Source organism: Tyto alba, unplaced genomic scaffold (genome assembly GCF_018691265.1).
Source record: "Tyto alba isolate M040663 unplaced genomic scaffold, T.alba_DEE_v4.0 Super-Scaffold_14, whole genome shotgun sequence".
In the NCBI taxonomy this organism is placed as follows: domain Eukaryota; kingdom Metazoa; phylum Chordata; class Aves; order Strigiformes; family Tytonidae; genus Tyto; species Tyto alba.
In genome coordinates, this window is record NW_024881276.1 from 18,527,058 (window position 1) to 18,599,146 (window position 72,089).

Sequence of the window (72,089 nt, forward strand, 5' to 3'; positions counted from 1 at the left end):
AGAATATACAGTACTTACTCAGCACTACGGATCATCTTGACTGGGTAAAAGCAGCAGCACTTAATTCCTGGAATACTTACCACATCAAAAGACAAATCCTCTCTAAGCACCACAGGTTTAAGACATGGTGCAGTACTGTCAAACCCAAGCAATTTTTACAAATAAACCAACTAGCTTTAGGCAATTACTTCAGGCAGATCCTCCTCCTCATGACTTCACACAAGCACCAGCAATGAAATAGTGGCCACTATCAGTTGTTAGATTTAGTATCTTTTGGTTTTCTGTGTTTGCCATTAGCATAACATATTTTACAGGTACCTTGTTATTCTGAAATGCTTTTTAAAGCTTTAAAACTTTTTTTTAAAACGTTTCAATTGAAACGATTTATAAAGTGAAAGACTAGAATGCCTAATTAAAATACAAACCTATCCTGAAATTTCTATGAATTCAGTTTAACAAAAAGAATGCAAAACTAAATTCTTACGTTAGCAGACAAAAGTTCAAAACCAAAGTTGCAGTAGATTTGTTAGACCAGAACTTGCTTAATGACTGAAACTGTGTGAACAAAATACAGCTGTAGCACAGCTACAAAGCTTTCAAGTTTTAGATTACAGTGAGCTGATATGATCAGTTGAGAAGATATACCAATAAAAACAAATTGCCTGCATACCGATTTATGCATTTCAATTTCTCCCCCTTCCTCCAGAGCAGTGCCTTTCTGTAAGAGGATGCAGCAGAAGATGGACTTTTGTAATTGGATACTCAATACTATTGAGGATAATCAGGAATGCCTGCAATCAATGCTACAAACAAAAGGTGATCATCTGCTACAGTAGGTTAGTCTATTCCTTTAATAACAAATTTCTATTCAAAAATAAGAGAAAATTGAAGAACTCAACTTTGCACTCTGAACACCCTACATCCTGTTCCTACACCAGAAGCTGCACAAAATATCCATCATCTACATGGGATTCCTGCTTATACAAGCTGTCCACATTCACAGAAACAGGATTTGGACCTCAGTTCAACATTCAGCAATTGCCTAAAGAGAATCATATCGATCTCCAAAAAAAAAAAACGCCAAAAGTCCCTGAAACAGATTTGCTATAGTTATGGGTTCAAGTGGAAGACCAAAACCAACCGGACTGTGAAACCAATAGGCTGTATTTTTTAAATGTTACCTACTACATACAAGAACAAATGCAGGATGTGATGTTTGCTTAGTTTTATTAATTTATTTTTGCAGGAATCTGCAACTCGGAGTATGCACTTTCTGGAGGTACCATGCATGCATAGCCTCTGAATGCTTTTATACAATTTAATCTCTTAGTAATAAGTTCATTCACAGCATACACAAATCTAGAATGTAGACACCATATATACAGGATTAAACAAGATCGTGTCTTCTTTTTTTAATGAAAAAATTTAACAGGGTTTCACACAGCAGGAAATATGGATTAGATACACTGGTGCCACCATAAATAAATAAGTTTCAAGAACACAGTTTTTTAAAATTGTTTTCAAAGGTACTGAAAATCCAGGATTATAATATTGCATTAACTCCATTGATTTCTGATTATTCAAAACCAAGAAAAATATTTGCATTAATATTTGTGGACATAAACAGCAATGAAAGCGCCAAACTGAAGAAATCTGGCAAAATTCAGTCATGTGTAGCTCCATATAATATTGACATTTTGAAACGAAACAAATGCAGCAGCACATAGAGACAGTACTGACTATGAGATGTGATATCTGTGCATGTCATCTTTCTTTACGGAATTTAGAGTCACTGTAGTACAGAGCACGTAAATTCTGTGGTATGAAACAAGCTGATGAATTGTTTATGTCCAACTGTTCACTTCTCGTCAGGATAGTCATTTTCACATTCTAGGGTATACCACTGAATTTTAAAACAAAAACTATCATCCTGATGACAAGCTTGTTTTTAACATATGTAATAATCTCACATTCTTTTTTAAAACATTCTTTATTGTTTTAATTTTGCCTTCTCCCCATTTCAAGTATTTTTATTTCAGTTTCAAGGGGTTTTACAATCAATATTAAATGTAAAAGTATTTAGAAATTGAAATGAGAGATATATATCTGGGACAGATAAAAGTAACTGAAAGAAAAAGTTTGTTTGTTTTTTTTTTTTTTAAAAAAAGCGATTTAGTAGCATATCATAATCAGAAAGTACTGAGACCAGCTCTTTTAAGAATTATTACACCTTTTCACCACACCTCCCATTTTTCAAGGGAAACACACACATACCACAGACACACAGATACACAATTCAATCTGATCTAAGACTACATTTTACAAAGTATTTCCTTTTGCTTGACTTCCCACCCCCTTCCTCTTCACCCAAACAAGACTAATAATTACATCAAATTAAAAGTAGATCCAAAGTTCAGGATTTCTTTTGGTTTACTATGTTCTGAATCATTTTCCAGAAGCCCCACTCTAAATAAACTTTTAAAGAACTACAGTAGTATTCTATAATTGAAGGGAATTCATCTTAATAGCACAGTAAATATAAAATAAGCCATATAAAATTTCAATGAACAGTGAAATCATTTTGAATATCTGAATGTCCAAGTCAGTTACAAACTCTACCAATCTAGTAGCATGGTTGAGGGAAAGCTCAGTCATTAAGGAAAAAAAGAAAACACAAGTAGTGCATTAACTCAACACAATGGCATCAGCATCTCACCATTCACACACACACATAAAAGTTTTATACAATACAGTGCATTTTGTATGCCAGCTGACATTAGGGTTTTATGTGCATTCAATAAATATTACATAAACCAATCTTTTTGGCATAATCTACAATTCAGTTGGGGTGTGAACGGCATCACCTGCTTTCAGAAGGAAAATGGATCTTTCAATATTCAAAATACAATTTGAATTCTAACAAACTAGAAATATTCAAGCACCATGGAAAGTCTTTACTATTAATGTTTGAGTATGGGCATTTACAAGTAAAAGAATACAACAGAAGGCTTTGTTGTGTGTTTTGCTTTTGTTGTTTTTGTTTTGTTTGTTTTTTTGTTTTTTTACAAGCAACAAATGACAGTAATTAAAAAACTGGAGCAAAATTATTGGTACAAAGGAATTAATTTGCAATTTAACGGCACTCACTCAGTCTTCAAAAATTATCTTGCTGTCACAGCAGCCTTCCTTCTCTTCCTCTGATGAAGCTATGACTAAGATTGGCAAGTCTCCCTTTATGCTTACTACAGTTCAGGGAATTATCGGACTGCATGCATTTCCCCCCCTTCAAAAGTAGCATCTATTCTGTCTGAAAACAGCACAACTGTATTGATGCATGACACACCTACTCTCATTTGCTGTCATTTCTGCTATCATTTTGTTCCAGCAAAAACAAATGCTTCTAGAACTTCAACATAAGTATACATGAACAGAAAATTGAAATAATATGAAGGCAAATGCATCATCATAGAAAAGTCATGAAGTTACTGTATTGTTTTGAGTAATTCATTATACAGCCGATAACAGCAATGGTACTGCTTATCCTAGATATGATGCTTCTGCTCATCTGTTTTTGATTTATCTCAGTTTTGTCAGACTGTCCATTTACATGACCAAAATTAATATTTGCCTTCTCATGTCATGTGACAGAAATTTTTGGGGAGGGACAGAAGGAAGGGGAAAGAGAAAATGAAAGAGAAAGAAGGAAAACTAGCTCTGATGCCTTTGACTTTGTTTTGCTCATTAGTGGTGCACATTGATTGCTGGAGATCTCTTAGCTTATTTAAAATTATGCTGAAGTTTTAATTAGTGCAAGAACATACTGAAAAATACCAGCTAAAATACCGGCTCCTCATCTAAGATCACAGTTTGTTTTTTACTGTTATCTTTATTAACTGCAGGGAGAGAAGACACCAGATTGAGCAAGGCAGTCAAGATGAGTTTTTCTCCACCCACCCCTTACAAACGATGCTTGATTTTAAATAAGGATTCAGACACATGATTGTTCTGCCACAGCTTAACATGTTATCACACATCAAGTGAATTGTGGTAATTGACCATATGGATGTGGCTGCCATGAGCTAGCAATTTAAAATGAAGTAGTTTAAATCTCTTCGGGTAAGGTTCAGCTAGCACATTTTGCCTCACAGTTGCAAAGTCAATTACCATTACTCAGCTGACGTGCTTTGTTGCGTCTCAATCCTGACAAAGTTATACCATAAAAACGCAAATGCACTGTACCAGCTTCTGACCAGTACACAAGAACATCCTATTCAGTCGCACAGTTGTGTAACATAATCATTCAGCTGCCCAAACCCAAGTTCAATTTCACAAGTATTGAGTGCTTTATTACAGCAACCTGAAGCATTCAAACAGATTGAACATCACCTTTATAATACAGTATATCATATGCATAAAAGTACCAGTATGATTTTCAGTTGCAAGTCTTGTGTTCTTCAACCTACAGCAAATATTTCCTGACCAAAATAAAAAGAATGCAGTGTCTAATTTTTCAGGATCTGGCATCTGCTATTTTATACAGGCTGGTTTATTAACGATGTGCAAATAAACCTTCACTGAAGAGCTAATTGATTATTTTTCAGCTAACTTTGAACTGGGGTACAAAGTACCTTCTGTGCTGTAAACATCATGAATTTTTCACAAATTGGAAGCTGAAAAGGCCTAAGGAACTGGGTACAAACTCTTCTCGTACACAACCATGGCTGAGCTCAAGTTTTCCAAACCAAATTTGAAGTAGTCTCTGTTTGGCATATGTCACTGTGCTGCTACACAGCACAGGCTTAGAAGATTGTTGTATATAAAAGCATACTTTTAGCTTTGAAACACGACGGTCTAATGAAAGCATGCAGCACTATTTTCATCCGTAGTAAGGTAGAACTCATTCTTAGTTTATTACCGGTGTTGACACAGCCAGGTGAGCACTGTACAAGCAAAAGGGATTGTAAAAAATTACCTCTGATTAAACTCTCTGTAACACTCATATGGTATCTCATTTAGTCACCTTAGGTTACTATTTCAAACAGCAATTTTTTGTAGACATAAGTTACCCTGAAAAAAAGCAGCAGTTACAAATACCCTTCTCCTTCTTTTTTATATGTTGCAAAAATTTATTGTTGCATTTACCTGTCTTCTTTTTCAGTAGCTTACAATGTAGAAGCACAGGGAGCCTTTGTTTTCCAGCTAGCTGTGGCCAGGTTAAGTCAGCTCTGGCTCTTCAGTTTTTCTGGTTAAGTGTAACATTTCACACCATTACTAAGAGTCCTATAATTTCTTTAAAAAAAGTTTGTTTGTTGGTTTGTTTGTTGGTTTGTTTTTGTTTTGTTTGTTTTTTGTTTTTCTTTGTTTGTTTTAGAGCCACTAAGCAGTAACTATAACCACAGGACTAACACCAGTAGTTACTTGCTTTCCTGTATACATTCTTCCCCCAAATTAATCCTTTTACATTTTCAGGTTTCATTTTCTGCTTTGCTCAATGCAATGGGATAAGAAAGAATTTCCTCCTTTATTTATTTATTTATAGTGTAGCACAAGCAGAAACATCTTAACACATTACTCCCACCCCTTGCAATATGAAGATTGTTGACTGGCAAAGGCTGGGCAGATGGACTGAAAGGTTCCCCATGTTTCCTTCTCCTACAGCAGTTGGCTTGAGAGCCTGTTTTCAACCCAGTGCAGCCCCTTCCTGATTTTCAGGTGTATCGTGGCATTTCACACTGCTCACAGCGATTTAGTGCTGGGTGATTTAGAAAGGTGCAGCTATCACAATTCCATGGAGCCCCTTCAAAGTCTTCATCTCTTGGCTGAGTCCGTGGAGTCTGTTTGGAGCTGTTTTGATGCTCTAAAGAAAGCCAAAGGAAAAAAAATTCTCATATTTCAGAAGAGAAGGATGGTAGGCAAGATCATGCTATTCGTTTGTCACCTCAGTAAACTTTCTATCTTAAAATGAACATGGAAACCTTCCCACTTCAGTAACATTAAGAGTCTTTAGCTAAAGTACTTCTAATTCAGTTTGTGAAATGTGAATACTTAAATTTTCTGTAAAGAATCACTTAACCATACTATAATAAAAACAAAAAGAACAGTCATCACTGTTAGGTCACTGATACTGCTAAAGGTTTAATAGCTTAAAACATACAGAGAAGTTTATTACTGGGACTACACCACCATCCTGTTAAGGAATGACTTTACAGGTTTACACTACATACAGCAGTCCATTACCAAAGTCTAAATTCCAATCATACTACTCTACCTGAAATGAAATATTACTTCTAACTTAAGTTTCTTCAAACAGTCTGACAGATGATACGTTTTTTGCATCTTTTCCTAGCGTTTATCCAGGCTAAAGAAAATACAATACAAAGACAAAATAGTAGGCCTGTTTCAAAACAAGATGACTGTTTTTCTTCATCATGGCTTTGCAGCAAGGATGTGTGTATGTGAAGCAGCATTTACATCTGCTTTCATTCATAAAATCAGTACGTATGCAAATCATACATCAGGTATTAACCTGCAGAAAGACCAGGTTTTCCTATGTCTCCTAACACCACTTCAACACCTCAGGTTATCTACTAAAAGTGACAAATACTTCTAGGATGTGGAAACACAACATTTTACAAAATGTCAATATTCAAAATATTAGCACACATACCTAGATGATAAGGTTAAGATACCCATCTGCTAAACAAACATCTGTAGAATAGCTTAATGAAAAACCAAACTTTCATTGTAAAAAAGGACTGCAATTTCTAATTCAAAGTGCACGCTTTGCTGTCATCTGTTAAGAAATCTAGCACGTGGCTGATGACAAAGTTAGTGCAAACAGTACTTAGGTTTGTCTTCAGAGACATACTTAAAGAAAACAAAAGTAACATCTTTGCTTAGATGTAAACCCTCTCCAGCTCAGAAGCTGCGTAGTCACATCAAGGGTACTTGGCCTCAACAAATTCCTTCTAAGCAAGCAAGTAGTGTGGACACTAGGCTGCATTCATGTTGACTAGGCAGATGGCAGCACAGAGCAGCCCCCTGTCTGCCCAGACCTGTCTGCCCACACCTTCAATAGCTGAATATTAAGGAAATGGAATTTTTTAAGAAAAAAAATCCCAAACCATAAATTTGACAGCTCCATTTTAAAAGCCAAGCTCAGAACACTGTACACCAGCCCTAAAACTGATCTCTAAGTTGACAGACAAAACTGGGAAGCTGGTCATAAAAGTCATACAAATCCTTACAAGACACTATCTTTCCAATTGTCGAATAAAATCACTTATTCCATGCAAGTTTTGCATGTTCATTATTTTGCTTTGAAATGATAAATCAAATAGGCTAGTGTTATTAAGAGAATCTTTTCAAGCATCATGAAGTAGTAGTGCCTTCAATCAGCCACATGACCACTGCAATTTAACATGAATCCAGGCAGCTGCCTTCATGCCACAGCTCACCTGCTGCTACTTCCCTGGACACTACCACCTATGCAATGCAGGGAACTCATCCCAGTGTTGGCTGGGGTTTTTTTGAACCACGATCAGTGGTTCTGGGCCTTCTCTTTCTTTTAAATCCCCACATTTTATTACACTGAAGCATTTTATTACACTGAAGGGTAAAATACTTGCTTCAAAAGAGGGTGAAAAATTTATTTTTTCGAATAAAAAATTCAACTGCAAAAACCTTTGTAAAGTACTTATCAGCAACTAGAACTTATTTACAAAATTTGGATTTTCAAGCAGACTATATGATTACTGATTCAGAAGAGTGACTTCTTTTCCACTAACAATTTTAGTACATGCTAGTTACAGTAAGAGGAGACACAATATTACAAATCCTATCACTCACAACATTTTCAGAGAAAAGACCACTGTTTTCCCTATATCAGAGCACAGGATCTCAGACTGGCTATTTCAGCAGAAAGATAAAAAGCATTTAAAAATTTCCACTAATATTTGAAACCATTCTTTTAACATATTCCAGGAAGTAAAAAAAAAAAGTCCAAAATTACGCGAGACAAAAGGGGGGATTCTGCTCCAAAGTCACCACTAAACGTAGTGAAGTTCAGAGAGCGACTGAGCTATACGGCAACTAAGTGTCTACTTAGGATGAGTTGGGTCTACTCTGGGATGTACTGACAAACTCCACTGGACAAAAAGTGAGACTAAATACAGAGCTCCTGTGCTTCCATAGAACTTATGTGTCCTAATCTGGATATGAATTCTAGCTACTATATAATTAACACAGAAAATGTTGGAAATCAGAAATGAACTTGTACAAGTGGGACACTGTTCTGTCTTTAGACTGACGTGAGGAAATGTGTTCTGTCTCGGTCCTTCAGAATGTCTGAAGCTCCTGCTGTGCTAAAACTTCAGGGCTACTGTGAAATTCACACTCTGCACAAAAAACAGGTAAAGTGTGACCAGTCAGGTTAAAATATATTTAAAAATATAAATGCAAATTTTAAAAAGCTGCTATGACCAACTAAACTTGCATAACAGATCCCAACTAAACTAGAAAATCCTAACAACATGTACTAAAAGAGTGCTAAACAAATCTGACTGAGTTTTTAACCTAGAGGTATTTAAAAAAAAACCCCATAACTAGGAAGATCAATTTAAGATGTAAAGTTTGTATACTTTCAACTCTTTCTAATAGTGAATAACAGTATTTACAAACAACATAACATTCATGTGCAACAAACTGCCCGAGGAAAATAAGTTGTAGCCAGGATTACTGCTCTTACATAAAAATGTTCTGGTTTGGCTTATGCATAGAGAAAAGTTATAATGATTAGAATTGCTTCCTGTTACCACAGGGGTTTTAAAAAAAGAAGAAAAAAAAAGTTTTCTTGGTGCAGCTTGGGTAACTTGATGCTTGTTTGTTGACCTACCCTTTTTATATGGCTTTGGTGGCACAACAGGACCAGGCTCTATGTTATCATAAAAGTTACATGCGGCTTTCGGATCAAAGTTCCCTGTTAGAAAATAAAAAGTAAGAAAGCATAACTCAAAGGTTATTTACATCCTTATCCCAACAATATGAATATCTAGAGGCTTCAGATTTTATACATCTTTTTATTATGACATTATATATTAGCTTTTTCCTGAGTAGTCTTTTGTCACATATTTTCAATTTCGTGTTGATTCTAGTCATTTTTAGCTAATCCCATATTGAAACTCCAGATCAACATTCTGTATTTCCTTAAAAATGTGAAAATCTAAATCTTTCTGTAGGACACATTCTTGGTAAAAAGGGACATAATCTAATCTACTTGTATTTATGTCAAGTTTCTGTCACAGAAAGAGGACTTTTAAAGTCATGAGTAGATTTCTGTTTGCCACCTTCTTGGCTGCAACCTGTAGTTCTGTTTTGTTATTACTTGGTCAGAACCTTTTTCAGCAAAAAGTTAAATTTTTAAGTGAAGAACCTTCACTAAGGAAGTGGGTTATTTTAATTTGCTTTTGACAAAGTCACTTTTGTCACCACTTCCTTGGTAATGTAATTTAATTTGGTCAACAGAAATATTAGCAAGTCAAGTTTATCAGGTTGCAACTGAAAAAGACATCTTTTACATATAAGTTGATATTGATAACCAAAATTGAACTTTAAAGAGTCCAAGTATCCACATTTAAGCATATAATATATTAGAACCATAGAATCATTTAGGTTGGAAAAGACCATTAAGACCATCGAGTATGACTGCAATCCTAATACTGCCAAGTCCACCACTAAACCATGTCCCTAAGTGCTATACCTACACCTCTTTTAAATACCTCCAGGGATGGTGACTCAACCACTTCCCTGGGCAGCCTGTTCCAATGCTTGACAACTCTTTCAGTGAAAACATTTTTCCTAATATCCAGTTTGTACCTCCCTGGCAGAACTTGAGGCCATTTCCTCTTGTCCTGTCACTTGTTACTTGGGAGACCGACACCCATCTCGCTACAACCTCCTTTCAGGTGGCTCTAGAGAGCGATAAGGTCTCCCCTCAACCTCCTTTTCTCCAGGCTAAACATCCCCAGTTCCCTCATCCGCTCCCCACAAGACTTGTGCTCCAGACCCTTCACCAGCTTTCTTGCCCTTCTCTGGACACGCTCCAGCACCTCAGTGTCTTCCTTGTAGTGAGGGGTCCAAAACTGAACACAATATTTGAGGTGTGGCCTCACCACTGCCGAGTACAGGGGGACAATCACTTCCCTGGTCCTGCTGGCCACGCTAGTTCTGATACAAGCCAGGATGCTGTTGGCCTTGGCCACCTGGGCACACTGATGACTCACATTCAGCTGGCTGTCAACCAACACCCCCAGGTCCTTTTCTGATGGGCAGCTTTCCAGCCACTCTTCTCTTCCCCAAGCCTGCAGGGCTGCATGGGGTTGTTGTGACCCAAGTGCAGGACCCGGCATTTTGCCCTGTTGAGTCTCATATAACTGGCCTTGGCCCATCGATCCAGCCTGTCCAGATCCCTCTGTAGGGCCTTCCTACCCTCAGCACTCCCACCCATATTGGAATTATGGTTTTTTTTTTTTTTTTTTTTTTTTTTTTTTTTAAACCTATCAATTCTATACCTCTAGATTGAAGGAGATCAACTTCTTTCAGTGTACAGTCAACATTTATCTGGAGCTGTCTGTTGAGGCTTCTCAATCTGGTCATTTCCTCAGGCTAGAAAGAAACAACCCAAAATAGTAATTGTGGGAAAACCAGCATCTTATGTGACATAGAAATAACATTGCTATATCTTTGTTAACAGCTTTATTAGAAACTGAGTATAGTAAAGCACTGAAAAAAACAGCCAAGACTCCACTGTCTGTCCCACCCCCCCTACCCAATTTATTCCCTCAAAAAACATTATTCTAGTTGAGAAGGAAAACAAACCAAACCAATAAAAATTAACAAGTTACTTAATATTAATTAGGAAGAAGACATAGCTGAGCTCAAATTTATAAAACCATACACCTTATAAAATTCTGTACAAAGTGATGACTTGCTACATGAGTTTACATTGAGATGATCAGGAAAAAGAATACAAGCTGCAGCTCACATTATTACATGATTATAACCGAATAAGGTCAGATGTTTATTTTTTTGCATTACCCCAAGGAGCTCCAACATGCCAAATCTTCCAGCCCACTACATTTAAATCGTCCAATGTTGCAAGACAGTAAATATCCTTAACAGAATAATCAGTTATTTAAGTTCAAATATTTCCGTATCATTCAGAAACCCAAAGGTACTGGAATGCAAAGTGTTCTTAATGATAGGAGCAGAGTTTATTAACACATATGTAGGAATAACAACCTTATCCTAGGATACATTCCAGCATCACAGTCACAAAATCACAGAATGTTTGAGGTTGGAAGGGACCTCTGGAGGTCATCTGGTCCAAAACCTCTGTCCAGATAGCAGATGGCTTTAGAGCATCTCCACAGATGAAGATTCTACAACCTCCCTGGGCAATCTGTGGCAGTGCTCAGTCAACCACACAGTAAAAAAGTGGTTCCTGAGGTTCAGAGGATCCTCCTGTGTTTCAGTTTGTGCCCCCTGCCTCTAGTCCTGTCACTGGGCACCAGTGGAAAGAGCTCAGCTCTGTCCTCTTTGCACCCTCCCTTCAGGTATTTCTATACACTGGTAAGATCCCTCTGAGCATTCTCTTCTCAAGGCTGAACAGTCCCAGCTCTCTCAGCCTGCCTCACAGGAAAGATGCTCAATCATCTTTGTGGCCCTTCGCTCGACTCTCCAGTATGACCATGTCTCTCTCGTACTGGGGAGCCTACTCCTGGACACCATGCTCCAAGTGTGGCCTCACCACTGCTAAATAAAGGGAAAGGGTAACCTCTCTCCCCTTGCTGGCAACACTCCTGCAGCCCGGGATATCATTAGCCTTTTTTTGCCACACTGCTGGCCCATTTTCAGTTTGGTCTCCACTAGGACCACCGGGGCCTTTTCTGCAAAATTGCTTTCCAGCTGGTCAGCCCCCAGCTTATACTGGTGCATGAGGTTGTCCCTCCCCAAGTGCAGGACTTAGTACTTCCCCTTGATGAATGACATGAAGTTCCTGCCAGCCCATTTCTCCAGCTCGTTGAGATCCCTCTGAATGGCAGCACAACTCTCCCAGTTTGTATCATCATTAAACTGGCTGAGGATATACTCTGTCCCATCATCAAGACCATTAAGGAAGACATTAAATGCGATCAGGCCCAATACCGACCACCCTGCAGTACACTGCTAGTTACTGATCCCCAACCAGACTTTGTGCCACCGATTACCACACTCTTGCCCTGGCTGTTCAGCCAGTTTTCAATCCACCCACTGTCTCCTCATCAGCTTCTCTACAAAGGTCTTGCAGGAGTCAGTGCTGAAAGCCTTACTGAAATCTAGGTAGACAATAATCACTGCTCTCCCCGCATCTACCAAGACACTCTTTTCATCTTAGAAGTTTATCAAATTGGTCATGCTTGACCTCCCCTTGGCGAATTCATGCTGACTATTGCTGATCACTTTTTTGTCCTTCATGTGTCTAGAAATGCTCTCCAAGATTAGCTGCTCCACCACTTTTTCAAGAATCAAGGTACGGCTGACCAGCCTGTAGTTCCCTGAGGCCGGCTTCTTGAAGACAGGAATACCATTTGCTCTCCTCTAGTGTCCAGGCACTTTTCCCAAAGACCATAATCAATCAAAGATTATCTAGAGTGGCCTCGCAATGACATCTGCCAGCTCCCTCAGCACTCATGAACTCACGTCCGCTTTGCTTAAATATTCCCTGACCTGATCCTCTCCCTCCGTGCTCCAGATTTCTCCTGCGGTCTCTGGAACTTTGGAATCCTGAAGGCCTGTAAAGACCGAGGCAAAGGTAGTATTCACTATCTCAGCCTTTTCCATGTCCTATGTAACCAGGTCCCCCGTCTCATTGAGAAATGGGCCCACATTTTCGCTACCCTTTCTTTTGTCACCTGTGTGCTAACAGAAGCCTTCTTTTTACTTTTGACATCCCACGCAGACCCAACTCCACTTGGGCTTTGGTTTTCCCAACCTCATCCTTGCACTCTCAGACAGTGCTTCTGTATTCCTCCCAGGAACACACCTCCAAATGCAGGTGAGACATACAGCAGCCGCACTAGTTAAGCATCTAACAGCCCCTACTATGCCTCCCAGCCTACATCCGTGTGCATTGTTTATGTCAACACAGTAAGTCTGAACTGATTTGGCTAACAACTGCACAAAGTAGAAGTTATTTTTCAGTCAGATGAATTCTCTTATCAGAGCCATACAGATGTTTGGGCTACAGTCACTTGCAGGTGGAAGTCACATAGACACGAAAAACCAACAAGGAAAAGAGGAGAGAGAGGTGCAAATTATTTGAGCCAAGACCACCACTGAAAAGTTACTTGGCGCATCCTGCACATACCAAATAGGAAATAGATTGCCTATGACATGCAGCTACTCAAACAACAAAATACCTTTAAAAAAAGCTATGAAACCTTGCTGCATGAACACCAAGCTGTATATGGTTCAGGCTCTTTAAATAGACTTGGACATACACTTTTATAGGTCGTTAGGAAAGTAATTATCTATTCAGTTCTGCGATCCAGAAAAGCACATGTATACAAGTTTCAGAAATTGTGTTGTGAACACAAAGAAAGCTGGACGCGTATCTGTTTCTTAAATTATAAGAACTGGCTTACAACAAGCCAAGAACTTGAAAAATAATGTCCAAATAGTGAAGATTTTATACCCAAAAATACTTCCTGTTTAATACTTTAGTTCATGAAAACATAATAAACAAATCTGTATCTTGAATTAAAATACTAACAAATTGCTTACTGTTGGAATTGCAGTTGTACAGCTAACTCTTCGCAGCCGCCTCTGCATTAGATCATGCTCCATACCATTGACTTCAGCTTTCAGGCGTTCGAGCTCTTCTTTCTCAAGCTTCAGTTCCTTTGCTAATCTCTCCATCCTTGCTCGCTGATGTAACAGCAAGGCTAATGTTTAACATGGAAGAAACAGTTACTAACACACAAAAACCTGGAAAACTGAATTCTTAACTTATGCGTAAGATTCATGAGTGACCTTTCTGGGAAAAAAAAAAGTGATCATAAACATGCAGCCAAATATCAGTGTGAAGATGCTTTCATGCCAAATGAACTACAATTTAGAACAAAGTTCTTCCAGAATAAAAACATATTTTAGACAGTAACTTGAAGTTGATATTACCATTTTGGTCAAAGCTTCTTTTTTTGCATTTGGTCTTTCTCGTCTCAAAAATACAAAGGCACCTGTGCAAGGAGACAGCTTCTCAGGATGAAACAGCAACCTAGTTATATTAATACTGTACTGACAAAAAAAAATAAATACCAGAGGTAAGATCAGAAGGTAACACACACTCCACATCTGCTGCTCAACGGCATCTGACACACTAGCCTTGAGACATTAGCCAAATGTCAGTCCTGTATTTTTTTTTTTCACTGCTGTTACAGATTATGCTATAACAACTTTAAGGAGTCTTAGCTTTTCAGAGAGTACTGTAATTCTCAATACTATAAATTCCCCAGTGCTCAAAGGCAAAACTATAGAACTTTAATAAAACAGACTAGAGAATCCAGAAAATAAAAAGTAGGGACAGCTCAGATGCTTCAGTCTTTAATTCTACAATGGAGCTGATTCACTGTCCTTTTGAACCTCTCTCTGCTGTTAATCATTCTTTCATATTTTTGCCATGGTACTGAAGTATGACTCTCAGTTCAAAGCTGACGTTGGGCTCCCAGGGCAGACAAAGAAATAATTTTTACTAGCTAGAAAATAATACTCAGTTTTTACAGGAAGAGCACTTCTCAGTATTTCATCATGATGCAAAATTGGCCAAGTTAATCAGTGTGATGCTTAGCACTTTCTGATCTGGCTGTTTTTACCTGATTAAAGTCTACTAGGACACATAAAAATAAGAGAAATTTGCTGTGGGTAGACAGACAAGCATGCTGCTCATATAACAATATTCCAGCAAACTGTTCAAATGTATGAAGAAGCTGCAGAATCTACAAAACGCTATTTCATACAAAGCACCAGCCAGCACCTGCCCTTTTCTTCACCTCTATCCAACACAGGCAAACAAAAACCACATAATATCTCAAGAATATTTGCATATTAGCTAAAATAAAAAAGTCAGAAAAATAAGCAACAATATGACACAATTTACTGGGGGAAGACAAAAAAAAAAAACAAAAAACAAAAAATCACAACAGTCAGGAGCATAAAAATTACAGGTTTTTTAATCAGATGTCAGTATTCTGTGCAAAAATTTAGCTCTATAATTTGGATTTTGTATGGATCCACCAATTCACAGACAAAGAATAAACACTGAATATCCTATCAAAGAGTAACATCAGCTGTTTTTATAATACAGGCACCAGTATTACTGACCAGAACTGTTCTCTACTTTTTGAAATAGCATAAGTCATCCAAGCAGAGTTTAAGAGATCACAGAATTTAAAAAAAAAAACCCATACAGATACTAGGCTGTACGATTTTCCACTATTACTATCAAACCTTGTCTTTGTGTGACTCCTTCAACTTGACATCTGATATGACTACAGTATATAGCTACGCATTATACTCTCGTACAACCCAAATGTGAGTCACACTACAAAGAAACAGTGGAAGTAAAGACACCAGAATGGATTTGTGGTAATACTTTTCACAATGGTTCATATTTAAATGAAAATTAACTTGTTTCCTTTATTAAGCTGTTAAATACACTCTTCTTTAGGACTCTTTTGTGGTAGTAAAAACTCTTACATTTTTTCTTCTACAATTTATCTCTTTCAAGAGCTCAGAATGCAGCAATACTAAAGGCTATAATAAAGTTCCAGCTATGGTAGGTATAGCCACAAAAGCAAATGCCCCAAAAAGCATATACCAACTGTTTTATTGGTTTTGTTTGCCAAATACACAAAACTAGTCAAATATACAAAGGCAAAACCAGATTTTTACATTTCAGAGTTTGTTTTCCTCAGTTATGTGAAGCTACTTACAAGTCTTCTCACATAACTGACAATCTTCAATGAAGCTGTAATAGGAGCACTACCAAACAAAGCAATATGGCCTAGGAGTTACAGACCTACTAGTGTTCTTTCTCTAATTAAGATTTCTAATTGGGTCTACCAGGTACAGAACAGCTCTTCATTGATGAGTCAGAATTGCTCAAAAGACACGAAGCAAAATAAGAAATCAAGAACTACAAAGCAGCATTATAACCAGTATTTCAGCTCTCTAAAGTGAAAGGAAGGCTAAAGCTAGAAGGACCAATGGAGGAAGAGACTCTTTTCCAAACACAAATCCAGAAACAAAGCACATTCTTTAAATAATTGCTGCTGAATATCATTCTGCCATTACCCCAAATGATTGATTCGAATGTTTGCAGACAGATTAATTTGCTCAATTTTAAATGTTTCAAATCTATGAAGCAGGTTACTCAAGAAAAGCAGTTTTCAGCTAACGGTTAGATTTCACCTTTTTTTTTTTTTTTTTTTTTTAACTAAATTACTTAATTCTTCATTTACATGTGTCATTAAGACTGACTATGTTCTATCTCTACGCAGCAAAAAACACATCCTAAAATTTGTCTGCCAATCTCTTCCTCTTCTTTGAAAACTGTAAGTGGAAGAAGTGAACTTTTGGCTAAGTTCTTCAAAATAATTAATACCTTTCAAAACAAAAACATAATTCGTATTGACACCCAAAGTAATCTTAGCTGCAATCCTATCTCTATATCCTCTTTCACCTAATATTCTTCAACCTAAACCAAATAAATTAGATTCAAATTCCTTGCAGAAGTTAGTGCTTCAGGTTTTATTAAGCATCTAAGTATGGAACAAATACAAAAAAATAATAAAATCCACATGTGAATTTATGACACAGTTCTTCAACACAGAATTAACAAACTGGACACACAGTATGTGAATATACCACTTACTTTTCTTAGCTGCATTGTCTTCTTTTAAGAAATGCCCCTAACATCAAAAGCATAGCAACTCTAATAACCTCAGAAATTCTTTAGGTATTAGGCTGAAATCTGGCAAAATTTCTTAAAAATCAGAACAAACTCTCTCATTTGATAATTTTTGGTGCAATTTCTATTCTTCTCTGTACAGGTTCAAAAATTCTCACTTAATAGGTAGCAAAATCAAGCTGAAAATGCATTTTATACTAATACAATTTGCAGGATGAAACATTTACCTTGAGTGTAAGCATAGTCGTCTGATCCAGAACTAGAACTTCTCTGATACTTATGGCTTCCTTTTTCTCCTCCAGATCCTGGGATTACAGAAATAGGCTGAATAGGTTCTGGTGCTGCAGAACGCTCTTCTTGGTCCACTAAATTTAAAAGATTCTCAGTCGGTGCTCGACCTACTGTGATTTTAAAAATGGTTGGGTTCGGCTGAGATACCATTACCCGAGGAGACTGTGTTGGTGCACCTGTAGGTCCGGTTGGTTGAGTGTAGGTAATATATACTGGATTAACACTAAATGGAGGTTTGGGTTGACCCGACATACCTCTTGATGGAGAGCTTGAAGGAGGAGTAGTGGCTGCATACAGTGGGTGCTGGTTTCGTTGAGATGGTTGATTACTTATTGGTGAAGGACTTCTGTTCATTGTAGTCCCAGGTCTTTGCGGTGGCTCAACTGTAATTTCTATTTTATTCATGGAACCTTTGGATAAACTAGGTCCAGCAAAAGGAGGAAGATATGATACAGAGTGACCACCTTGTTTCTGAAAAGTCTGGGATGCTTGCTGATATGGATGGGGTGGGACAGTTGAAGGACTAGGAGGCATGAAAACATGTGAACTCTGATGACCCAACTGAGGAGGTTGAACTTGGTGTTGAGGAGAGCCAAAGGGAGAGGGACACTGGGATGCCGGTGGTGATCGAAAAGCTGACTGAGGGATCTGGGGTTGCTTAGGAGAATACTGAGAAGGCTGGTAGTTCTGTTGATGTGGATACACAGGTAGAGGACGGGGAGTATAATGTGGAACTGGGCCCTGTGGCGATGAATGCCACTGTGTATTCTGAGGAGTCTGTCGTCCTGAAGAACTCTGAGATGTTTGTCTTATATAAATAGAGCCAGGAGTCCCATAAAGATTGCTTGGAATCTGTGGAAGAATTTGTAGAGCTCTGGGTACACTCTGTCCAGAGGGGAGGTTTTGTGATACTGTAACAGTAATGGGATTTGTACTGTACCGAGGTATGTGCATATACGTGGGAGGAGGGCCTTGCATAGCAGACGTGTTCATTCCTGGTTGTATGGAAGATGGCTGTGGAGGTGGCTGTGGAGGAGGAGTAGCTGCATTTCTATTCTGGTCATTCATGAAAAATGGATTGTAACTAGGAGAAGCTGCCACAACAGCGGGAGCAGAATGTGGTTCTTGAACTAAGCATATCAGCTGTTTACCTGCTGTGCGTTGTGGATCAATATGTCCATCACTTGAACTGTGTACCAGTGTACGACCACCATTAAGTTGAGCTCCATCCCCTGCGTGATAGCTGGTATGAGGATGAATACCCAGGTTAATGTGCAAAAGGCTGTTTCGATTCATTCTGGTGTCATCAGGGCTATGGTACTCCATATATAAGTATTTGTTGCTCTCCTGTGCAAGGGCTCGACAACAGGCATCTAGGTTGTTGTTGTTCTAGGAGTAAGAATGGACACCTATTATTGTCAAATAGCAAAAGAAAAAGCCACTGCTCAGCACTCAACAATCATTCAACTGAAGCTGCAATCAAGCCTAGCTTGAACACAACTAGCAAAAACATTTCACGTAAACGAATTTTGAAATAAATGTAATACCTACTAAGTCATAGTATGCAAGTAGCACATAGCTCACATTGCATCTAGCAAAATCCTATGGCAACACTAGCTACAGTATGGCATATTAAAAAAATCAAGTCCAGTTTTGGGGAAAACAATGGTTAGAACTATTGGCATCTTTTACAAGGAACAGGTATGTACAATTAACAACTTCTAATAGCAACACAAATCAAATCAAACTAGAGCAAAATTGCAAACTCTGTAAAGTTGAAACGATAATGTAGATGACATTTTGTTTACTTAAGTGTTTACTGTTTTCACCTTTATTTTACTTTTACCAGAGTATTTCACTTTACTGGAGCATGTCGCTTTAGCCGAGCATTTTGCTTCACCTGAAAGTTTAAAAGCCCAACATTTTAAACCAGTTTCTCTTGGTAGAACAGAATTTAGTGCCTTAAAAAATGAAGTTAGAATAAATACTGCTTGAAAAAGTACTGGCAATTCCATAAAGCACCCTACAGTTATGACATAATTTCATCTTCCTTTAAGAATATCAGGCTCAAAGCTAAAAAGAGGTTTACATTCATACATCGGTGAGAAACCAAATAACCCCTGTAAACATTTTGATTTGTTCTGTGGTGACAGCAGCTGAAACTATACAGACAATAAATTATGAATCAAAACAAAAGTATAATGGGGAATTCCCTTTCCTCTCTTCCCCTCTCCACTCATTTAAGCCTAATCTAGTGTTGCTGAAAGGATGACAGAGATGAAAGCTTTTGAAAAAGAGTAAAATCACTAGAAAGAATTCCAGATTGTTGATTTATTTTCTTCTCCCCAGTTTTTGACACAACAGACTGTATCAGTTGTGGTTCAGTTTTTAATTTAAACAGTAGTTAAAGAAAAAAAGTTCATTTTAAGTTAAGTTCAACTACATCTGGCCCTCAGTACCCGAAATTAGTTATATGTGATCCAAGACTGGTACCTTCTGTGACATACAGCACCTCCTACCAGAACAAGCGTGTACATATTTATATATACAAGCATACACCCCTGCCTTCCTTAGTGTTTTAAGATTACCATTCTAAAGAATATACACTAATAATGGTTTCACTTCTGTTTTAAACACTATCACTATACTATCATTATATAAAGTTTGTATACATATTAATACTCATGTGGCTTTCAGTGCAATTTACAACAGCCTGTTCAATGGTTGAAAAGTCACAGTTGTATTTCTTTTCTAAGGGACTGATACCTTGTCAGTCTTAATACTAAAGTGAAGAAGACTTTCCCCAAACTGCATACGATTTCATCATCAGATGAACACACATATTCAGCATCTTCTCAGATGAAGACTTACTACTGAACAGACAGAAGACAGAAGAATCCAACACTTAATTATGCATGGCTCTCACTCCATGGATACTTCTCCTGGTCTACTTACCCTTCATGTCAAGCTCCCCTTCTGGACCCCAAAGGCCAATGGGAATATCCAGACTTATCACAGAAAAATTTAAAACCAGACAGAACATGTGGCAACCAGACCTTGTAAAAATAATTAGCACCACAGTGCCAAGATAGCAGTCTCAAAAATGGTAACCACTACCATCAGCCATGTGCCATCTAAACAGGACTTTGTAAAGAGCGTACGTACTCAGCTGCCCTAAGTGACTTCATCAGGGTGGAGATAGAGAGAATGTAGACAGGACAGGCCCTAGTCTTATCTTCTAAGGATATGGGATATATTTGTCATTTCAAAGGACCCTCAATTTTTGCTAGGTCCAAAACTCACACTGGTTTAAATCTAGTGCATGTATCGCAAAAGGTTAATGGAAACCAGTTCTCGTATGTTAAAACAAATAGAAGGTGGGTTTGGAAACAAATTCTACACTTAAAAAAATAACAGATATTTGCAATGTAATGTTAACTATCTATCCAGAACACCATATTATAGATATAGAACACCATATGCTTCTGCTGCATTAGGAGTTTTTTATTTTTATCAGTTTAAAAATGTCTATAACTTCAACATAATTCATCAAAAGAATCATGTACTTTACAGAAGAGATGACTGTCAGGATAAGTAAGGCTTTATATTGCAGGACTTTCACTGTTTTACATTTTTCTGAAAGTAATTAATTGTATTTGTATGGTTTAGAAGACACACTGTGCAAAAATTACAGCCACAGTTATACGTAAACTTACCTTCTGCCAGGGACAAGTACGATGCAAATATAGCTTCACTACTTTCATATGGAGCAGTTATCGCACTAGGTTCCACCTTAGCCACAGCCACAAAAGGCCAAACCAGATCTTACATGTTTCTATTCTGCTCCTGAATCTTCCCATTAATGGAAGGCATTCCCAGATGACCATGACTTTGAAAAATAATCATGTGTGGTCACTTATTATCACTTCTGAGTCGTGCTTTTAGATGAAGGTGGAAGGAATAAGCGGAAAAGAAAAAAAGAACTGCCACCTGACTTGGAAACAGAGAAGTTAAAACAAACCTTTGGACAACTGTGGCAAGAAGATACTATGAAGACAGAAAACCTTTAGATTCATAGCTAAGGCCAGTTCCTTATCTTGGAAGAATGAGTGTGCTAAAATCTCTGCCAGTATATGTATGCTATTTATGTAGCCATCATCAATAATCATCCCATTAGCCACCTTCCTTATTCCCTGTATGAATACAGTCACACAGACAAGGAAAAAATAGTGAAAACCCCCCCACAAATTTAAGTGAAGAATGATAAAATCTTTGTACATAAAAGACAGGACAAAAATGCAAGTTGTGGAGTCTTCTACCCTTTCAAAATAAAACCAGAAACATGAAAATCTATGCTCCATGTATATGACTAAAAAGAATTTTCATACTACAAAAATATACTGACTCTTAAAAACTCTTTACCTGAAGCATGCACTGAGATACCACCCCTTCAGGTATCTCAGGGAAACGTTGTCGGAGATCATGGAGTACCTGCACATCGAGTTGTTGACTGCCCTGCGCCATGCCAGATTGATGATGTTGCAGATTACCAAAAAATGGAAGTCAACAGGCCTTCCAATGATTATGGTCTTCTGAGGCTTCTGGCATTTTCTGTAAGAAAGAAAACCACAATCAATTACCTTTTAAGCTATCACTACAACTTTTCCTTCCACCCCAACAGCATGTGTAAAAGAATTACTGTATTCCATTTTTAGATCTAGTTATCAAGAGAGATAATGGCTTAAATGCAAAAGTGGGAATCATCATGTCTCAAATTCTAATATTAAAACACCTAACATACCACAGGTTGGAATGTGCTAGTTCAGGTCTTTACAGTCCCACTGTGGTACCATGTAGGCATAACTTAATCTAACCTGCATAGGATGGAACTGTTACATACTTACTCCCAGTGAAATTCTGAACAGTTTATAGAAAAATCTAAAGTTATTACAAAGCACGCATGTCTTCATTATTTACAACATGCTAGAAATAACAGCATGGAAAACTAAGTGGCACAATTATCCAAAACCACTCCTCTAGTTATAGGACTTAAGCTCTTTCCTCTTTACATAACTACAGATCCAAGAAGTTGGAAGCAATTTTTGTGAAACACAACAAAAGCTAAACAGAATTTAAAGAACCCTTCTTATGACTATGATAAGCATCTGTAGGATTTGTGTAAAGCACCTATTATATTCATACTGACACGATTGGAGGCAAAACACCCTCTTTCCATTTCAGGATTCTTGTATTCAACAGCAAATAGACTCTACCTGAACTTCAGTACCCAAGGACTACTAGAAGATGAATACAGTCTGAATCAACAAATGCGTTTCTCACTTGTAGATCATGATCACAGCAGTAATCAAAAGGTAGCTGAAGTCTAACTAAAGATTCACAAAGACTTTGTGTGAAGCTGGTGCATGGCATTGCCTGCGTAACACATCTATTCTTTCTAAGCTTCAAAAGCCTTTCCAACACTACCACTCAGTTGAATTCTTAACTGCAGAGAATAGAGTGATGTGTTCAAAAACAGAAATGAAAGACAGATACCAGCAGAGTTGGTGTTCAAGTAATGTATTAGCTCCTCCAAGTCTCAAGTTTAAACCATGCTTATCTCAGCCTCAGTGCAGTTGTGAGTGGCACATAGTACAGGTATTCCAGTCAGCTTTTCACTTGTTAGCTCAATTTCTAATAGCAGTCTAGAGCAGTGCAACAGATCAGCACCAACATATGTATACCTTTATGCACTAACTCCAACAGTTTCCTGTATCTTTCTTAAGAAAGTCTCTTAGTTTTCATAGGCAAGAAAATAGAATATGTATCTTCAAATAAATATAAAATGTCAGGTTTAGGGTAAAAAAGCTTTGGTGGTTTGGAGGTTTTGGGGGATTATTTTGAATATTTGCCTTTCTTTTTTCACCTCTTTCTAAATAGTAATTCCTTTCTCGGAAAAGGAACAACCACCACCACCATAACAAAACCAGAAGTCAAGTTCACTCCACTATCTGGCTGTTTTCTATTTGGACAGCTCTTAACTGACGTTAGCATTCATTAAATAACACATATGCTTACTGGAAGGCTTGCTCTCTGTCATATCTGATTTATTCTAGTACCCAGTATTACATCTGTCACATCACCTTCTTTCTCAAGATAAATGAGACAAGTTTAAGGAACAGTGAGATATATGAATTAACCTGCTGCCATTTAAGAAATACGACATTAAATTTACATTGTATAATCACAATGCAGTACTATTCACTGCAGTAATCCTGCAAACCCCTTTTATTTTAAAAGGAAACGAGCGTCCACTGACTACAAGAGCCAGCTGAAACTTCCTATCTATACTCACAGTCAGGGAATCTTTTATAAAACCTACTTTTTTAAGTGACAAACATCATACTCTGAAAGGCAGACCACCACAAGAATTCTCAAAGAAAACCTAACAGCAATCTAGCTGTATGGGTTTCTAGACAACTCTCCTTTTCCCAGGAGGCAGAGGATGAAGTGCAGTGATGGAGAAGTATCCTACCAGAATAAATTGCAGTTAAAATCCCTGTGGAATAACAATGACAGTAACTGAAAATCTGAAACAGAAGACAATAATTTTAAGAATTTAATTTGCATGAACAAAAGCCTTTGCACCACTTCTCTCTTCAAATGCAAATTCAAATGTAACATGGGTGAGCAGACTGGAGATTGATCATCAGTACACACAACATTTTTCTACAATGCTTTTATAATAATCTAAATTAATAACTTCTTTGATGTTTTTCTCACACTTGCTGAATACGTGTGGTGAGTAGCAGTGTAACACTCAAAGTAACTGGCAGTTATTGGCCAACTATGAATTTTATCAAGTTCTCTTCTAAACACATATAATGGTTAACAGAAGTTTCCATTCTCATTTTGAAAAGTTGAGGCTTCCAGCCTTTACAGATACACACGTAGCCTTGAAAAGTCTATAAGGAACCCGACACAATTGTCTTGGGAAGCATGAACACACAACCATTCAGAATTCCTCGAATTCCATGGTAACACTACTGTGGAGATTTGTTATCTCTCAGCCAATACCACAAAATTCACTACTGCCATACCCAGAAGCCTAGCATTTTGTCCTACCTATTGTCCAGCATTTTGTCCTGCCTACTCATCTTGACCTTGCCTACAACTGACTGCACACTTTCCACTCTAAGCAGGCACAAACTGGCTGGAATACAACAGTTGCTTCCCATGTAGCTCCACAGCAACAAGCAGGTGGAGAAGCAAGTTGTTCAGAGAGCCTACAGTTTAGAGCATAGACTACGCAGGTAAAGTGCTTAGACAAGAACTGCTGAGCCACAAGAGACTGGGAAAGCAATCCTTCAAAGCTTCGTTCTTTCACAGCATGCACAGGCTAAGGGACATGCTAAGGTGCACTACGCTACTAGCTTTATAGTTAACTGAAAGTTCACAGAGCAGAACACATCAAAAAACAACCCAAAGACACAATAAAAGCAAGCTGCTTCGTCCATAACTTTCAAAAATGAGTTGAGGGTAGTCAAACTTTAATGGGAAAGTACTTGAGAAGGATGGATAAGTTAACATACACAGCAGCTCTAAAGGCAAAACCAAAGGATATTGTTGCAGAATTGCTCCAGCTGTGTTAACACAGAGATGACACTGGGATCCACTAATGAAACTTGGGGATTATGCAAAGCATGATTCAAGTACACTAATCGGTTTTTCACACCTTTTACATACCCAAATTGTATGTACAGGAAAACACTATCTTAAATTTAATCTTCTTTCCTTAAGCCATTTGTGTACCTTGCAAGTTAAGAAAACAGGCAACAGTTTCATCAATCAACTGATGCTTCTTCTCTGAAAAAATGAATAAAAATGTGGAATTATTGTAGTCGTGATACTTCTCACAGATGTGTTCAAACATATACAAAAGGTAATCCATTTCACAGCTGTTATTTTTGAAGCACTAAATCACCTAAAATGAAGATACATGAATCATCAGTAATGAGAACCAATTGAAAAATAAATCAGGTCAATACCTACTACCTGGAAGTTTATAAATTATGTACTGGTGTGCACTTATGCAATTACAATGTATGTAGCAACTAAAATAATTCCTGAGTGAATTTCCAGAAAACAGGTTACCTGGAAGACAGTCTGTCAGGTCTTAACAATTTAAAGTTAATTGTTAAGAGTTTTATAGTAACAATTGGGCCTAGAAGTATAAGAGGAAAAAAACAAGATAAAACACAGCAATAAACAAATCAGTTTATAAAAGCAATACCTCAAAGGCACCCTGCTTCTATATATTTTACATAAATTATTCCATCTGAAAAAGATTATTTAAATCTTTAGATTACAAGGATGAGACAACACAGATGGATTTAAGTACAGTCAGGTAAAGAACCTCAATTCTTCCTCTGAATACTACACAAATGTAATTCTTAAGTCTCACTGACCTGACTTCTAATCAAATGCATGCTGACACCTACAGATAAAAAGTGGATTTATTGAATGGCATTCACATGAACTCAACCCAATATTTGCAAATTAATCTATTTTTTCCCCTCTTTGTTCATGTCTGTTTGATCAAAGTGTTGAAGATAAATCTAGGCCTTCAGATCATAAATGCAACAGAAATTTTTTTACTTAAGCAGTCATAGGGCAATTCCTTCAGACATTTGCACGGGACTGGCAGGCTTGTAGCCAAGAGGCAGAAAGAGATTCAGAGAAAGCTAGCAAAGCTGGATGCTCTATTTTGCCTAAACATTACAGGAACTGGAATATGAAGATACCATGAAATTTAGGTGGACAAAACAATAAAATAGTATCAACTTCTTATGGAATCCTCGGAACAAAAAGAACAAAATTAATATTAACACAAATCAGTAAGCTGAAAGAAAAATTAACATAAATAACAGCTCCACAAAGCAAAAGTGACTTTGACTTTAGAGACAAACTCATTTGCAGTAAATACAAAATAGAAAATCCAATAAAGTTATACAATCCAAGCTTCATTACAGTAATTCCTAACTGTTATCTGTTTAAATATCATTTGCTAATACCAACCACTCATTTCTGTTTATATTTGATACTGGCATTAAGGCATAAAACTTCTGAGTAACACAGATACCAGCACTACTCAGAACTTTTTCCTGTTCTGAGCCATACAGAAGAGCAGTTAACAGTTTGCACACCTTTCCTTATTTCTCTGATAGTGAATAGAGGGAGAAAACTGTGAAGAGTGAGGACAGGAACCGAGGAAGCAGAAAAAGATACGAAATTCTAAAATTCAGTTTCATTACTCTAGATCAGTACAGAGTTTTACTTTCACCAGAAATGGCAGGGTAAACAAAATTGAGAACATATCCAAATGAAAAAATATATTCTTTAAATGGAAGAACAATAATAAAAGCTTCACACTCATTTGCAATGACTTTACTAAAACATGCCACTTTGTTTTCAAAGCTATGCTACACTAACTAGCTGCACAAGATGAGTTCTGAATCTGAGTGACACCTAAAATCTTTTGTTCTAAATTTATTTATTAAACGGAAAGAAGTTGTGAGTGTGTCTTATGATTCATATTACTTCTTGAGATAATTTCAATCTATAAAACACGTCTCTCACTTTGGATATTTGGATATGTTAGGCACAGTTCTTGAAATTACTTTTTCAGTTTTGTTATTGCATTTTTCCTACTTACTTTCTTCCTATTTACTTTGCTGAAGTTGGTCTCAAGAATATATGATTCCACCTTTTTGAACAAAAAAAACTACCAAGAAAAAAAACCTTCCTGCTCTACTCTGAAAAGCCTTTTAGAAGAACACAAACCATTCATGATCAAAGAAAAAAAAACCCTAGCATTACTACACTTGCTCTACAAAGCAGTATTACTAAAGTATACAGCAAACAGAATACACAAAGTGTTTAGGAAGAAAAAAAAAAAAAAAAGAAGTTTTATATAGATCAAAATTTTTTTTGCACATAATTGAAAAAAAAAATAGTTGCTTCTTAATAACATGTATCAGGACGTTCACGTTTCACGACTACTTACTTCTAGATTCCTAAATTCAAGATGTCTTATATTACGGAAATAATCCTACCAAAAAGTCATCCACATACTGAGCTACAGTGTTCTCCTTTAGCAGGCACAGTGCATAACAGATTCTAGAAATAATCTATTATTTTCCCAACTATGAAAATTATTTCATTGTAGTACTATAACACAGACAAAGATTTAAGCTGCATTTTAAAGATTAGACTACTTACCAGAAGTACCTTTATTAAACCCTATGGCCCTAGAAAGGAGGTAAAAACATTCCATCCCTCACAAAAGTAAAATATCATCTATTCCAGCTTTGGTACTAAAATTCAGCAACTAGTCAAAAGCACTTATTATTATTTGTGAATAAAAAAAATCTCAGGCAAGTGAAGTCCCTAGAAAATGTCTTATTGGGAAAGGATTTCTAAGTTTTTCTTTACTTATAAATGTATATAAATTGAAAATTATTCAGTGAATTACACATTTATTAGTTTCCACAATGAAGTTACCCTATAAGCAAGGGCTGATTAGTGGGTAAATGTCAATTTAGCTTCTAGAATAAATGTGACAAACTTCCACTCCCTCCGGAGTCATCTAGAGATTTGGCTACAGTCCTCCAGATGCCAGGATTTACTGCTTTATGAGACAGCATGAGAAAGCAGCGAGGTCAGTTGCAGTGAGTTACAACTCATACCCAACTGAACAGCTTTCTCCATCCTTCTTCCCACTCCAGCCAACTCAGCTGAAATAACTCAACCTGCTACAACAATTTTTTAAAAATAATCACGTTTTACTAGTTTAATAAACTTACCCTGCACAATGCACGGGCCACTGAATACCACACCACTGTGGAAAGGAAGAAAATAGGGTAAAAAGGGGAAAGGGATACAGGACGAGGAGCAATGCCTCCCTCTTTTCAGCACAGGTAAGCCAACTGTTCAGTTAAAGCCGCAACAAAAATGCACCTTCACCTGAAGCAGACTTAGAACAAAAGAACCAAAGCTGTTCTTGTATGAACAGCACTAAATCAGGATGAGGTTTTTGCCAAGTGCTGTCAATACTTGAGTTAGAGAACATGGTTACAGCACTTCAAGAAAGCTGACTGTCAGCAGAGCTCAGAAGGCACAACACCAGCAAGAGAACTGAAACTGTACTTCAAACTCTACGTCACTTCCCCACATTCCATGCAACACTGCTCTCTGCAAAAATTCTTTCTGAAAACTAGGACGGACCAACTGATTATAAGCAGCCAGCTCTTTATCACTGATATGATTATACCTTTTACACCTCTGTTTGATGCACTGGTTACATGCTTCCAAAGGCTGGAATACCTTCCATACACTGCGTGGCAATAGTAAAAGATGAGAAAACAAGAAGGGAATTAGCTCACATGACAGATTTAGAAAACACCTTATTAGACAAGGTATTAATATTTTTGGGTTTTCACCTAACACTATGGCTTTAACAAATAAATCTGATTTTGGCCAAAGTCTACATTACTACATGATCACATCCCAATTCCACTTCTGTATTTCAATGCTCAAGCAGATGTTACAGTGTATAATTACTGTGGTGCTTCCTACAATGACTGCAAACACAGAGCAGAAAAGCTGTTAAATAGCAACATTTTTATAAATAAACTTGTATAAACTCATGAAATTTGAAGATGATTCAAACTGAGTTTCCTCACACAAAGGATTAACTACGCAAAAACATGTTTTTTAACATCCCATCCCACACATACCTACTATTTAATAGGCATCTGCACCCAATTATAGCCTTGTAAACATGCCTGGCATGTGACGTGGCTGTAGATGCAATCACGTAATCTCACCTCTAATGCTTGAGCAGCTTCTGGAACCACCGTTGACTTAAATTCAAAGGTGCCCGCAGTAGAATATTAAACTGACTGTAAATGGTTTAAAGCCGCCACACTTTACTGATACTGACAATAATTAAAAGAACAATTTTGTACACTAAATTTCCATTTATTTAACCATTCAAATAAAAACAATGAATCCATCCCACAAATGTCAGAACACTCACATCAATCCAGGTAAGACTCTGAATGGCTCTTGCAACAAAGGCAGGCAAATACTTTTATGGCAATGTGACACCTTTATAAAGATTTACTAGCTGGAAGAACTAAAATCTCAGAAATATGAGAAACTAAACTGCTATAACAGTGCCAAGAAAGCAATTCCTCCTCACAATCATCTTCAGTCACGTGCTCACTCCGTTTAAATATGATGTATGACAAAAAACAAGGATCACTTTTCCCTGCAACAGTCCAGCTAAAATAAATTTTAGGATTACTTATAGCTAAGAACAACTCTCCCATCTCTCAAATCACAATCACCATTTGTTACAGAAGCTTTTTTATTTACAAGGTGATACATCCCACAGCTTTGGCAGTGTATTGTTTCACAGAGCAGGAACAACACATACATTAGAACCCGAAGACTTTTTGTCTGTTCATACAGACATACTAAGTTCAATGAAGCAAAAGAAAAGCAGTCAGTATTTCAAGTTGAGCTCAGCATGCTGCTATCACTGCTCTGAATGACTGGCTACGTCACTAAAAACACAACTTCATGGTTTGGCAAGCTGTCTTATGATGAACATTTGTTCACTTGTATGAAGGAAGATCAACAGACTCCTAAGGCTCTTGGATTGAAGGAGAGCAATGTGAAGCACAATTAAGAGGTATACAGCAAAATAACATTAAAAATAAAGTCAACAAGCTAACACTGCTGACCAACTGGTCTTTTATATTAAAGTTATATAAGCTCACCTGACAATTTTTGGTTCGATATCCCTGTCCATTTAGCCATACAACAGTTACACAGATGTGTCATTTGATGGCCTAGAACAGCTTGGAGTACTGAAATGGAATGTAATTCATTAAAGCCAGCAAAATGACAATACTATTATCTCACGTTGATGAAATGGGAGTGTAAAGCAATGAAGACATTCCTTCTCTTCATGTTTTTTTTTTGTTTTGATTTTTTTAAATTAGCTTAAATTTAAGCAATAATTGATTTTATCCATGTTTGAAACTATTTCCACAGATTCTATAAATGAGGAATATTGTGATATAACGTGGTGTGTCTTCATCACACAAAAGCAATATTCAATTCAGAGGTAAGAGAAACCTGGATGGAAGAAATCCGTTTTTGGCACAACAGTAACACTGCATAGAAATAGGACTCAAGCATAATAAGGTTTCATCTGTGGTCTGTGGGCAAGCATGCTAATGATTGTTACTAAAATCCAAAAAATCATAATCAATCACTATTCCCTCTTAGGCATGTATTTTGTGTTGCCTTGAATGCTTTGGCATTTGCTTTACTTTCCTCTCTTTCGTTACAGTCTGTCATCCTTCTGAGCCAGCAACATCTAAATGTACTAGTGTTATCTATGTACTGTTTTTTCTCTTCCATCTATGATAGAATACCGTAAACAGTTCAGTGTTTACACAGATTAAAAAAAAAAAAAATCTCAGGCACTGAGACAGCAAGTTGCCAGGTGGAAAAGAAGTTAAAAGTATTGCTCTTTGTCACGCATTTCTTCTATGGTCTTGGTCATGATGAAGCCTGTGTTCTTTAAGATAGGACTAGTATTTGACAATAAGAGACCTTCTTCATTCCACTGCTTTGGAAGCAAAAGAAAAGGAGTGAAAATCATTTCTACCCTACATACAAGTCAAATTTCTGCAAAGTAGAATTTACTTTCAATAGCTATGTGGTACAGTATACCAGAAGATATTAAAAACGGAATGATAATGAGAAGACTATTTAACTGGAACAATGAGACTCATTTTAGCAAGTAGCTAAGAGGTTCTTGGCCAGTAATTTCTCTACCAGGTAGACCACAGAATCATAGGATTGTTTGGGTTGGAAGGGACCTTAAAGATCATCTAGTTCCAACCCTCCTGCCCCGGGCAGGGACACCTCCCACTAGACCAGGTTGCTCAAAGCCCCGTCCAGCCTGGCCTTGAACACTTCTAACGATGGGGTATCCACTTTTCTGAGCAGCCTGTTCCAGTGTCTCACCACTCTCACCATAAGAAACTTTTTCCTTATGTCCAATCTAAACCTAATGTCTTTCAATTTAAAATCTCTGCCTCTTGTCCTGTCACTACAGGCTTTGGTAAAAAGTCTCCCTTCATCTTTCTTACAAGTCTCTTTTACATATCAAAAGGCTGCATCAGATACTAGTAAATACTTCTTTAGGAATTTATTACCATTCTCTCATTCGAAGGAGCAATTAAAAGCAGCTCTTGCTACGTAACAAACTTGTAAGAGAAGTAAGTTTTTAAAGCAGTGAGATAGTTCTGGAATGATGCTACTATGCAACAAGTACTAATTTCCAGAAGAGTTCTGCAGAATACAACGTGCAACTAAAAGCTATAAACACAAGTGAGTTTGTATGCCTCACAGGTAATCCTGGGATTATCACAAGTATCACGTTAGTACCAAAAACTGTGAGGATGATGAACTGGCTTTCTTACTAGGACATACAATCTATGATTACTGACTGAAATACATGCTCTGGCTGGAAAAAAAACCTGCAGTGAACCAGAGCACAGTCAGATTTCCTAATTCATAAACTCTAAGTGTTGGCCCTGCTAAAAGCAGTTTTATAATGATGCAGATTTTTTTTGGCAGTTATATCCTATTTTGGGAATCAAAACAAGCCAGAGAAGATACACGAAAACACGAAACTGAACATACGCAATAAAACCTGGGAAAAGGTCTGCTGCAAATCTATGGATCATTAATTTCTGGTCCTTTTTTTTTTTTTTTTATGAAGTACAGTCTGCTATTCGTATTTCCAGGTTTAATAATTACTAGATGCTGAGGTTTATACTAGAGGGAAACTGAGCTAACAGACTGCAAAAATACTGGACTATTGTTTAATACACAAATTGTTCCAGAAAGTGAGCTTCCTTCTCAGAAGTGTGAGCGTAGCATTTCTTAAAGAAGAGATATCTCTGAGTATTGCTCTGGACAGAGAGTTATCTGGAGGCCAGCAGTGTGAATCTCAACCAGCTCAATAGGAATTTAACACTGTTCCAGACTAAGAGACCTTTGAAAGCTCCTATACAATGTTAGTGATTCTCAGCATTAGCTCCAGCTCCAACATCACAAATTCATTGCTACGCTTTGAATTCACCTGTAAGACATTCAGAACAGGCTTTGTTGCAAGACATATTTGCACTGGTCAAAATACAGTGAGTTCTTCCACAACAGATTTCCACAAAATGAAATGTTGTACTTGGTTTTGCAGGAGTTCAGAGGAGTAAGTATTCACTAAAGCCAGAAGTTTCAAAAAGTCTGAAGACAACAGTCATGATTTTAATACAATATGAAACATATTGTCATTTGGTTTACCCACATAGAACTTGCAAAATTTCAGAGTTAACTACACTCACAAATCAAGTGTTACAAATTCAAATGGCCATTTGCATCATTAGACTAAATGTCTCCCTCACTTTTTTTCACCTTCTCACTTTGATTTAGGGTTCTCCCTATTAAAAATGTTTGCTTTAAATAAATTAATTGCTATTAATAAATCTGAATGAGACTGTTGTCCATCTGCAGAGTAAAAGCAACATAATCATGTTAGTCATCTGAGCCTGATGGTATTCCCATAAAAGGCACACTACTGCACTTCACTTATTCGAGGTTATACCATTTGAAAAGTTAACCAGTTATCTGATTTACTTGGGTAGCTCAACAAACAATTTCACAGTGAAGTAAAAGCTTGGCCATCCTCTCAGAGACAGCTGAAGCTGGGCAAGAACTACAAAACTTAAAATCACTCAGTCAACCATTCTATGAATTAGCAATAGGATGACAACATAAACTTTAAAAAATAAAATTGTTTATGATACCAAAGAAAATTTGAACTATTTGAATTAAGCCATTCTTAAAGTAGAAAGAGGAGAAAAAAGCTCTAAATCAATTGTTTAAACATCACGTTTCCTGCTTCTGGAATATCCCTGACAGACTTCTAGGGTGGCTAACAGTAATAGTGTTGTAAATAACAATTAAAAATAGCAAGACTAGCACAACTTCTCTGTTAAGTCTCTGATGAGGTGACAACTGCATATATGAAAGAGCATTACAGGACAGGACACAGACAATTTCTGTAACACAGCCTGTCTTAAACTCTCACATTTTTCTGCATCAATGAGAAAATTACTGCAAAGCATATTTATATCAATTTAAATGACCTGTGCACATTTATTAGCAGCCCATAAAACTCACAACAGTGCAAAAAGCAACAACTATTGCAAAGTCTGCCTGCATACTGTAGTCACTAGAACTCTTATACCCAAGATGACCAGTTGAGAAAGAAAACCGTACTGGGAGGCATGAACATCTACACACCACCACTTCTGGCCTGACCACTACTAGCCTCTCCTCACTCTGGCCACCTTAAACTAGAAGAAAAACCCTAGATTTGAAAGAAGTAGGATTGAGTGAGTGGATGAAAAAAACCTCATTTCAGGATCCCCAGCAAACACGTATTGATGGAGGATGTGGCTTCACACGAAGGAGGGAAGTGGACAGGCACATATAAACAGGAACAAAAAATAAGACAGAACTAAGGAGAGAACACATACAGAAAAAACAGGGAACAGATAGGAGTCAATACAGAACAATGCAAAAGATTATCGACAGTACCGACAAATACAAACCATATACTCCCTCCCACACAACCAAACATCAACTTCCACTTTAGAAGTCTTGAATTACACTTTGGTGGCCTCACTGCATAAATTTCTTTGACATGACTAATTGCTGTAAAGCAGGGACAAGTTATGTAGCATGCCTGTCACTTCTACCAGTCCAGGAGAATTTGGTAAGATAAGGAACTGTAAGATGAACCTTGCCTGTTTTGTGGTATCTTCTGACAAGTCTTTGCATGAATACCCATAATGGCATCACAAAAAGAGGTCATATTGAGAGGTTACACATAACATATCAATTTCTATACGTTTATTCCAATATAACATAGTAACACACTGAGGTTATCTATAATCATATGTGTACATCTGTAGATGCTTGAGTGTATTCCATAGCAGAGGAACTGCTGTACCAAATTTTCTAACAAAACAGAAAAGATAGCTTAAACCAAAATAACACATATATATATATATAAACACACACATATATGTGTATGTAGCTATATAAATATGTATATATACAGGTGTTATAAGCCCTAGATTGAGGGTTTGGGGTTTTTTTTCCTTTTTTTTTTCTTTCACTTTGAGGGGCATGGAAGGGAGAATACCTTAAAATTAGATTTTTGTTTCTGCAACATAATTTGTTTTCTTTTAAGGCCACATTCATCTTCTATTAATGTTATTTTAAGATGAAAAATTTTATCTCAGCTTAGCCCCAGACTGACTTTCTGGGGAGATGTGCCTTAGATACTATGCAATGCAGACATTCTGCATGATCTTCAGCATTCTCTGTAGAGAATATTAATAGGATATAAAAGAAGTCTGGTGGAAGGAAAGCTGTGAGTTTCCCTCTCTCCATAAGCAAGGTCTATGTTGTAACTGTTGCAGCAGGAAATGTTGGTAGTATAAGGTAATGTTTAAACAACCAATACTCAGATAAAGCTGTAACTGCTTCAATGGCAAATCTCCATGAGGAAGTCTAGATATTTCAGACCCACTTGTTCCATAATCTTAGTCCAGAAATAGGACAAGACAAAACAGATAATGGAAAGACCAGAATATGAGTACAATTGTTCATCCTAAAATGCACTGATGCATTTCTGCCAAAATTCTTGTATAGCTTCAACGGACTTGAACACTATCCAACAACTTTACTGGATAAAAGCTTTAGAGTTTCCTCTTTCTTACAGAGAGCCTGGCACCAAATCAGGTGTTTTAACATCACAGAGGGCAGGCTGAGAAATGACAGGCAGCAGCAGAAAAACGGCAGTCACCAACACTGAACTTTTGCACAAGAGATACGAACGTCTGCTTCATATTGCCAAGTAACTTTTGTGCTCTTCTGTGTGCTCTGGGCAGAGGACAGGATTGAAAAATGTTTTTTCTAACAATTTAAGATTAAAATAGATATTTTATGAATCACAATCACTCATAGCTATATAACAGCACAAACTGATTGTAAAGAACATGCTTTACCTCTCTTTCAGAGGCTTTCAGTCATGACTTCGGTAGGTTAAGGAAAAATCTGTTTGCGGTCCTGACACCTTGATTAATCAATGACATTACCTGCAAAGGCAGATTGTCAGTATACAGGTGATCAGTTATAACATTTGTTTATTTTTTTGGTTGGGTACCAGGACAGAAAATTTCAGATCTGAGTGATGAGGTTAATACAATTCCTGGCTGGAACACGCATGATTTTTTACATGCTACAGCTAAGTATAAAATGACCAATTTTGTGATGATGGAGATGAAGCCCTCTTTCACAGAGCCTGTAATCACAAAGTATAGCAGGAACATGTTAAACAACCTCTGGCTTTATAAAATCAGGCTTACAGTATAAAATTAAAGGCAAAAAGCCGACCTTTCCACAGCTGACACTGCATGGCTGATGGTAAGAGCACATTTCACTTTCATCAGGTACAGTTACAGGAAAAAAAATAAATCTGAATATGAGACAAAAGTAATGATGCACACTTTCTGAAACTCTCAGGAATAAGTACAATTTGGATTATCAAAGCATTTCACCCAAAAGTCTGTATTCACAATTTCAGATTTTAAAAAATACCTTATTTTTATTCTGTATGACAAATATTCTTCCAAATGCAAGTTAAGCATGCATGATAAACACTTAAAGCAATTAGCATCTCTCCAAAGCCAGATCATTTCCACACTGATCTGCCCTACTGTACTCCATTAAGGTTGGTAGGATAAACTGTGCTGATTTAATTTTGCTTTTAGTAAACTATCCTCATAATCCTGCTTTAGAAGAGGAAAAAAAAAAGGCTCAAAGAGAGCTTCAACTTAAAACAGCTAACTCATTCTACTCTCAAAGAGGTTTAGATTATTTCACTTCTCTAAAACAAGAAGATGCTATCCAGAAGCTCAAGGTAGGTGCATCCTCCAAAAGAGCTGTCTTTTTTTTAACAGACCTCTCTGTTCTTATGGGATATATGGAGTCTTGTGGATAATGTGGTAAAGCAGTAGCAAAAGAACTTCTTGAAACATTCTTTACACTAAAATTAGCCTAGTATTTGTCCTGTGCTCAGTGCTGTTCACCTTCACAAGAACAGAAGAGTGCAATGGATATCCAACCAATAATTTGAGTGGTTGCAGATGCAAGCAGCAAGAACATATCAAAGCCCTTCTTTCACCTGATACAGTAGAGTGGTTTCTTTGCCTAGATGCTGCAGCAAAGGAGGAGATGTGGTACTAAGTTAGTTCTTTAACCAACCTCCCGATTTCTTTACTGTTAAGAAATGGCAATGCCCCTATGTTTTATAGAGAGTTACAGTATGGAGCAAGCCCAGCTCTTCATTTAGACACTAAGAATTTCGATCTGAAACACAGGTCTTTTCGTCTAACTTCCTGGAGTCTTAGAAGAGCATTATTTTCCGAGAACACAGGAGAAAAATCAAGGTCACGTATCTTCTCGCGAATCAAACAGTCTTGTATACAACAGGAGGTTAGACAGCAGAACAATCTAAAGTTTAAAATAATTTGCAGTCGTCCCCCCTGCCACCCAAACACACTGTCACCAGACTATTGCCCTGAAGCCAACAACCGACAGATATTGTCTACCCTAGACACAAGCAGCACAAAGTGACAGATTCGTAACATTTTAGAACCAAAAAATCAGCTGAAAGCAAAAATATGTTATAATAACATTGTAATCTGATGCCTTGGCTCTGAAATCATACCACAAATAGTCGTATCCTCTGCTTAACCTAACAGTCCAATGACCTCTTCAGAATTCTCACAAGCATTAAACACAAACAAAGCACATCTCTAAGCATTTGCATTACCTGGACTCAAGTGTATGCTCTGGGTTTTCTCTGCTTTTAGAAGAGAGAGAGAAAAAGAAAGGGGCTGAAAATCTTTGACGTTCATATTGCTGTTTACGCACAAGCCTTAGTCGGAAGGGTATCTATTTTGTTATACGTGCCATTCTTCCCCACAGGTTGGGAAGCAATGCTACACTTCCAGACAATTAAATACTATTACTTTATTTTGAAACAGAATTCAAGCCTATCTGAAAATTAGATACAAACATACTTCTAAAATGCTATTAGTAAGTACTTTTTAAGAATAATTCTGCTAAATAGGACTTCATATTTAAAACTTGGTGTTCAATACCTGAATGTCCAGATGAGCTGAGCAATACTCTAACAAACCTGTTAAGTTAGACTATATATCATATGCAGATTCTCTGTTCCTTCCAATTGCTGCAGAAATATGCAAATTAAGTATCTGGATACCTCTGTAAGATGCCTGTTCCTTTGATTTGGCATCAGACTTAAAAAACAAAGATAACTTATCTTTTTAAAAAAAACTTTTAATACAAAAGTCATTGATTCTTAACTTATGACTATTCTACCAGTTTTCCATTCTAGTAAACCAGCTTCAGTACTGTTCAAAGTTTGGGTTTCTTCTTGGCTAAAAAATAGTGGAATGTTTTTAAAAACAGTATTTACCCGAGAACCACAATCAAAAGAATAGTTACCAGATTTACAGAATAGTACAGTATTTTAGCAAAATTCTGCAAAGAAGGATTACTAGGCTCCATTCAGGGAACAGACAAGACCTTGGATACTCAAGGCCCACTAGTTCTCCATTATTGTGTAAACAGTTTAACCTATGGAGTTACTCTTAATTCAACTATCTTACTAGATATTTTGTCTAATTTTCAAGTTAATTAAAAATAAATTTCTCACAGATTTGAGAACTTTTAAAAGAAAATGTACCTTCAACTCTCTGTACATACTTACTCAAATACAGGATCTCTATTACTCTGGTAATTTGTCAGGTTTCTACACCCAACTGTTCACTTTGATCAGAAGAGTAACTTTCTACATATTTGAAAAGTAAATTAACTGGACACAGACAAAATAATCTTCTAATGAGACACTTCCTTTATAATAAACAAATTTCCCAGTATGTGTAAGAGTAAAGACATCCTTTATGTAGTTATACACACTCAATTCAATAGAACTGACTCCAGAATAAACAGAAACTGCACATAAAGAAAAACAAGCAGCCATTTAAGCTACAAGGTCAAACACTGTAGTATTGACTATCTACTTATTTATGTCATGTACACCGAACTTGCCCATAACTGAACACCTTCATCACAGAATCATAATAAGCATGCTTAAATTGAATGCAGGGTGAGAATTAATAATTCATTACAAAAAGCAACTTCTAAAATTCAAATAATCACTTTCAAATAAAAGTCAAAGAATTAAAGGAAAACTCATTACTGGAATTCAAAATGATACGTTCCCTATTTACCGAATTGTCCATACAACTGCTCTTACCTACACAAAATTGAACTTTCAGATGTATTTCACATTTTAAGTCATTTTTAAATTAGTGCTGTAAAACAAATGTGTCTCTTTAAAGATAACTATGTAAGAGAATAGACATAACCTAGGCTAGTCTGGAAGTCAGTAAAAAGAATTAACTTACTAGTAAATTCTGATTAAGGTGCTATCAAATCCTTTTTCCAGAAAATAGGGAGAAGAAAATAAAATCTTAAACATCAGAACTGTCAAATAATTAAGAGAAAAAAAAAATCACCAAAAATTACAAATATAACTGCAATCAAATACCAAGCTTCTTTCAAACTTTTTTAACAGGGAGCATGGGGCTACAATCTACTTCCCTTCTATGCAGAGAGACAGAAATACACATATTAAAAGGGAAATACTGAACATCCAAATCCATCCATTTTTTCTCCAGCATACAGTGTCACAACCGAAAACACCAAACAAACAATGACAATCTCAGAAAAAGAGAGAGTTTTGCTACTGTTGAACTCTAAAAAATATTACAAGTTGAAACAAGTGAGTATTAGGCACAAGACCCCTTTAATGTCAGGAAGTAAGTTTTGGAGGAAAAAATCTTTGTCCAGGGAAGTATTTATTGCCATAAAATGCTTAGCTATAGCACAAACTCTGGGTGTTTCCACAAGAGAAAATTATCACATAGGAAGTTTCATCTGACTGTTTCATAATCACTTTAAACCAGTAAAAATACAATAATTCTGAAAAAAGAATTTGCTTCTCCTTTCCTTTGAATGCTTGCTCCTCCCAATGCACTGGCACGATGTTTAGGGACCAAATAGCGAAATGAACATTATTAAAGCTGAACTCTGATTTACAAACCCTAAATACTAGCTCAGTCTGAATCAGCTCCCTGATTCATCTCAGAACTCCATGAAACCTTGTGCCATAATCAGATATAAAAACACTGAGACAGAAGCAGGCAGCCAGGTGGGAGAGAGAAAAGTGTTAGATCAAAATATCATTATAAGATCTAACCAGGAAGATCTCAAAAGCAGACCCTCCCTTGAGGTAAGACAGAAAAGACTACTAGAAATTAGACTATCCCATTACGAAAGCAGTCCAAGCCATAGATCTTCGATTCCATGTAGCAGGTTTCCTTCTGGGACACACAGGCACCTCACAGTTGCAACCAACTATGCAACCAATAGTTCTGGTTGCAACCAATATATCTGGTTGGTCATCCTTTACTTAGTGTTTTAGACACTGAAGAAAAACAGGTAACATTTCTAGCCTTGTTTTCAAGGTTAAATGATAGAACAATCAATATCCTGGTGAAATCCAAATGACCTACATTCAAGCAAGCCAGGAACCTAAACCATGGAGAAGGGTTGATTGTTCCCAACTTCCCTGCCTCTCTGAGTCTTCATTTTTTTCATTTTCTTTTGTATTTGGAAGAATCAGGAAGAGTTCTTAGCCTTGACCATGGGAAAAACAAAGCTACCAATCCAGATTAGTTGTGGATGAATTTCGGGGATTAGCAAACAAGAAGAATCACAGAACAGAGAAAATAACCCAAACAGCAGTGCAAGCTATGCAAAAATACTTATATTGTGCTTGAAAAATCTTAGTATGTTAATGAGATGCATAGAAGTGACGAGTTTAATCTAGTGTCATGAAAAAATTAAAACACCTAAAATAAGTTCACAATCCTTACAGATCTCTCCTGAGAAGTTATTCAGCAGAAAGTTTTACAATTACATTAATATATTCAGAAGTTACTCATCTTTAACTATCTGTAACATTTCATAAAACTAACACAAATTATATGTACTCAAATATATGCATAATAACCTATTATAATTCAGTCATGAGGTTTACACATTAGTAAACACATCTAATGTTTATGCATTCTTTTTTTCATAATTAGCATTGTAATTAACTGTTAAAGGAACCCCAGTTAAATACTGATTAATACAATTGCAACCCAAGTATTTTGCTGTTTTTTTTTAAGAATGCATTCCTGAAATAACCACCACATTATATCCTGAATATTGCAAAAAATCCAGAAATATTTTTGTAGAGTTCCTGTCTACTGGATAGTCTTCTAGTGGCATTCTGTCATGCTGTACACACTATCAGATAATCAACCAAGATGCTCATACTACATAGCATGGGATCATAGCTACTCATGAACAAATAATCTGAAACATCAAGTTTTTCTGATTGCTTCACATTTCTAGGAAAGATGGACTAAATAATGATCTATGATGTAGACTTCAACAGCAATCAATGGGGGGCGGGGAGGAGCAGAAAAGGAGTGGCTTTTTGCTGTTTAATTTTGTGGGTTTTTTTTAAACTGAATTCACAGAACAATAGAATCAAACTTCTGATCTTTTCTTGCCAGTTCCCTAACATCACTTCCCCTTCTTCCAGTTTTTAGAGAGATCAAGTCCGTGAACAGCAATCCCCACAGGGACTGCTTCAGTGAGTCCAGGACTGGCAATAAAGTTTTCTGCACAAGAATAAGCAGAATTTCCTCTTTGTGACGATACGGTTCCTTAAAAGGTGAGAGAAGTAGGAGTTCTTCCTTCATCTTTTCTGTTCTTTCTTGGAGGGGAATCCTCCATCAGACTGAAGACACCTGTCCACTAACACTGCCTTCTGACCTCTCACTCAACAAAGGTACATGAGAACAAACTGCATCAGGACTTCTGAAACTAAAAGCCCAGAACTAACTGCACAGATAAGAGCCAAACAACACAAGCCTCATGTCCTGATCACAACTTGGGTAACATATGCTCTTAGGAGACCTGTCGTGTTTTTGTTACAACTTTTACAGAAAGTGGTCTCAGTTAGGGAAAAGCAACCTTCAAGTAACTGGGTGTTCCTCTAGAAACAGAAGTACTCTTTATCACATCAGCAGCAGCGTCTGTGTTGCTGGTACTAGTGCCTCACTAAGGAATAACAGGAAAGATCAGTGAAGATTCCTCAATGTCAGCATTACTATAGAAAGATGTCATCTAGTTAATGGCACTAAAACCACAAACACCTGCTCTACAGAGTTACTGAGAACAAGTTGCTTTCTTGTCTTTAGAAAAATTAATGTTGCCCTATACAGATATCCCTAATTCATCTCCCTCTCACAGACCCCTTCCTCCTAGATGAAGGAACTCTATTTCTACACTTTGGTGACTTTTTGATTCTTTTTTTTCTCTCTCTTTTTTTTTTTTTAAACACAACAGAAGATCATTTCTGAAGACAGATCAAAAAAGCTGATCTTACTTAGGTCTCCTAGGCCTAAGGCTACCTTCAGCTTTGTTTACCTCAACTCCCAAATCTGGAAAAGGATTGGCAGGTAGAACATTTACTTGACTTGGAACTTTCTTTAAAGCGAAAGAAATGTTTAGTGTATCTAGATAAAGGGCTTCAAAAGCAAAGAGGCAGATTGCATGTATAAACTTAATTCCACTTCAACAGATATGGTATAAACTACTTTTCCCTTCTGTCCCCTCTTCCTTTAAACTGGATATTCCAAGAAAACAATAGTAATGGTTGTTACAGAAAGTGCTAATAACCTCAAACCAACACAGAAGGAAGCTAGATGCAAACAGGGACTTATCTCACTATCACTACCTGCTACTGAAACCTGTACGCATTGAAGGCTAACGTCTTCAGTATAGCAAGTACCAAACTGCATGTATCATCCTGAAGAGTTATTCAAAAAGCTCGTAAATTCACAACACATTAAATATTTTCAGACCAACAGTGAGATCTGTTTTGAAATACGTGTATAAAACACTGATGCTTATGAAGAAGGAACAGCAAGCAAACTTTTATAACCACATTTTCACAATGCTGTCCTAACAGCAGGAAATGAAGCAGAGACCCAAACTAAAATAACTATTACCCCATGCTGTCCATTTGAAACTTGCTAATGAGTTGCAAAACCCATGCTAATCTACAAAAGCACTGACAAAAATGTCTCTTTTAAAACATAATTTTAGTAAGTGTTCTGAATTCAGTTACACCACTCACTCAGCAATTCCAAGATTCTTAAATGTCTATACACTACTAGATCACCTAGAAGCTAAAACATGATTTGTACCCGTGAAGGACATGTAGTGGCCTTTCAGTAGAATTACTCAGAAAATAAAAAGTTTTTGCCACCTTCAAGTCAGCAGTGGGAAGAAAGATACTTGATGCAGAAACACTTGCTAGTAGAAATTTATCCTATTAACATTTTTTTTGAGCAAATATGAAGTAACAGAGTGAAACTGTACCAAATTAACACTTCACCTTAGCTGGACATGTCACTTCTGATCTGACATTACTAGGATTACAATGAGAATTACTACTCCATCAAGAATTTCAGGAAAGAAAGGCAGATACATTTCAACAGTAATGCTCCACAAAAGACCTAGTGCCTGGCTTACTACTTTTGCAAGCTGATCTTCAAGAGCATTAATGTGAAAGCCAAATTTTGCATTCCTTTCATAACTTGCACAACACCCAGGTAAGAAACAAAACCAAACCCCAACAAAAAACAACCACCCCCTCTACTTGCTCTGAACTATTATTGATCCCATACTCAATGCCAAAAAACAAAGAAGAAAACAAATCCATAACTCTTCCAAGTGCTAAGAATAAATGCCCACAGCTTGAGTTAAGACAGAGTATACAAACTCCCTGCAGAACAAAAAGAATTATATTTGAGGATTTATACCAATGTGACAAATACTATGACATACATAGAACAAAACAAGCCTTTCGCCAGCTATTTTCAGTAAGTTGTGACATTGTAAACCAGTGCAAATTGTTCAAAAAGATGAGACTTCAGGACAAATTACCTTAGAACATAGCCAAGGAAGGGGAAAAAAAAAAGCTTAAAGCCGCAATGAGATTAAAATACTAGCAGTGCCATGGATCTTGTTACCATATCTGGTAAGAAACCGTCAACACAATGTATTTTAGAAAAGTATCCCATTTTTTTTCTGCCACAACATCTAAGACAAATACCAACAGTATTAGAATTATCTTCTAAAAGTATCCCTAGGTCAACCATAATTTCACAGAAATTAATCCACTTGTCAAATTAATATACTCTTCAGTGGATATACAATTTCATTTGAAAGAAAGTATTTCATTAAAGTATACTGCGTGCAGAACATGATTGACTGAACATTATCTGCTGAAAGGTGTTTTTAAAAAAACATTCTTAATTATCCACCAGCAAGCCTACGTGCAGGTAGACAAACATCTATACTCAAGCTGTGACAATCAGGTTACTGAACACTACTATAGCAGAACAACCTTTATCTCAATTCTGTAGCTTTACTGTTTGCTTACAAAGCCGTCCTGCTTTATACAGCCCTCTGAAGAGAGCAAAAGAAGCAATTTTCCTTACAATAGAGTTAGGTTAGGACAAAATCTGTTAATACACTGAAGATGCTTTTAAAATACCACTACTTCAAATTCAAGCCCTGAATAAAATAAAGCCCACCTGGAATTCAAGAACTAATGCTTCTTAAGAACACAAAGCTGTACATAACCACAACAGAGATGACATTTTTCACTTTTGCACTATAGTGCTATGCTGGCTATTATGCAACAGTACATGAAGAGGGAGAAACATTCAATGTGGTAATCAATGGAGTGCAAGAATACTGAAATGTTAGTTCCGCTCTGACATAAAACTGAGATACATGCAGAGTGTCATCTATCTAGCATAATTAATCTTCAAAAAGAGAAAAAGAACAAGGAAAAATCTAAACAGTAAGAACTCACTGCCCATCTTGATTTCTATGGTTTATTAGCAACATTATAACTTTGTCTCACCTTCTTATTATATACTGGATGTTGCCAGATGTATTCCAGCTTCTCATGTCAATAAAAAGGCTTCAGTGATGTTTTTTCTGGTAGCTGTGCACGAGTCTCCTGGATACTAACACCACAGTGCCACCTTCTAAGCACTGACTGACACAGTACTGAAGTCTCTGACCAACTATCCACCTCACACAGAAAAACAGATACTCAGAATTGACACTCAGTGCCACAGAACTATCTACACTGCCTCGTCAAACTTGCATCATTTGCCTGAACCTGGAGAGACAAATTTGCATAATATTACTAGCATATTCACAATTTGAAAGCCTTTCAAAGGTCTACTCTGATACTTTAAAGTTTGGCAGAGTACAAGAACCTATTCTAGAAATGCTTTCAACCAACACCTTCAACATTTGCATACATGAGTCTAAACAAGTATTTCAAAACTCTCATCTTCCCATTTAGAAAGAATGCTTCACACATGCAAACTGGCACCATGACATCACCACACATTCAATCTCAGCAAAATGATTCTGGGTCTTTCACAAGAACAAGACAACTAGTATCGCCCTTCAAACAATATTTTAGTCTATTATGCCCATACAGGAATAACAGTCTATGAAAAAATTACATTATAGAGATAATGGTAGGATAGCTCCAACTTGCAAAAAAAAAAGAAATAATATCGGAAAAGTTTGGCAGGCATTTGAAATAAATACCCTAATATCACTTTACTGCCCTAGGCAGCACCACCAATTTCCAATTTAGCTTTATTTTTCTGTTCGAGTAAAGGCAGTAACAGGGACAGGAAAAAATATTGCAAAACCACAACTCACAGACACTTCTATCTTGTAACTTGAAACACTTGCAGTCAAAAGTAGTCCAAAAGGTGCTTATGAAAAAGTTTGAGGCTTTGTATAAACTCTTAGTTTCACTCTCCATTTGTCACCTGTCTTTATATGTACCATGTAATAAAAATAAGTCTTTCACTGCAAATACCTTTATTTACTTTTATGTGTGCATAGATAGGTACATACACACCAGGCACTACACCTACTTCAGCTCACAGCAGTGGAAAGAGCATCACGCAGACACTCCTAGAGCAAAATGCGTTATACCATAGTTGAGTTGGATAACTAAGCATACGTGGAAGACTTAGCATTGTCCAAAATGTACTAGGTTTGATCATTTACTCCATGTTTGGATCATCAATAAAATAACTTTGGTGTCAAAGAAGTAAATCAAAGGCTTTTGCTTGTATTGTTAGTGATTTTGCTAAAACATTGCTGTTGTAGAAGTTAAGATTTGAACTGTGATCCCACTTGAAGATACAGCTCTTTGAAAAATAACTTCATAAAACATCTTCTTAAGTTTCATATTTATTATGTACTGCAGTACATAAAGAAACGATTAACTCTAACCCCAACCAAGAATACTTCTGGAGGTCATACTTTAAGGCTAATTATCCTATTTAAAAATACATACAAAATTAATCATCACAGGTTTAAAGTCAGGAGGAAGCATCTACAGACCAGTGCAACCAAAACTTAACTTCATTTATGCACTATAGTTTTTCAGAGGGAACGGAAAGAGACAAGCTGTTACCAGTTAACCTTAATGTATTCTTTTGGATGACTTCAAAAGGAATGTTTTACCATTACTCCTCTGCAACTCAGTGTACAGACATTGGCACAGACACATCACCAAAGTTGGGTGGAAAAGGCGACACATTTTCACAACACCTATTCAAGTTATCTCGTCATCCTCAAGATGACAACTAATGGAAGGAAAAAGGAGCCTCAATGAAATCCAGGCAACAACGAGAATGGAGACAGATTTCACAGTACCCTCCTTACATTTATCTGCGATCACTTGCAGTAAAGGTTATGACCCAAGCCAGATAAAAATACATCATAAAAGTAGTTTCATAATAAGCATCAAACTCACTGTATCTAAACCAAAAGATTTAAGATTAAAGGCAGACTTAAATGCTGATTTCATTATCCTTTACCAATGTGTGTAAAATTTGATACATAATTTTATGGATGAATCGAGACAGCCTATATATACATTAATACAGGCTATTAACAGAATTCTTCAGATGGCTGCTATCAACTGACACCATTCACGAGACAGGACAAAGGGCAGGCTTTAACAAATGTTGTGAAATACTTTACTTTTAAGAATCCTGTTCCTCTCTCACTGCTAAGAGGAAATGAATTTAACATTTCTTCTTTTTACATTAAATATGTTAACTGAAAATCTACTTGAAAAGCAGCAGAAGAAAGTATTGACCTTCTCACAGATCTGGAAAACAAAATTAAAGCTATCAGACCAGACACTGACCTTTGACCATGAAGGCTTTACCTGCAAGTTTTAAGAGTTCTTTGATACTATGCCCTCTGAAAACAGAACTGATCAAGTGGACCTGTTACAGAACATAAGCCCATAAACAATCACTACTCATTTTTCTAACAGTGAACACCAGCGCTAAAAATAACAGATGCCTATCAATACATCAGCAGGTCGGGCTAGCCTATCCACTCTCAGTATTTATTTAGAATGGAAGAAGAGGGGAAAAGGAAAGCTACTGTACATCATCAAGCTGAAAAATCTTGAAATGTAGTCACTATAAAAGCATTACAAACAGCTACCTTTTTAGCTAATTTCTTTATTTAGCTAATATTTACTGTATTAATCAGCCATAAAGATATTAATAGACTACTAATAGCATCTTCAAATTAGTTACCACTGAAACCTTCAAAGACAGTTTATGAATATTTACCTGAACATAGTGTCTTGCTTTAAGATTTTCCATTACCTTGCAGTGTGTCATACCTGGCCCATTCCAGTTTTTTGGTTACAGGGATTCTCTACTAAACTCCATAGTTACTCTCAAACCATCTAAGCAACTGTCTTTCCTCTCCTTGTTTTCTCCTTGCTAAAGCGAGGGAAAGAACAGCTAATATCACATTACAAGTCATGTTTGAACAAGGGGAAAACACACCAACTGCACAGCGAAACACTAGAACACTATCAAGCCATAAATGAGAGTAGCATCCTTCCACTATATCCACCTATATTCAAAAAACAAACCAGAAGAAAACCCAATCTATTCTTCCCAACAGCCAATACAAACAACAGAGAAGATCTCAAATCTGACCTGGAGACAAGACTCTGGACAGAGCAAACTAAGGCCTTGCTACCTTTGGGGGCCTCCTATCTCCAGAGCCAAGCCACAACAGCAGCAGCATCATACTGCAGTCAGCACGTCAAAGAGACAGTGGCAGCTCTTTCACCTGTGAATTTATTTGCTTCTTTAATTTTTTTTTAGACAGCAAGAGCAGCATCTGTCACCCAGCAGACACCACAGCCCCTACGAAACGGACACCCGCGGCGGATCCCCGGGGCACTCCACTCCACCTGCCGCTCTCTCCAAAGGGCTCCGAAAAACAAAGCCCAAAGTTTTCCCTGCTCGGTGCGGGGGAGTTCGGCAGCAAAACAAGAGCCGGCATCAACACGAGCACCCTCCCATCACCACACCCCTGCCCCCGCACACCCCGCGGACACCATCCCCACCCCCCCACCTGAGGTCCCCTCGGCCCGGGGCAACCCGTCCCGCACCCCCCCCCCCCCCCCCCCGCCAACAGGGACCCGCCAGCCCAGCCGCGGCCTCTCCCCTGGCCGGGGGGATGGGGGGGGGGGGGGGGCGGGTGTTACCCCACGGGCCCGGCGGAAGCGGGCGGGAAGCACGGAAGCGTCACCACCACCCCCACCCCCCCAACGCGTCCTGAGCCTCCCTCCCTGAAACGGGCACCCCCGGCAAGCGGGGCAGCCGCCCCCCCCCCACCCCCCCCAAATTCAGCTCCCCCCCCGGCCCCATCGCCTGCCCCCCCCTCACCGTGCTGCGCTGGGGGCTCGGCTCCGCCGGCGGCTGCATGCCCGCCCGCCCGGCTCTGCCCCCCAGGGCCTCCGGGACGGCGACCGCTGGGGGGGGGGGGGGGGGGGGGGAGAGATGGGAGGGGGGGGGCGGCACGCGAGGCGCCCCGCGCGGTGCCCCCCGCTCCTCCTGGGCGCGAGAGCCGGCGGGGGGATGGGGGGAGAGAGAGGCGCGTGCCCCCCTCCGGGGAGGGCGCGCGGATCGGGGGAGGGGGACGGACGAACGGACACACACACAGACAGACACACACACACACACGGTCTCCGGGCGGCACCGGGTCTCCCGCGAGCAACCGGGGGGGGTGGGGGGGGAGGGGGCGGGGGGGGAAGAGGGGGGAGGGGGGGAGCCTGGAGCGCGGCGCGCGCGGCCGGGAAGCGCTTCCGGGATAGGCGGGGTGCGCCGCACGCTCAGTGCGGGGCGCTGAGGCCGCCGGGCGCGCGGCGGGGGGAGGGGCCCGGCCTGCGCCGACCAGGCTCCGACATGGCGGGGGCCCAGCTCTCGCGAGACGTGGCGGGGAGGGAAGGCGGGGGGGTGCGGAGGAGCGGGGGGGGCACCGGTTTTTCCTCGTAGTTCCCATCCCTGCACGTCCTACCGCGAGTTTTTCTTCGGCTCGGCCAAGCAGGGGTTTCCCGGGAGCCGGCTCCGGCTCGTTATCGGCCGCCTGGCCCGGCCCCCCGCGGCTTCGCGAGGGCGCTGCCGGCCGCGCGTTGCGCACGGACGGCACGGCATGAGGGGGAGGAGAGGTGTGCGTGGCAGCGCCCACGCGAGGAGTGACCGCGGTGGGGCCGCCGTGGGGCTGCGGCGGGCCCGGGGGCGCGGAGGCGGAGGCAGCGGGTGGTGAGCCAGCATCCCTCCATAAGGGCTTCCCCCTCTGAAAGGAACCTCTTTCTGATCGCGGGTAGGCGGTCATAGAAGCTTTGGGGCTTTGTTTTCTGAACATTGACAACAGCAGTAATGTCTGGGGACACGAATTTTGCAACATGATTCTCACTCGTGTAAGCGGGGGATAGGCGTCGGCATAAAAATGCCTGGGTGCTGCACTCCTACCCTAAGAACTCATCATCCTGTGCTATTCCAAGATGTTTGTGTGTCCCTCTGCTTGCAGGGCAGACTTTAGGCAGTTGTAATGATACGGATTGATCCAACGTGGACTTTTTGTTTATGTCAGCGGAGGCTGAAATCTTCCCGTTGAGACAGAGCCTTGCAGATGGTTTAGTAGGTGTACATTGATTTTTCATTCATAGACAGGGCCTTAGTTTGGGGTTGCATTCTTGTGTACCTGTGTAAGCTGGTCTAAAGTGTCTCTTCCCAAATGCTAAAGACCATGATTTGTGTTTCACATTTTGTTTTTCATCCAAATGCTTTTCTTTGTTTAGCTAGAGTCTGTCTTAGGTAGGTCTTCTTCTTAGCTCTGTTCATCAGAGCTGCAGAAACACCACTGCAAAGAAATTAATCAGAGCAGATGCTGAGTTCCTGTAACCACCTTCTGTCTCTGGTAGAGATCTGGGAAGTGCAGGGTGAAGGGCTGAAAGGAGGGGTAGCTTGTGTTGCCATTACTGACCCTCTACGTCATCTTGTGTTTGCAGAGGCCTTGGCTCCTGTGTCAGAGATTGCGTGAAGTTAATTAAGGAATTCCTGTGTTCTAATCCCTACATCGGAACAAGCCAAGACTGACTGTCATTTCTGGAGAGGCAAGATGCAAAACCAGAAGTAAACAGGATCTCGATGCAACAATACTGTTACCTAACAGGGACTGATTCTTATCCTATGATTGGAATTAATATCAAGATGCCGAAGTGCACATTCCTCAGCAAAAATCCATAGTTTCCAAATACAAATGCGTGCTTTTGGACCCAATGAGTAGTTCCAGTAGCTCTGTGTAGACTCTCAACATGTGAGAAACAGCCTTTTGTATAGCTCTTGATCCTTACGTACATGAGAGTCTCTGTGCCCTTAGTTACATGTACTGGCCCTGGCTTGCTGAGCATTTTTTTGTGTTGTCCAGCTACTGTCTTAGTTCATCCTGTTGTTTGTTGCTTCCAAATCAACATCTGAGTCAAACCTTTACTATTTTTCACTCTCACCCTGTAAACTCCCTGTACTACAGCTCCAGCCTGTCTTGGCTAAGCAGCATAGCATCATATAAGTGAGCTCCAATCCTTTATTTTTGTTTGGAAACAGTGCTTTTTCTCTGCAGTGGACTGTAATGGAAGACTATAACCTTGCAATTGCTTGATTTATCTTCACTCATCCCACTTTCAAAGCAGGAGTGTTCCAAGAGAAATTGCAGAGACTTCGTATTTTTCATCTGCCCTTAGCTACTCATAGAATTGAGAGCATGATTCTGCTACTGGCAAATTAATCAGTCTTGAAACTTCACAATTAATCATAGCAGAGCCAGTGCTCTGCTCAAGAACTTAGGAAGAAAAACCCTTACGGGTATTAGGTGCCACATTACCCCACAACTCAAAGAATGTCTGTTCTAACTTTGCTGAACACATCCCTGAAAGGAGTTCATTTTATTGCTGATCCAATTCTTATGTCTCCTCTTATCCATGTGACAACTGCAACAATTGATTAATACAGAAAAGTAATATTAGGAAAGTATTTATTTTTAGCTGCTTCTAATGGGATTTAGCAGCTGGAAAGAAGGAGAGCTGGCACGGAGCAATCAGGGCAGTTCTTAGACAGCTGTGTGAGAAACTGTACCAGGCAAGGCTCTGAAATACATCACCTTTTTTTGTATTTTAAGAAATGCAATATATGCAATGAAAAATTTGAAAACTAGACCTCAATACTCGCAGCTTAGACAGTAACTCAAAGTGGAATGGAATTAATTGTTAAATCCAGTTCTGTAATAACTTCTAGATGAAAATGCCCCTGGGTTTTGTGTGACTTTTTAAATTTAGTGCTTATGGCAGATACTACTACCCATCTTTGAAAGGCCTCAGGTTGGGATTTAAATTCCATGCCACATACATTTTTAAGCAGAACAAAAATGTAGTTACTTCTGCTCCTCTTTTCTCTTTATGAACAGCAATCTAAGAGACCCATTTTCCTATTTCGGAAGAAAGCAATTTTCTGCATGTTTGTGCCTAAGAATTGCAGCCAGAAAAGTATCTTGATAAAATGGCCCTGTAGTATTCCATGTGTTTTCTGACTGAATGGTTCCTACACTGAGGTAGTTCCATTTACAAATCAAATGTGTAATTTTTCAGTGTAAGAACAGTAAACCGAGTCTTGAATCTAAAAAGTCAAACTGAGTTTTTTTCCTTGTTGCACTGTAGTCAGTAATCTGTGTTTTGTCACTGAAATATGTCTTACCATTTTATTTGATGATGCATAAAGTAGAATACAGCATGAATCTGTTTGTCATAGTTTTAGTCACGAAAAGAAGTAACATTTTTTGGTCTTTGTGTACCTGAAGCAATTAACATCGTTATAAAAAAGCCAGGAATGTGTGTTTAGAGTAAGGAGGTACCATTTTTTCATTTAATTTTTGACATGGAAGGAATTTACCATGGGACAAAGTCTGAGCAGAGTAACGTACAGGCTGGTGGTAATACCCTGTGTTAGTGTCAGATCCTGCTGACTCCTGTGGTAGTTTACTTATGTACAAGAAGCTGCAGACTTAAGGGTCTGAGCAGAGTTATTTAGGTGGAAACCTACAGAACTAGAGCTCACAGTGAAGGATATCCTTTCTATGACAATTTTAATTCTGCCTACGAAATTAAATAGAAACTTTTAGTCCTGATATGTTAGTTTAAAATTCTCACACCATCTAGCTATTCTTTAATCAATCCCATTTTATTGGTGTGTAAGACCACCTCACTTCTCAGTCTTTCATTACACTTTAAGGAATTTATCCTTGGCTTTTCCTTATCTTAAGGTGAATTCCATAGCCAAAAAACGATTTCTAGAGCATGATTCATCTGCTAGATTCCAAATATAGTCAAAACTTTTTGAACCTATGCATCACCCTTTGTACTTTTCCTTTTGTAGTAGAAGTGGTTTGACTCTACTAGGTACCCTGGTTAGTTTTCCATTTCAAATTGTTGTCAGCCCTGTGACTCTGAGAGAACAGCATTAAATGTTTATTGTTTTAACAGGGATCATGGATCAAGAAGTGGAGTTCAAAATTAAGGTATCTTGGAACTTAAAGAGTAAACACAGCAATACTGAAGTTGAGAAGTCAAAATAAACCTCTGAGAAAATTGAAAAGATCCTAAGAGCACTTGAAAAATGTTATTACTTTGTCTTAAGGTGGAATCTTTTCTGCCTTACGAAGTGCAGATAGAAGCAGCTATCAGTTGTTACACTCTCTGAAGGGCTACTTAACACAGTTTGGGGAACCTGTTGGTGTATGAATAAATGTGCATGTACATCCAGTAAATGAGAAGGCATTATCCCTCACAAGTATCTTTTCCATGTCTGGTGTTGTCCACGACACTACGATCACATTGGTGTATATACCAGAACGTTTTCAAGGTATGCCACTGTAATCTCAAGTTCTGTAAGTGAGCCTAGCATGTGCGGACAGAACTCTGCTGCTTTTTGGGGAATGGTCTTTTAATGCAGTACAACGCAAACATGCCAGCGTGCAGCTTTTAGTTGGCTTTCCCTCTCCTCAGAGAAAAGCTATAGGGCGGTCCCCATTTTTCTCTTTGCAGTTTCCATAATTAAGTTTTCTCCTTCACAGATTTCTGGCCTGTGGCTTGGAAGAACTAGATTCTACAGAAATACAGGTTCTTCATAAGCATACTTAAAAGCTTTTTTGAAAAGTTTCAAGTGTTCCTTTGCAGAGTCCTCTTAACTGCTGCATTCCTGGCATAGTCATTGTCACTAGAGTTACTTGGTGCTGAAAGACTGATGAATCAAATCAGTAATAACATAAAGTAAGTGTCATGGCATAAGTGTTTTCTGAATGTTTAAATGGGATATGTAGTGTGAGAGAAGTGAAAAGACAGGCTTTGCATATGTGCCGTTATGAGCATGCATTTTTGTTGTTAGGGTTCAAAGGCTCTAATAATACAATTCAAAGAGGATTTGTGATTTTTTTTTTTTTTTTTTCCTAAAGTGACATGAGGACCATGTTTATTTTTTGGGTTATATATATAATTGATTCCTTTGGGGGTATTTTTCATTACAATTACCTATGGTACTCTGATCCATTCCAGTTTCTAAATACTTAGAGTTTCCCTGTGGTGGCAGGAATTTAAACGAATGATGTAATTTGCTCCTATTGTGTAGGAATAATGTATTCTATGAAATTAGCTGGCCTTTTTTATCTTGGGTGTGGCTGTACTTCTGCCGTGGTCACAATGACTGTGGTATAAGACCATTTTACCATTTACAACCTACGTGCGTTATATAGCTATACCTAGGTTGGCGAGTATGTGATTTGTAAAATTGCTGGTAAAGAATTTTGAACTTCTTAGGGATAAAAGAGATACATTTATAAATTGTCATGCTAGGAGATGGCATGTGCTTTTCTTAACTTTGGAATATGTTGGGGCAGCAGTAAGACTGCTTCAGCAGGGCTTAACGTGTGGAAAACACTTAATATTCAGTCTACTGAGTTAGCACTTGCTGTGTCTTTACTCAGTAAATGATGGGGCATAAGCAAACCAAGTTTAATCTAGCTAGTATGCAATTTAACACTCATGTAAACATCACTGTAGGTTTTAGTAAGGGTTCACAAATTTCATGTGTGTACGCAGGGTTTTCTGCAGGTTTGTACAGTCAGTGATGAAGTGTGTGTTGCTGCGTCTGTGTTACTCCTGTTGCTGTTTCTACCTGGAAAGTAGTTGACGTGAGTGTGCCCAACTACACTACAGCCAACTCTTGCTGTGGAAGCTTCTGCACAGAGGCTGCAGTGGTGTCACAGTATATAGACTGGGTTAGTAGCCAGAGATTAATGTAATTTATGACCTGCATGTATTGGTAGTAATGAAGGATTTTGTCTCCAGTCACTGGACAAAGCATAGAACTTCTTGGACCTTGAAAAGGAAGCTTTAATGTAGACCCCTATAATTAAATAGTTTAAAATGTCTTGATCATTGATTTCCACTGATTAACTTACTAGTACTGCATAACACCTTACAGCCAGAGTAGTTTTGTAAGTCAGCAGCATCACTTGTAGAGGAAGGTTGGGATTCCTGAAGAACACTGGTAATTCAGGGAGAGTTGAGGCCAAGATGGTTTTTTAATCCCAGCTTGTGCTGCAACACTTTATTGGAATAGTTCCCTCAATTCTTGAGAAGCTAATACTTAACTCTGAAGTCATCTGTGACTGCGTATGCTGTTCCAATCTCCCACCTCAGGACAGTCATCAGTAAAGTACTAAACTCTCATCAGCCTGTGACATATGTGAAAATTTTAAAGGTTATTCATAATTTAAGGTCTGAGCAGAGCACGAGACAGTGTTGGTGCTTCTCAAGGACTGTACACAGTGTGACCCCAGCACTTGTAATACCGTGTCCTTCTGCAGCCTTGGCACTACGGACTATTGTATGCAGCAGCAAGATTTCGCAAAGTCACTTACAAATGTGTCTCATGTAGAGCTGGGGGCACATAGCTTCTTCATGTCAAAATCATACCACGTCATACATGGTGTTTGAATTGTTAGTAAACTTGCTTCCCGAGTTGCATTAGCTTCCAAGGAGGACTTCCTTCATCTCCAGCCAGCTGAAAAGCAGCGTCCCTTCTTTCTACCTGATGCTGTGGTCTATAGTAGCGGGTGCTTCCAACACTTTCAAGTGGTTTACCCCAGCTGAAGTGAAATGTGAAGACAGCTGATGCAAAAAAAAATCTTCACTTCTCCTTACATTTGTCTCTCTGCTGAGGTCCTTTTGGTAGCTGCTACCTATTCCTTGGTAATAACTTAAAGCAATTAATGAATCAAGCCACAAGCATCAAGTGTCTATGATTCTGTTTTGATCGACAGACCACTGGTGGTTTGGGAGAAGCTAGTTACAGGACCTGCTGTAAAGCATATGAAAACTGGAAACAAACACTGATGTTATCAGGTGGAATTAGATGAATGTTGACTAAGGCTATTTTTAGGAAATTCCAAATGGTCTATGTAAAAGTCTATTCACTGAGACACTTGTAATAAAGATTCAACACCTTCCTGTCCCTTGAAGACTAAACACTCTTCAAACTTGGTCCACCATTTTTCTCCTTCATGAAAAGAAGTAGATTCTCAGAAGACAACTTACTGCTGCTGGTTTTACATGGAAGACGTGAATTTTATAGAATTGGGCAACTATTCTAAAATGCATAGCTTAGGTACATTAGTTCTGTACTGTTCAAGGCTGTCACAGTCCAGCCTTGTGTTTTTCTCTACAGAGGTAAGCAGAGTACGGAAACAAGTTCTGATTAACTTTCTGTCAGGTAAATAAAATAATAAGAGCAAGCAAAAGAAAGGAAAGACAATTGTAGAAATTCTCCTGAGCTGTATGACCAGGCAAAATTAGGGTGGGTGGTCTCCTTCAGGCCAGTAGTTTGAAAAGCTAGGCAAAGTTCACAGGTGAGAAGGGGAAAAAAAAAAAAAAAAAAAAAAAAAAAAAAAAAAAAAGATGAATGCTGGGTATCAGAGACACATAACTCAGGAAACTAATACCTTTTAAATAACCCTTTAATCTGACATGCAGCTTTCCACTAGAGAAATGGAATGTCCTTTCCAAGCAATGTATTCTCCTTTGTGTCAGAGTCTCTGCCAACACAGTAGTAAACACAGTGACTGCAAGTTAAGAAGAATATAAATGTTCATTATTACATTGAAATTAATGGAGAGGAGGAAGTGAACACTTGATATTTCAGAGAAATAATATCAGGAAAGTAGGTGAAACAGTAAACAAATTAAGGTAAATATTTCACTTGTCCTTAATGATAGTGTCACTATAAAGAATCCTATTTTTCAACCTCTCCCTAGAATTGTTTTCTTCACACACATTTTCAATTATATGTTAAGTGAGGTAGCTACTCATTTCCAAACACAGTATTGCATATTTCTAATTTATGTTGCCACAAGGGAGCCTTATTGCAATAAAACAACAAAGCATGTTCTTGACATGGGTTACATTTTTCACGTTAGATAGTGGCTGATGGCACTATTACTGAAGACTGCATTAAATGGTCTGCAGGTGTGCAAGATCACTTTTTTGTCTACTTTGTCCCCAAGAAAATGTTTTGTTTCAGAGTCAACATACGCCTTTGGAAATGTACCTTCAGCACTATAATAGTTGGAATTATGTTATTCATCCTTGGAAATGAGGACCCCCACTCAGATAACTGTCATACAAAGTTATCAGGCTGTATTGTGTCTGGTTTCAAGGGAAATCCATTCAGTTTTACAGTAATTAGAAAGTATAGTGAAGTTTAAAGAAATAGCTGCTTTTTAAAATTACCTTTCAAACCTCACTTACAGAGGGTCTGCTACTTGTTAACATTCAAGTCAAGGCAAAATTATTTGCGCTTACTTTGGCACCGAAGCTAATCCTTATGCATTGTTTGCATGGGAAGGCAGCCAGATGCAAAGTGTAGACAAAACTCCACTAGTATCCCTGGAGTAGAGGGTTTGCAGGACTCCTGGCCCTGTGCCTTTCTTAGCAACGTCATAAATCTTCTGGGACCCAACAGCATAGGGGAGGCTGATTTTTATGTTTTCTATTTCCTATCTCATTGCAGTCTTTCAGCCAGAAGATGTGTCTGCCAAGGTGTACTTAGAGGGAGCTGGTATAGTTCCAGGAGGAAGTTTGTGCTATTGAATTCTGTCAGCCCTGCAGCTTCACTCAGACAAAAATGTTACTGAAGTCAATAAGCTTGCAAGGACTTGCAAAAGCTGTGTGATTTATTGTTTGGTTTGGTTTTGTTTAAGAATGAGGCAGATTTTAGGACAATAATCAGATAGGACCAGCATTGATTATTTTCATTTTCAAGTAATTATTGAAAATATATATAGTGTACAGAAATTAACTCATAAACCCATCACAGCTGGTTTTATTTTTAGATTTTTAAGGAGCACACTTAAACCTGATATAGCTGTGTCCTGGTTGGGGCTGGCCTAGAGCTCCCGTTGGTCTGGCAGCGGGAGGAGCTGCAGCACCCTGAGACCCCAGGGGCTCCCCAGGTCCCAGTGCCCTCACCTGTGTGCGGGGGCGGGGGGAGCACAGCTGGAGGGCTGGGCCCCGATTGGCCGATAGTCCATGTCATGTGACATTGCGCTCACTATATAAAGGCAGGAGTGGGCCAGGAGGGGCTCTCACTTCTGGGGGTGTGGCTGTGGGGCCTTTGTGTTCGGGATCGCCAGCCGGGAGCAGGTGGGTGGTGAGCAGCTGTATGGTACATTACCTGTTGGTACTGCTGTCAGTGTATTATTCTGTTACTGTTATTAAACTGTTTTTATCTCCACCCGCAAGTCTCCCTTTGCCCCTCCGATTCCCTCCCCATTCCCAAGTGGGGGGAGGTGGGTGAGCGGCTGTGTGGTGTTTAGCTGCTGAGTAGGCTCAAACCACAACAAGCTTGAAGATTTCCTCCTGAGTTGGTGTACATAGGCTCAGACCCTTAATATCTGAGAAGAGAATCAAGAATAAAACATACTCAGTTGAAAGGGAATTAAACATGCATATTTTTCTTCCTATAGGTTTAGGGGGGGTTGTTTTGTTTTGTTTTTCTTTTCCTGGGCTTTCTCTTCCATGAGTTATGACAATGTGCAGATTTTCATTGCTGTGTCATTTTCACTTGTTAATGACAGGATCCCCAGATTCAGAGAAACCCATACCATCAATTTATATTTCCGTATCAGTCCTCTTAGTTGTCAGTGTAAGCTGAGAGTCTTTTCTAGATGTTACTATGGCAGGCTGATAACTTGGGAATCAAGTGACCACCCAGAATTTCTTAAAAGATCAATTGAAGACTGTTAATAGACCAAAACAGCGGTTGCTTTCCAAGTCAAAGTTACCAGAGGCTAAAGTGTTTGAAGCTTGGTTCTACGTAGCCAAAGAACAGGAAGTCTATAAATAGATCTGTTTAGATCGCTGTCCTTTTGCCATCATGCATGCAGTATGATAACCTGGAGTTCTAACTGAAATTAAGGCTTTGTTGGGTCAGGTTAGGTAAGTGTTTACAGGATGAGCTTTGTAATTAGAATTGAAATGGTAATTCCAGTCTCGTATCATCTTTATATATATGTGACTTTCTCCCCACTCTTGGGTTTTGCCTGAATGATGTCTTCATCTGTTTCATCTTTGACCATTTATGTTTTCTATGTTACACTACTGCCATGGAATAGTGTCTTAGTTTGGGCTGAAATAGAGTTAATATTCCTTTTCAGGGACTAGATGAGTGCTGTGTTTTGGATTTAACTTTGGGTTTGGTATGGGAAAAATGCTGATAGCACACTGATGTTTTCAGCTGCTGCCGAGACTTCAAGGACTCTTCGACTCCCCATGTCCTGCCCGTGCGCAAGGGCACAGGGAGCAGGGAGGGAGCACGGACAGAGCACCTGACCCAAACTGGCCAGTGAAATATTCCATATCATGGAACGTCATGCTCACTATATAAAGGAGGGGTGGTTGGGGAGGAGCTCTCGAGCTCTCTCTCTCTCTCTCGCTTCCGGGATTGCGATTGTGGGATCTTGGTATCTCGGGGTCGCTGGCCGGGAACGGGCTGGGGATTGGTAAGCGGGTGGTGAGCAATTACGCTGGACATTGCCTGTTTATATATTTCTTTTTGTTTTCCTCCCATCATCATTATTGTTCTCGTTTTATTGCCATTATTAAACTGTTCTTATCTCAGCCTGTGAGTCTCCCTTCACCCCTCTAATCCCCTCCCCCATTCCCAGGTGGGAAGGGGTAAGGGAGGGTGGTTAGCTGCAGGGGTTGGTTGCCGATCAGGCCCAAACCACAACAAATAGAAATCTGCACTCCTGTGCAAACGGTTGTTCCTACAGAGTTCTTGCTGGTTTCTGCAAGGCCTTAGCATCTTGCTAAGTTTTGTTAGGTCCCAGTTCTGTTTGTTCTGCAATTATTTCTGAGATAAATAAAATGGCTTATTAATGCTGATGTCCACCAGCTGTGGAAGTGTCCCTACACTGTCATGTGATTGTGTGTAAGCACATACTACGTTGCACCACGTCTCATAATTTGTAATGGTGAAGAGCAGGGTCAAAGTGTGTGTAGGGGACAATGGGCTGCAATAGTAGCATTTCATAACTATTGAACACTGGCAAAAACAACTACACAGGATGTTGTGTTTTTTTAAAATAGTGTGACAAGTACCTGCTTCAGTTACATCTCTCCATCTTCTTTGACACCAGGGCATTCATAATACATGTTGCCAAGTCCTGAATTTGGCCTAGAAATTGTGAGGCAGTTTAAATTTTTTCTTACATGTGATTTTGCCAGTAGAGTTAAAATATAGTTATATTGAGGCATTTGCTCTCTAGATACAAAACACCTTTGTTTTGCTCTCCAAGTGTTCATTCAAAACAGATAATTTTAGCTCATATACTGCAATTGCTTCCCAAACAATAAACAGCCGAAACGTAGTTCCTAAAAGATCTATTTGTTCATCCTCCCCAAAGTATTTTAAGTAGATAATTAACACTGGGTAATTAGAAGCATCTTTAGTCCATGTAATTGTGCAGCCTATAATTTTTCGTAGTAATGTGATTCATTTTATCTAAAGTTGTTCAACATGTATCTTTGTAGCAATTTAATTTGCATGCCTAGTTGGTACCGCCTTCCTTCAGTTGCCTTCATTTTGTGAGATGCTCAATTAGTCACAAGGCTAGACAGATTCAGGCAGATTCACAGCTTTATGTGAGTACCCTTTGCTCCCTGAAATCCTTTATAGGACTTAGAAGGCACACTATCCTTAGGGCTAAACCTCCAGTGCCGCAACACAGCCCTCAATTTATAGATAAGGGAGCAATTCCATGGTCATTACTTCCTAGCAAAAGGAAGCAAGTGTCTGTGAAGACAGAGGGATCTGTTAGCCTTGTGTATCTTTTCCACAGCTTTACAGGAAGCACAGAATATTAACACTTCTGTTCTCCTTCATGGGCTTCTGTATGTTGTCTGAAAAATCCTGCTGCTCACTACCCCTAGCAAGCTGTTGTAGTTTTAGTACTGAGATGCTGCATGAATCTAAAACAGAGTGCAGGTTTGGCTCACCAGAACTGACTTACAAGTAATGAGCAGCCACGGTATTCTAATGTGTTACAAGAAAAAAAAAAAAGCAGTTTGGTAATTTTTATCAAAAAAAGTTTTTTGCAGTCAGCTGTTTAGAGATTAGCAGCTGTTTTCTGATAAAATTGTAAGGTGGACACAGACAAAAAGTAGTTCATGTTAACATGTTTACGTTGTTGCTGTCTAAATGTTTTAACAGAAATATTCTTAGTAAGAAAATATTTCCTAAGTGTACATCAGCTTGATTAACAATTCTGATTCAAGTCATGTACTACAATGGGCTATATTCTGTATTTAGCCTGGCATGAGGCTGCAGCAGAGAATTAAGGTGGGCAGAAGTAATTTCATGCTGTCTCTGTGCTGCCTGAATTCTGGGCTTGATTTGGTCACCTTGCTCCAGATCACAAAGCTTAATGGTTTTGTCATAACTGTATAAAATTCAGGGTCTGTGTAAGAAAAAATAAAACTCAGCAGAGCTTGGGACTAATATAAAATGCTTTTGTGATTGGGTCAAAAATCACTTTTGATATTTAATTACTCATTGAGGTGAACTGTGTTACCCAGAAGAGGGGAACAGACCATTCATGCATGGACAACCAAAATTGTTCTAGCCATGACTCTCCAAAATGTCTTATACTCTGTGCCAGCTCCTGGCATGTGGAATGATTCCCCATTCCTTTGATGCTCACAGATCATTTCAGTAGACCTTTTTCTTCCTGGCTTTACTCAATTTTTCTGTCTTAGGATAGATCATAGTAGATATCCATATCCAATGGTCATTTTCTCTCTGCTTTAGGAAATATGTGAATTTGGTTTTCTCTTCCATTAGATTGTGTAGTGGAGCAATTGGATCCTTCTTAAGTATCATAATTACATCTTTTCTAAGTTCCTTTGTCACATTACTTCCTACAGAATCGTGTTTCTTTCCATGTTCTTTCTAATCCACCATATCTGAATGACCAAAATTTTGATGTATCAGCCAAGGCGGTGTTGAGGAGGGTTGAGAGGAACAGTAGACAAGAAATTAGCCAGGCTTCCAGTGAAAAAGAAGAGGCTGATATACCACCCTCCAATATATTGTGAGGGAGACACATGTCTCTTGGAGATTTTAAGTGTTTGTAGGGATGAAAGATTGGGTTTTGTTTATGTGTTATCTCCAAGAGTATCTTAGCAACTAGATTTCCTTCTTTTTATTTCTAACAGGTTATGACTTCTCTGACAAAGAGAAAGACTGGAGACATAATTAAAAATAAAATATAATGTTCTTTTTTTATAGTGCATTTTATCTGCAAGAAGGGGGTCATGGACTGTAAGGCCTAAGACTGCCTGTAATGAGTTTTACAAGAAATTTGTGACATGGGCAAGAAGCAGGATCAGTACATAGTTTCTTTGGCTTTTTCTTCCTTTTGGGACGGGACCTGTGAAAATCTCAGCTGAGAGAGTTCCAGCAAAAGGGGAGCACCATAAGCAAAAACATACATGTAAATAGCTGAAAAGTGCATTTTCCCAAGCCAGGTTGTGTGGCTTTGCTAAATCAGAGGACTGGTTTTGTATGAGGTCTATGATGTAGAGAGAATTTAGTGGAACTTTGTTGTTGTCAGGTTTTGATAGTACTTCTAATAGAGTCCAAAAGCAAATTGAGAAAAAGTTTTGGTGCAACATCACCCTCACCAAAATAAACCAAGCCCCCAACACAACATATCTGAATGGCACTGTGACTTGCACATGCATGACTGTCAACAGATTTGAGTCAAATTTCCTTCTCAGTTACGCAGCTGAAGTTAGAGATTCATCACCACTTTGGTATACGCACTTCTGGACCTTTTCCTGCCAGCAGCCTCTCCTGCTACCAGAAGTATGCAGTATCATTGCCTCTTGCTGTAGGGAGACTTTAGGTTGTGGATGTGTGGTAGTTTTTAGTGACTGAATCTGGAGTGATCAGCTGACTTCAATTCTTCCATTGATATCGCAGTGCACTGTGCGTGGCATCCCGTCCACATGACGAATCTGGAACAGAGCTGGCTTCCCTGCTATCACTAACTTTGGTTCATCACGATGCTTCAGCAAACTGCCAAGCTCTCCAGTAGTAATGAGATAAATATAACCAGCTGAAGTAACAACACAAATGTAAGCAGCAACTTTATCTTGCCATTTCAACTTTACGCTTGGAAAAAGGAATGGCTGTTCTGAACAACTATCACAGCAGTTGCTGATATTAGCCTGAGCTGTTGATGTTGACGAGGTTTCCAAAAGAGACTTATAACGTCCAAGTGGATTCACATTTTCTGTATGTCAGCTTGTAAATGGTTGGAACTTCCTTTTGGTATTACAAGGGATCAGCAGTAAAGAAGCTACGTAAGCCAAATTCTCTCTTGCTATAATTGATGCAATTGACTTTTCAGACGATCTGGCCCAAAGTACGCATTTAATCCTTTCAGTGCCAGGTTTTTTTATTTATATTAGTGAAAGAGCTTTCTCTGGTTTGCCCTGGATTCATAAATATACAAAGGATACAGAATCATGTTCTGAAAGTGACCATCAAAGCACTTAGTGCTGCGGAAGAAGAGCGAAATACTTCTCTCATCTACACTGTTGCATATCCAAAGTAATACTGACAAATCAAAATAATTTAGTTTGACAGGAAAATGTGATACCTAATAGGGAATGTATGCAGCCTTCTGCTGGCAAACAGTCCACCTGTATTGGTTGACACTAAAGTAAAAATTTGATGCAGTATATTGAGGGCAGGAGGGGGGAACAACCAAAGAAACCTTTTTCTAATGAAATGATACAGGGAACACTCCTGCTAAGCAAAGGCAAGTGACCTAGGGTAGATTCCTATCCTGCCATTATACACCTTAAGCAATTCTACTGACTTCACTAGTGTGACTAAGAGCAAAGTATGTCCACTATATCTTTAAGAGACCAGCAGCCTTAGGACAGCAAGTTAACCTTAATGTGGGTTAGTAGTACATCTGCAGCCTATATGTCAAATGAATCTGACTTTTTTATATGCTTCCTCCAAGACTGCAGTTGCAGATAGTATTGGTGTGTCTGTGTTTCTCATTATTCATTCAAGGATGACACCTTCTATGTTATGCTTGCTACCATTGTGCATTAATCTACTTTGCAGTTTTATGTCAAATACCTTTTTGAAATCCAAGTAGATTATGTCCTTTAATCACTTTCCCCAGTCTGTGTTCCTTGTGATCTCATCTCTTATTAATATCTTTAGGATCTTGCCTACCACCAAGGTCAATCTGGTCTATAATTTCCTAGCTCCACCCCAGGCCTTTTTAAAGAGGGTTATGTTTGTGTAACTGTGATCCTTCAGTAGCTGCCTCCTTTTCAGAAGGCCATGAGGAATCTTTCATCTGGCTTGTATGGTTTGAATGCTAGTTTTCTAGAAATCCTGAAAACACTGCTTTGTTTTAGTTGCTCTAGTTTGCCCTGGTGTGTTACAATGTACATCTGGACTCTCTGCTGCTAGAATTTTCCCATGTTTGGTGTCATCTCGTCTGCTTCCTACGTAGAAAGTAGTTTACTTAATTTTTCATTTATCTCCTGATACCATAAGGTTTCAAATCTTAAATCAAAGCCTTCATCTTTTTTTTCAGTTTTGTGAATATAGTGAATCTTATGCCATTGAAGTGTGGGCAGCATACAGGATTGCTTGGGCTATACAAATATTCTTGATCAGATTTTACTTTTGTGTGTGGAAATTCAAAATAGTTCCTAGGAAAGCAGTAAAAACATTTGCTAATCCCCTAAAATCAGAATCATACCTATGTCTGGTCCTCATTGTATCCTGTCTTCTCTGTATATACCTATCATATTGGAAAGACGTTCTGTAGTGGCAGGACCATTTTATTTGTAACATTGAACACCTTCAGGCATAAGCAAAACTAAAGAGAAATAACAGTACAGGATAGAACAATATAGGGATTACAGGCTAAAGTTGATCGTGATGAAAAACAGTCATCCGACAAATAATGTTTTAGTACATTCTGTACATATATACTTAGTCCAGATTGGAGTAATTATATTTCCATGGATGAAAATGAGCTGTAAAAAGGTAATTAAATATGTAGCATCCTCACCAGTGGCTTCAGCAGAAATTCAAATAAGCAAAAAGACCTATCAGCAGCAAAGACCATACTTGTCATAATTAGAACTGATGCTTTTGGTTAGGCTTGTCTACAATAATGAATCACAGAAAGAAATTTTGACTTCGTATTGTCAAGTGTGTGTGTGACATGAGAGTAAACAGGAGATTTCACTGGAAATTCTAGTTAGGAGTCTTTCAAGAGAACTGAAAATACCTTAAAAATAAAGCATGGGAATTTCTCCCTCTTGATGTTTAAAATTTTTCTACTCTAAGAATTTACATTAGTGGTATGACTAGATATATTTTGAATTGATTTTGATTTGGATTCTCTCTCTGAGAGGTTGCCGATTTATTTTGTATGCAAAGCAATGCAGATAAGGGCATAGAACATGCCACTTAAGTGGTGTCAGCATTCTCAGCGTGTGGCATAGCTTCAAAGGCATGTCACAAATTAAGATATTTAATGTACTGTTGTCTTTGCTGATGTTTATGAAATTTGCCACTAGTGTTACAGCTTTTTTTTTGTTTGTTTTTAGACCCCAGCCTCTTCATGAGGGACTATACATACATGATTTGGTCCTTCGTGAGTGAGTATGCATACATGACTTGGTCAAGGGTACAGCATAATGGGCTTTTGAAAAACTGGGGTTTTATCAGCAGTAATTAGCAGTATGGTGTGGGAGGGGACACGAGTGGTGTTCTCCGTCCTTCCAGTGAGAAGGAAAGATTTAGGCAGGAGTAGATACCTCCAGTGGATCAACATTAGTGTATGGCTGGTGTCACAGACAGGAGTTTGACTTCTGCACGTGTGTGATCATTTTGGAGGAGCAAAGACTTCAAAGCCAGAGCAGGATCCCTCTGACAAAGTGTGGCAAGAATGTCTTCAGCAGGCTTCAAACCCAGTGAGGACAGCTTGAAGCTGGGTAAGCTGGCAAAAGCCTATCATAATCTATAGAGAAGTGAAGGCACAGGGAGAAGTGGGGTAGTGGCAACACCATGGGGAGGGTCTTGTACCTCTCTGTGAACACAGTGTGACAGGGTCCATTTTAAGTGCCTGTACACAAATATATGCTGCAGGGGAAACAAAGAGGAGAAATTTGAAGTCTATGCACAGTAGCAGAGCTGTGCCTTCATTGGGACATACATGGTGGGATACTTCTGTGACTGGAGTGCTGCGTAGGTGGGTGTAGGGAAAGAAAAGGCAGGAAGGCAACAAGGAAGGTTTGTGCTCTGTGCAAATGCGTGGTGGGATGATGAGCCAGTTGAGAGCTTGTGGCTAATGATCAGAGGATGTTTTCACCATGAGAGTGATCGAACACTGGAACAGGTAACCAGAGGGGTGGTGGGGTCTCCATCCCAGGAGGTACTCAAAACTCCCCTGGGCACAACAACCTTTTATGGACCTGCTTCAAGCCGGGGCTTGGACCAGATGACTTTCAGAGAGCCTGTCCAGTGTAAGTTATTCTGTGATTAAGTGGATAGCAAACACAGGGCGTTTAACTTCATGATACTCCTATGTTTAAACTCTATGTTCAGAGAGCCCACATACTTACTTAATCATAGAATCACAGAATGGTTTGGGTTGGAAGGGACCTTAAAGATCACTTGGCTCCAACCCCCCTGCCATGGGCAGGGACACCTCCCACCAGACCAGGTTGCTCCCAGCCCCGTCCAGCCTGGCTTTGAACCCTTCCAGGGAGGGGGCAGCCACAGCTTCTCTGGGAAACCTGTGCCAGGGCCTCACCACCCTCACAAGAAATAATTTCTTCCTTATATCTAAGCTAAATTTACCCTCTTCCAGTTTAAAACCATTGCCCCTTGTCCTGTCACTACAGGCCTTGGTAAAAAGTCTCTCTCTGTCTTTCTTACAAGCCCCCTTTATATATTGAAGGGCTGATAGAAGGTCTCCATGGAGCCTTCTCTTCTCCAAGCTGAACAACCCCAACTCTCTCAACCTATCCTCACAGGGGAGGCGCTCCAGCTTAAGCTGAAGTATGAGCAAGAAGTTTGCCAAAGCTGAAAACTAAAAACCCTTACTATTTTACATTTCCTGTTAAACAAAAGAGGAGCTATATTTTTTTGTCTTTCCGTTTCACGAATGCAAATGACCACCTGATAGAAGGGGCGTAAGTAATAATATTCACTTGGGAAGCCGGAAGAGGGAGCAAATTCTTCACCTTGACCAAACACAAAATAATAGCCAATGAATTCCTGGAGCTGTTCTAACATCGCATCCAGCAGAGGGCAGGAGAAACTGCAGAACAGCCTGCAAACACCGGTTTGTTACTTCTAATTTTATACTAAGGAAAACCTACCAAAAAAAAAAAAAAAAAAAAAGCAGCAGCCTGGATTTTACAAACACTTCTACACAGAACAGGTAAAAGCCAGATTAATGCCTAACAGTAATAATCGTGAAGTGGTCTAGCACAACAATTTTCAACAAAGCAGTGTAACACAGATTACCTGTTGGTGAATACAGGTATTCTGCATATCATACTCAGAACATTGTCAGTGAGCATATGAGGCCATGTTAATATTATGCTAATTATGGCAAGAATATGATTATTCATTATAATGAGACTGAACAAAATATTGCGGTAGGAAGGAAAACAGACCGTTTAGGAAATTAATGTTTGATAGCATGAAATTTTTGATGAACACCTTCAAATAACAAGGAGAAAATTATTTTGAGGTTTGCAACAGGGGTATAGAGGTTTCTAGTGATATTTTATTCAAATAACACCTCATTGAAAATACAAGGATTGTTCCCTAATTTAGTACAATATAGGCATATCAAACATTAATGGTTTTCAGAACATGAACGATAATAAGTGAATGACATTCAGAAACAATAAGAAGCTGGAATTAACATTGGATACAGAGAAGATTGTCAGCATAACAATCTCTGTAAATGTCTACTGTGTCATATAAAAGAATTGAAATTACTGGCAACAGTTTTTATTTGTAGATGACACCTTGAATTAAGATAGGAGTATAAAGTGAGTATAGATAAATATGCATTTTTCTTACTACTATCAGAGACATTAACAGTATTTTGAAGTGACTGATGTAATTGTCAGAACATAAATAATCCCATTAAGGTTACTCTGAAATAAACACTAAAAGTATTTTTGTGAGTAAAATTTTGTTAACATGCCAAAGAAGGACTCTTGCAGAGAAGAGTTTTAAAGGGATGGAAACAGGAATAGAGTCCACCTGCTGTGCCTCTGTGGACTTGCACAGTAATTTGAACATCTACTTTATCCAGCTGTAGGAAATTCATGCAAATTCTCACCCAACTCTCATCTATTTTGCCATCTGAAGAGTTTACAGTTTATGATACCGACAGGCAGAATCCTGGTAATGACACAGAAGCCTGTTCAGGCAGCTGCAAAGACATGGAAACCAGTCAGCTGAAATCATGCTAGCAGCCTACTCTTCACTTCCTCCCTTGAGCAAAACCACAAATCAGAGCACAAGGAGAGTAAAGCAACAGACCCTTCCTCTGAGGTGAAAAAGACCTGTTTGCAGAGGGCTTCCAGTCCGTACTGTTCCAGGAGTATACAGCTCACTCGTGGCTTAGCTGACCTTGCCTCTTTTGAATACCACATCCATCACCATAAAACCTGAGTGCTCTTTATGTAGGGTCAGGCAGGTGAATTCACCCTTCCATCAAGGGCAGTGCCACAGTGATCTCCCAAACTAAGAAAAATGCTATGTATTGTGACAAGAGGCAAGGATTTAGGTGAAAAAAAAAAACACTGAGGCATCTCAGCTGTAGGGTTGCTGGATTTTGCTTTTTCTTTGGATTTTTTTTTTTTTTAAATATATATTATGAATGTGAAATGCCTGGGATGGAGGCAGAATTGAAGTGCATCTAAACCCAATTTAGCTGAAACAGGTTTCCACAATAAATACTGTTCATTCCTATAGAAGATGTATAGGTCCTCTGAGTTTAGAAGGCAGGGGATTGCTGTGTGCAGGATTTTGTTTCTGGTAAAAGGCAGGAGCTGGCGGTTCACTGTTTCTTCTTATTGCTGAGTTCAGTGAGAACTAATTGTCAAGTGACCTTACTACTCATAAAAGCAAGATCTAGTTCGAAGATGCTGCCAATAAATAGTTAATTCAGTTTGGCTGAAGTCTTTTCCCCTCACACAGTGGTACATCACACTGCTTTGAATATTAATTCCCTTCATTTTCAGCCTTAAGTAAATGAATACATTAGTTTTCACTCTGTAATTTATGTAATTACCTTTGTCATTTGCATAAGATTTAAGCAGATAAAAAGATTGAAGTGAGGAGAGGGTTTTTTTTTTTCTTAAGTAAAAAAGTAAAACTGTGATTTTGGTAAAAGAAAACAACAAACATTCTTTGTCACACTTGAGGGTAGCTGCTACAGTACTTGTCACTGGGTGCTTGCAAGCAGACCTAGCGAGAAGGACGTCTTCAGTTTTGTCACAAGTGGCAGAAATAGGAGGATGTAGAATTATTTTTTTGCCTGAAGACAGAGAACACAAATTAGTGTGAAGCTGATTATGCTTCAGATTTTTCTCAAGAGGGGTCTGAAAGATAAATAGAAAGCAGTCTCTGGGAGGAAGCATTTGCTCCATAATTACAAATGACAAGACTCAAGTGGTAGATATTGGTAAAGCATCTGTTTTACAAATGATTTACATTGGAGTAGCGCCTTTTGCATCAGATGCTGATTTTGCATACTTCTAGTCCATCCAAAACAAGTTTTGTATCATTTTAGCTATTATTATTATTAAAACGGAACTAGCTATACTAGGTAGCCTCCAGTGTGAATATTGTTATAAATGAATAATGTTGATTAGATTAGCATAAACAGTTCTCTCATGGAACAATATTGCTAATTCAGCACAGCTAAACTAATATGAATTTCCTGTATTGAAAAAAAACCTTTGAGAAAGTTCAGGGGGTCCCTGAGGAAGCAATATTTTCAGTCCTTTTACAGTCCCTATCAGGGACCACTTTTACTGCCAGTAAGTGTTTTGCCTGAATTTCCTCAATGCATGAAACCTGTTGGTTTCACTGACCCAAGTACTCCTGGCAAAGAATCCAATATGCAAATTGCTTTATCCAGGCCTTAGTCATAATAAAGCTGGTTGTGAAACTGTAAATGTTTGTGCTGCCCCTCCCTTAGCACCTTTCATCAAAATTATATGATGGGTCTGTAGTTGGACACACGCAGAAGGCTAAACCTTAGGTCATCAATGGTGCTGACACAGGCAGCATAAGACAAAGAAGAATGAGGAAAGGTATGAAACAGAGAAATAAAGGAAAGAAGAGGAAGAGCTGCTGAGGTGAGTTAATTTTGGTGAATTAAGGTATTTTCATGAAAAGCAGTAAGCCCATATCTTACATCTGAGCTTGTGAATTTGTTAACTTTCCTGCCTAGCCCTTAAAACTTGAATGTATTCGGAATCCAGTATGAAGCAAATGTTTTCTTATCCGTGCCTCATCACGTTTCCATATTTCCTTGTAGGTGCCAGGGCTTTGTTTCTGAGGAAACTTGTCAGTCACTTTTAAATAAATTTGTAAAACACTAAGTAGTTCATAGGACAAAAGTCAGCAGGGTTTAGGAAAATGTGTACCAGGGTCTTTAATTTCTTCATGGTTAAATGAACAGTAATGTCAGGACACTTCAGATCATTCAGAGGCTAAAAGTGGAAAATAATAGGAGTCATCACTTGAGGTGGAAGGGGTTTTGAGTCAGGCTATAGATACACAGGTACAAAGGCCATGACAGTCTTTTGTCTCAGGCTCTCAGAAAAAGCATTTTAAAAGTAAATACTGCTCATGACAGAAAAGTGAGCAGGTTAGTTCTTTTTTTTCTGTAATATCTATTCTCTGCTTCCAACATAGGCAAATACTGCCCTTGATCCTGTTGTTCTGAGTTCACTAGTCAAGGTAATACCAGTGAGTTAACCCACAAGACTCACAGGCATGGATTATGCAGCTTTTTATAAATTCTCCAACTGAAAAGATTTCTGGAGGTGTTCTTCTATGAAATTGCATTGTCTTCCTCTAGTGACTGCTTCTGTCTCTTATCATAGGTTTAACATGAAATTTTCAGGGATTGGGCATCTTTCACATTTGTATTGCTGTCAGACCCAAAGCCTGAATTTGCACAGATACGTCAGTATATTGGCACATCAGAGATGACTATTTAGTCTGTGATAATCACGTTTTGTTTAAAAATGCAAGTTTAGCACATAATTATGCTTTTTTTTTTATTTCTTAACAAACAACAAATTTCATGCAGTAGAAGATAAGTGTATCGTATATATTTCAGTGAAGATGGAACCAAATAAGTAAATGACTGTGAATTACATTACTGCTAGCTGAGATTCACAGTTGAGAAAGTTTTGTTTAGTAGATTGTAGGATAGAAAATAGAATGGCTAGGAAAAATAATATTCCACTCTGTTGCTCAGTCTGACAATATCAAAACCAATATAATATGAAGTGTAGGTCATATGCAACCCTAAGAATGTCAACATTAATGCATCACAGTTGTGATTTTTGCAGATGTAAGCTGTAAACTGAGCATGCTTGTGAGTCAAACAGGTGGAAGCAGGAAGGCAGAGCACCACTTTGATGGTGATAGACACAGTGTAGGTTTGTTTCAAAGACAGGAGAGAGCACTCTGCATCAGGGCTAAGTTGAGACATTGGAAATACCGAGGTAAAGGCCTGGTTGTTCTCTAGTGTCCAACACATTAGTTGCTATGTACGTATCCAGTTAATGGGAAGTTAGTGGCAAGTATGCTGTTTGCATCGATTTGGGGCTTCACCTGATATGGAATCAGTGTGTAGGTTGCTCTTAAAATCCTACAGAGTAAAGGCAGAATAATGACATGATGTTTTTTTGGCTTACATGGACACAATTGTATGAAAGCGAGGAATCGTGGATGAAAATGAGGAAATGAAAGGGGAGCAGTGCCTCAGGTATGCGTCGTATTAAAAAGACAACTCTGAACGTGCTTGTGCATTTCCCCATTTTTAACCAGTGCTTGGCACTCAAAACCTGTGTAGCTCTGATGAGCAGAAGTGATGTGTAGTGTTCACAAGTTGACCTTTTCAAGTTCAAGTGTGTGCAAAAACAAACTAGAAAATGAAGAGCAAGGCAGGAAGCACCAGGTTATCCAGTCATGTATTGCTGTGGTCTCTG

General features: G+C 38.6%; 1 protein-coding gene and 1 long non-coding RNA gene across 4 annotated transcripts; one reads left to right on the plus strand and one right to left on the minus strand.

Moving 5' to 3' along the window:
• Window positions 1-1,210: 1,210 nt before the first annotated feature.
• Window positions 1,211-48,943, minus strand: TAB3 (TGF-beta activated kinase 1 (MAP3K7) binding protein 3). Of its 3 annotated transcripts, XM_033010034.2 has the most exons (8): window positions 48,556-48,943; window positions 21,719-21,907; window positions 17,551-18,685; window positions 17,233-17,370; window positions 13,822-13,982; window positions 10,569-10,662; window positions 8,894-8,977; window positions 1,211-5,857 (listed from the first exon to the last, which is right to left on the minus strand). In XM_033010034.2, the coding sequence occupies exons 2-8, from the start codon at window positions 21,818-21,820 to the stop codon at window positions 5,709-5,711; spliced, it is 1,863 nt and encodes a 620-aa protein (XP_032865925.1). In that variant the 5' UTR covers window positions 21,821-21,907; window positions 48,556-48,943; the 3' UTR covers window positions 1,211-5,708. The 3 variants fall into 3 exon arrangements, with proteins under 3 accessions (XP_032865925.1, XP_032865923.1, XP_032865924.1); XM_033010032.2 differs by having other exon boundaries at window positions 17,233-18,685; window positions 48,556-48,942; XM_033010033.2 differs by lacking the exon at window positions 48,556-48,943 and adding an exon at window positions 25,106-25,126 and having other exon boundaries at window positions 17,233-18,685.
• Window positions 48,944-49,151: 208 nt separating this feature from the next.
• LOC116965689 lies at window positions 49,152-51,847 on the plus strand. The gene is made up of 2 exons (XR_004409567.2): window positions 49,152-49,492; window positions 50,181-51,847. It is a non-coding gene; the product is annotated as an uncharacterized LOC116965689 (long non-coding RNA).
• Window positions 51,848-72,089: the final 20,242 nt, after the last annotated feature.

Coding starts and splice junctions, on each gene's coding strand:
- TAB3 (XM_033010032.2), bottom strand. CDS start 21,820: ATGGCGCAGGGCAGTCAACAACTCGATGTGCAGGTACTCCATGATCTC. Junction 13,983..17,232: donor CGACTATGCTTACACTCAAG/GTAAATGTTTCA, acceptor GTTAAACATTAG/CCTTGCTGTTACATCAGCGA. Junction 8,978..10,568: donor TGATCTCCTTCAATCTAGAG/GTATAGAATTGA, acceptor ATTTTCTAACAG/GGAACTTTGATCCGAAAGCC.